General features: G+C 39.4%; 2 protein-coding genes across 3 annotated transcripts; both read right to left on the bottom strand.

Moving 5' to 3' along the window:
• Nucleotides 1-13,187: 13,187 nt before the first annotated feature.
• Nucleotides 13,188-35,540, bottom strand: Or13a25 (olfactory receptor family 13 subfamily A member 25). Of its 2 annotated transcripts, XM_087579480.1 has the most exons (4): nucleotides 35,331-35,540; nucleotides 34,016-34,090; nucleotides 16,953-17,053; nucleotides 13,188-15,472 (listed from the first exon to the last, which is right to left on the bottom strand). In XM_087579480.1, the coding sequence occupies exon 4, from the start codon at nucleotides 15,383-15,385 to the stop codon at nucleotides 14,447-14,449; it is 939 nt and encodes a 312-aa protein (XP_087435606.1). In that variant the 5' UTR covers nucleotides 15,386-15,472; nucleotides 16,953-17,053; nucleotides 34,016-34,090; nucleotides 35,331-35,540; the 3' UTR covers nucleotides 13,188-14,446.
• Nucleotides 35,541-49,287: 13,747 nt separating this feature from the next.
• On the bottom strand, nucleotides 49,288-50,220 carry Or13a26c (olfactory receptor family 13 subfamily A member 26C). Its single transcript, NM_001000555.1, is given in 1 exon segment — nucleotides 49,288-50,220. A coding segment is annotated over 1 exon segment (933 nt).
• Between the last annotated feature and the right edge of the window lie 21,869 nt (nucleotides 50,221-72,089).

The raw sequence follows: 72,089 nt of genomic DNA, 5'->3' as shown, positions 1-72,089 counted from the left end.
CATCTGACATCCTTCATTAGCCTGTTCTATAAAGTTTCTCCATGAGTTCATATGTGGACAGTATCCCAGCTATGAATCTGTTTTGGAAATTTGTAGCACTCCTCATCTGGAAATATTCTTTGTTTTGCTGCAGTCTTCCAGTGAAATGTTTCATTCACTGACTGAAACGCCACTCCCCGCTTTGTCCTGTAACACTTCATTTTCTTCGCTCCCATTTTATTTCAGATTTACTTTTCCTAGTATGACTCACAATCCATTTTCTCCCTTTCATAGTAGTAAATGTTAAATTTTAAACGTTTTATCTCCCTCCATTTCAGATCCGAGATACAGAAATATTGTATTTACCTGTTGGAACCACGTGGACTATGCTATGTCTGACTATGCCTCCCAGTCTCTTTTATCGTAGCAGAGGATGTCAATGCATACATAATATTACTAGAGGTTCTGTAGAAATAGAATTTTTGAGTAAAACTTTCACAGGTTTTTATTAAAATTTGAGTTTTGAAATGAATTCATTTTCTATTCAGAAACAATAGAATATTTCTTTTATAATTGTCTATATTTTGAGATTAGATAATTCACAATGTTGTGATGCTTTATTAAGACTTTATTAAAATTTTATTAAAATACTTTATTAAAATAGCTTTATTGAATATGCTATTTTGTCACAGATAGCAGAGAACAGAAATATATATGCATATACTGAACTTTTTACTCATATAAGACCAAATATGTTAGTACGTATTTCTATAAATTTGATTTTTACACATTGCACATATATTTAATTATACATTTATGAGAGGAACAGAATTTTAAAAGCAAGTTCCTTTAACTTTCTTTGCAGTTTCTGGATCAGGTTAGTTAATTCAAGTATACCTGAAATTGTAAAATACTCTCTTATAGCACCTAAAAATCTTTGATATTAAATTCCATTCTCAGGGTCACCCATATCAGAGCAAAAGGGAAAGATTTAAAAGTAATTGTGACAAACAAACATGTGCTATATGATAGAGATTTCCTAGCATCAATGACACATCTATACAAATCTAATTATGTGGAAAATAAAGAACCTATATTTCAATGATACAACTAAGAAATCACAGAGAAATGTGATAGAGTGATCTGAGGACATAGAAATATGCTAGCACATCTATGGACATACAACATGCTCAAATAAAAAAGTAAGCAAAAGACCATATTTGAGAAAAGATGTTCAACAAATGGTGCTGGTGAAATTGGGCAGTTACATGCAGAATAATTAAACTGGATCCTTATCTCTCACCCTGTACAAAACTCAACTAAAAGTAGATCAAGGATGTCAGCATAAGGTCAAACACCCTAAAAATGACAAAGGAGAAATTATGGAATATGCTTGCACTCATTGTCACAGGAAAGGACTGTCTGAACAGGATCATGGCAGCTCAACAATTAAGATGTATAATGGACAAATTAGTCGACATGCTACAGTTATGCCTCTGTTCAGAAAAGAACACCATCATTTGAGTGAAGAAGCAGCGTACAGATGGCAACAAGTCTTTAACAACTAAGCACCTGACAGTGGGTTAGCGTCTAGAATATACAAACAACCACGAACTTTAAACAGCAAGAAATCAAAGAACCTAGCTAATAATGGGGGATGGAATTTATCAGAAAATATTCAGGAGACGAAACACAAAGAGCTAAGAAACAGTTTTCAAAAAATATTTAATACTCTAAACCATCAGAGAAATGAAAATTAAAAATCTTATGAGATTTTTATCTTACCTCAGTAAAAATGGCCAAGATTAACAAACAAACAAACAAACAAACAAACAAATAAACAAACAAACAGATGACAGCAGATGCTGGCAAGGATGTGGAGAAAGGAGCATTTATTCACTGCTATTGTGAGTGCAAACTTGTACAATTACTATAAAATCAGTATGGAGGTTCCTCAAAGAGATGGAAATAGATACACTCCATGCTTTAGGTATATCATGCTAGGGTATATACTCAAAGACTATATATCTTAATGAAGTGACACTTGCTTTTTTATGTTCATTGCTGCTCTATTCACAGCAGCCAGGAAACAAAAACAACATAAATGTTCATCATATGAATAATGTGTAGTGAAACTATGGTACTTACATACTGGAACATTATTCAACCCTCAAGAAAAACAAAATTGATCAAGGTGAATGCTGTTTTTGATGTGTTCTTTGATTCAGTTTTGTGAGTATTTTACTGAGTATTTTTCACTGATGTTCATAAGAGAAATTGGTCTGAAATTCTCTTTTTTTTGAGTCTTTGTATGATTTATGATTTAGGTACCAAGATAACTGTGGCCTCATAGAATGAATTTGGCATTGTTCCCTCTGATTCTATTTTGTGGAAATACTGAAGAGTACTGATATTAGCTCTTCTTTGAATGTGTGTAGAAGTTATACTAAAACCACTGTCCCTGGATTTTTTTTTTTTTGGTTGGGAAACTTTTTATTTTTTTATTTATTTTTATTTTTTATTTATTTTTATTTTTTTTATTTTTTTATTAACTTGAGTATTTCTTATATACATTTCAAGTGTTATTCCCTTTCCCGTTTTCCGGGCAAACATCCCCCTCCCCCCTCCCCTTCCTTATGGGTGTTCCCCTCCCAACCCTCCCCCCATTGCCGCCCTCCCCCATAGTCTAGTTCACTGGGGGTTCAGTCTTAGCAGGAGGTTGGGAAACTTTTAATGAATGCTTCTATTTCCTTAAGGGTTTTAGAACTATTTATCTGATCTTGATTTACCTTTGGTAAGTGGTATCTGTCTAAAAAAATCATCCATTTCCTTTAGATTTTCCAATTTTGTGGAGTACAGGCTTTTGAAATAAGATCTAATGACTTTTTGAACTTCTTCAGTTTTTGTTGCTATGTCTCCCTTTTCATTTCTGATTTTGTTAATTTGGATACTGTCTCTGTGGCTTTTATTAAGTTTGGCTATCTTGTTGATTTTCTCAAAGAACTAGCTCTTTGTTTTGTTGATTCTTTGTACTGTTCTCTTTGTTTCTAATTGATTGATTTCAGCCCTGAGTCCGACTATTTCCTATCATCTACCCCTCTTGGGTATGTCTGTTTGTTTCATTCTAGAGCTTTAAGGTATGCTGTTAAGTTGCTAGTAGAGATCTCTCCAATTTCTTTATGAAGGCACTTAGTGCTATGAACTTTCCTATTAGCACTGCTTTCTTTGTGTCCCATAAGTTTGGGTATGTTGTGCCTTCATTTTCATTAAATTCAGGAAATTATTTAATTTCGTTCTTAAAATTTTCCCTGACCAAGTGGTCACTGAGTAGACAGTTGTTCAGTTTCCACAAGTATGGATGGGTTTTCTTTTTTCCCCTGGTGTTGAATTCCAGCTTTAATCCATGGTGATATGATAGGATTTAAAGGGTTATTTTAATATTCTTGTTTCTGTTGAGGCTTGCTTTGTGACTGAATGGTCAATTTTGGAGGGGGATCCATGAGGTACAGAGAAGAAGGTATATTCTTTTTTGTTTGAGTAAAAGGTTCTATAGATATGTTAGAACCATTTGGTTCATAACATCTATTAGTTTCATTATTTCTCTGTTTAGTTTCAGGTTTGATGTCCTGTCCATTGGTGAGAGTTGGATGCTGAAGTTGGGGATTGACGTGTGATTTAAGCTTTAGTAATGTTTCTTTTAGAAATGTGGATGCCCTTGCATTTGGGTCATAGATGTTCAGAATTGAGACATCATGTTGGTGGATTTTCTTTTGATGAGCATGAAGGCCCTGGAGGGGATAAAACTCCACAGGAAGACAAACAGACCCAGTAATATATGTAGCATATGTGCAGCATGGTCTTCATGTCAGTCCCACAGAAACCGGAGTGGGACTGTCCCTAAAGCTGCTTCCTGTCTGTGGAATTTATTCCACTACTGGGCTGCCTTGTCTGGTTTCAGTGGGAGAAGATGCACCTAACCCTGCAGAGACTTGATATGCTAGAGTGAGGCGATATCTGTGGGGACTTCCACTTTCTTAGAGGAGAAGGAGAAAGGTCAGGGGGTTGGACCATGTGAGGAGGGGACCATAAGGAAGGCAGTGATCCAGATATAAAAAGTTTAATTGAAATTATGGAGTGTTTAGAAAAATGGGTGGAATTGGAGCAATCATCCTTCGTGAAGTCACCTAGACCTAGAAAGACAAACATTACATGCTTTCTCTCATATATGTATATTATTTTTTAAATTATTACATATATGTGCTTCTTTTGTTATACTAAAAGAGTATAGCATCTAGTAAGTCATTGTGGAGAGGAAGATTAGGAAATGATATACAATGTTTAATGTATGGGAAGGAAAACATTAAATAAGAATGATGGAGAGAGGTAGAAGTTGGGAAGAAGGGTAGAGGAGGGAATGTGTGGATAGATAAGCAACACTAAAAGCCTTTTGAAAAGTCAGAATTCTGTGAGCTATAACAACAACATCCTTGGTTATATGAGGCCACTTACGCAGTAGTGGCACAAATGTGATGGACTAACCAACTAACCAACTACTTTTTGTCCTCCTTCCTTTCTTTCTTTCTCCCTTCCTTCCTTCCTTCCTTCCTTCCTTCCTTCCTTCCTTCCTTCCTTCCTTTCTTTCTTTTTTTCTTTCTTTCTTTCTTTCCTTCCTCTTTCTTTCTTCCTTCCTTCCTTTCTTTCTTTCTTTCTTTCTTTCTTTCTTTCTTTTTTTCTTTCTTTCTTTCTAACTGAGTTTAAGGCCCACCTTACTTGCTAGAACCCATACATGGTACTGTTAACAAGGCTAAGAACCAGTGGCTAGATGTATCAGAGGCCTCAGAAGAAAATTTACTACTGTTTTCTACGTACATAGCATTAAAATGACTCCTAATAATTTATTGCAATACCCATAGATCAATCAATCATTAAACTCTCATCAGAGAACCCTCTCATTGCAGCAGATGACAATTAACACAAAGGCCTACAAGGAACATCAAAGTGCTCAGACTTAAATGGGAAGTTTAGATCACAGCCCTTTCATCAAAACTTAGGAATTTTCAAGAAAGATGTGGAGGAAATAGGATTATAAGAGCCAGAGGTAGTAGAGGACATCAAACAAAAGATGTCTGGAAACAACGACAGAGATGCACATATGAACTCACAGAGATTTTACAGTATATGAAAGATCCGTGTAAGACACACAAAATCCTAGCATGAGGAGGAAGTTGGTGCATAGCCCCAATCTTAGCTGAGGAACTATCAACATTTCATAGTTAGTGGCAAAAGCAGAGTCAGTTTTGTTTACTGATGTGATCTCTCTTTATAGACCATGCTCCAAAGTGGACTCCATACTTAAAAGTAGTTGGTAAACCTCCTGTAACTAGACAGAACCCACAGTGGAAGGATTGAGACACTAACACACCCACAAAATTCTCAATCCCCAAATTTATCCTGTCTAAAAGCAATGCAGGGACAATGATGGAGCAGAAACTGAAGGAATTTCCAACCAATAACTGGCCTAACTTGAGATCCATTCCATTGGCAAGCACCAATCCTGACACTATTAATGATACTCTCTTATACTTGCAGGCAGGAGCCTATTTAAATGTCCTCTGAAAGGCTCTTCCCAGCAGCTGACTGAAACAAACATAGATACCCACAACCAAACATTAGACAGAGGTTGGGGAGTCTTATGGAAGAGTTGGGGGGAAGAATGGATGGTGAAGAAGGGGATAGGATAGCCACAGGAAGATTAACAGAATCAACTAACCTGGACCTATGGCAGCTCTCAGAGACTGAGCCATCAACTGAAGATACGTGGACTGGACCAAGGCCCCAAACACCTTGTATGACCACAGTGGTAGAGGATGCATCTAACATTGCATAATCTTCATGTACCAAGGTGGGTAGGGATACCCAGGGACCAGGGAGGGCCTGATTCTCTCAAGGGAGAAGGGCAGGAGGGATGGAGGGAGGGGAAGGGGACTCTGTGAGGGGAGGGCTATGAGGTAGGGACAGTGTTTGGGACAAAAATTAAAAAATGGATAGGGGGCACACAGAAATTGGACTTGGTGTGTTTTAAATGAGAAGATAAACAAAATTGAGTGAGTAGGGTGGTAGGGATGTGTTTGGGAGGAGTTGAGGAGGGAAAATGAACCGCATATAAAATATTGTGTGAAATTCTTAAAAAATTTATGAAAATACTTAAAATAATCACATCATTTCAAAATTGGTGTGCATGTTGGCAATGCAACTTTTATCCTAGGGGTTGAGAGAAAGAGGCTGTTGAAAGCCTGAATCATCTACATAAAGAAGATTGAGATTAACCAGATCTACATAATGAGACACTTTCAAAAAGCAGGAAATACATCCAGGAAACAAAGTCAGTATACCAGTCCAACACCAACACATTCTTATAAAGAATAGGTCATATTAGCAACTAAACAGAATAAGCCTAGACATACATCTTGAAATGAGAGGTGAAGGAAAGGTAATAAAGATGAACAATGGAATGTTGGTCATCCATAAAAAGCATGGCATCTTTTTATGTACAGTAGAAGATGGAAATGGAGAAAAATATATGAAGAAAAATAAGCCAAGTACAGAAAGGCAGATATCACATTTGTCCCTCACATGTGGAAACTAGAAAACTCTATCTTAGAAGAATAATGATTAATAAGATAATAAATGTCAAAGAATAAGAAAGTGGTAAGCAAGGTAAGACAATGGGAGCCAAGTCCATTTAGACAGAAAAATAAATTCTAGGGCTCTGCATGGTGGAGTGAAGACACACCACTATCATCTCTTATGTATGTAAAGATAACAAGAAGAGAGGAAATCAAACTTAGAGAATACAGAGATAACAAAATCACAGAAACATAAACATTTACTTAGAATATGTACAAACATATTTAAATATCAAACCATGTCTCATCAACACATACAGTGATGTTCTCTTACAAATAACAACATTGATCAACACCACTCATGGTAGCTTTTTTCATATACTAATTCATAAAAATATATTGCAGAAAAGTCAAATATAAAGACACAATAACAGATAATGCCCAAAGCTTATGATGAGAAAAAATTAACTGTTTACAATGAACTTGTATGATTTTGTGTAGAGGGAAATTCACTTAAAGATGTGACCAGCAGAAAATGCACATCATGCTGCCCCTTATTTATTGTGACCTGAACGAGAAGTTGTAGAGGACTTTTGGGATCATGAAAATGTCCTCCATCTTCATTGAACTGGGCTACATGAAAGGAAGGATTCTATAAAGCACATCACATGGTCAAAAAAGAGTTCAAATCACTTCCTTAACTGTATACTGAAACTGTAAATTAATTTTACTGTAGTTGAAGCCTTGGCTTAGCTTCTACCTTCAAAGTATTTTAAGTGTGTTAGAGCAAATGAAATGTATGTCCAGTGTAAGTGGAGGCAGGTGTGTTACGGTGAAGAGACCATTTGAGCCTAAGTGGACATAGGAGAATCTAGTAACCAGATGGGGAGTTTGTTGGAACAAATTTGCAACAGCCTCTCATGACTACATGTAAGCCAGATCTCAGCAACGTTGACTTGAAAACTTTCAGAAGCTGAGCCTCAACATAGGGCAAAGCTACTGAGGATCCTCACCATGGTAATGAATTAGAGTGTCTGCAGACATAGGTCAGGAAAAAAAAAGCCCAGAAAGCATCTACACTTGCATCCCTGTTATCACAGACCTCACCCCTTCATTTGGCCATTCTTCTTTATATTTAATATTAGACAGCTGAAAGTCTTTCCTTAGGTGACTCCCAGTCATGCCAGCCCTATCCTGCGGCAGACAGAATGAGGCTAACACCATCAGGCATTTTCTGGTGTTTTTAATTCCATGGAAGCTGCAGGTCATTTTCTGTCCCTGAACAGTGGACTCTGGACAACAGGGTAAGAAATATCTCTTCTGTGGCATTTCTCACCATTCTCTGTGGATACCACAGATCAACAAGACAGCATCCAAGTCTAATCTACTCATCTGTATATATCTTAGATTCATCTAAACATGCTGGTAACATTTCAAAATTAGTTTGAGCACTGTAGGTGATAAATGAATAGGTTTGGTTATGAACATAAGACAAAAATAATAGGCATGAATAAACTCTCTGATTGTGATTAGACTGGAGACATTCTGCTGATTATCCAGTGGAACAGAATACCACCTACTTTTATCATATTCTGTTTTCTGACCCCTGACCTAGCACTCTAAATCAAACTCAAGACTCACTGAGAAGATAAGTTGTTGTCCTTTAATGGTGACATGCAAACACTAGGACTAAAGTTAGTCCTAAGGTTAGTGAGCCTTTTGTTTTGGAGCTCCACTGTTAGCCAGAAGAGACACACAATGGAACTTAGGATTCAACTTACTTTTTATGTCACAGTGAATTCAGGTGACAGATGTCTCCAACAAAGGTGCACACTATACTGAGCACAAGCTCTCTTTTCTGCAAGCTGCAAGCCTTTAGTGTCCCTCTGAAACTCTGTCTTCCTTTGTATAGAGGTCACTGACTTTCTATAATACCTGTCATTTCTGAGACCAGGGGAAGTTCTTTGTGCCTCCTGGGATAGAAACTGAAGGAGAAAGCTCTTAGGATCAATTAAGGGAGACTCATGACCTAATGACCCAAGCTCCCTGCACACTTGTGTGGAGGACAATGGTCAGGGGAGTCACATACTGTGGGTACTACATGGGTAGGAACTGCTCCTGCTGTACAGCCTCCCTACCACCAACCCTGTGCATGCCTTGGTGTTACCATGTCCTGTATGGAAGGTCTCACCATAATACAAATTGACTACTTTCTATTCTGCTGAGCTAACTTCACTGGACTCAGACATGCATTCAATGGGTTTATTCTAAGAATCTTGTACTGTCTACCTCTCCCTTCCTCTCTCTACATGCAAGCCTTTCTGTATATTGTTATGAATTAATGTTTCTTCAGCACTCATATCCTGTTTGCTTCAATTTTAGACATTTAAAATATTTCTTCAGCTCTGAGACTCTCTGTACAGGTAACATATACAGACAGAAGTGTTCATATTTAGGAATAAGTATAAAATTATGTATATTTATATCCATGCAATTAAAAACTAGAATATAAAAAACAGGCATTATTTGGGAGAAGAGTGACAGAGTATTATATAGAAGGTTTTCAAGGTGAAAGTAAGGTAAAATGTTATAATCAAAGTGTAATCTCAAAAAATAAAGATAAAAATATAATTTGACATTTTATTGTGACCAGATTGTAAAAGAAAGCATAAAACTGACTCAATTAAAAATTTAAATGCAAAATACGTATTTCACACAATGTATTCTGATCATGCCTTTTTCCTCAGTAAACTTCCCCCAGATCCTCCCTCCCCTCCCCATCCCATGACCATTCCTCTTGTCTCTTTAGAAAAGAAACATAAAAGCAAACAAAATAGAAATAAATAAACAGAAATGAAGAAACAAAAGAAATAAAAACAGATAACCCAAATTGAAGACAAAAATCAGAAACCATAATATATATGCACAAGACGAGGAAGAGAAAGTAGCTATGCTATGAAATATGACAGAAATAGTCTTCTGAAATACTCTTGATTTTGGTTTTTGCTTCCCACCTACAGCTTACGAAATGGCCACCCAATTAAGTGTGTTGTATACACCAAATAAGATTCTCTGGGGGAATGAATTTTCCCTGAGTGTTCCAGGGTCTCTCAGCATTTGCACATTGTCTAGTTGAGGCTTTCTGGGTTAGTTCTTATGTACTTCAGAAAGATGCTTCTCTGGTGATGGCTGAATGAGACACTAACTTTTGAGTATAGCAGAATATTATTAGGAGACATTTTGTTTCCATGTATTTTATCAGAACTGTAGTGCTTTGTTTTCCCCCTGTCCATGACCTGTTTATTCCCAGATTCTGACGGGGTAGGTTTCATTTCATGGAGTGGGATTTAAATCCACTGAGATAGTAGTTGGTTACTCCTAAAACTTTTGTGCCACTGTTTTAATGGATTATCAAGCAAGCAGGCACTATTGTACCCTGAAGATTTTGTAGCTGGGTTTGGCTTTTTCCTCTGGTAGAGTTCAGAGTACTTTCTTCTTTGTTTTCATGAGGCATACCTTTAATCTGACCTAAGTATTACTGAATGCGCACATCTATCAGGTTACCCATCAGTATTTACAGATTTTGCTTTTATGTGCCTGTTTTTTTTTCTTGTATTGGGTTTTTTAAATTAGTTGATCCTACAGGATGTGTAGCTTGGTCTTCATGTGGCACCCCAACACGCAAGCAAGGCCCATCTATTACTCCATTGCTTGTCTTTGGATCCCTTTCCTATAACTGGGCCATCTTGTCTAGCATCAATAGAAGAAGATGCTCCTAGTCCTACTGGAACTTGATATGACAAGGTGAGTTGATATCCTTGGGAGGCCTACCTTTTTCTGAGAAGAATGGGAGGTTGGAGATGAGGTAAGAGGGAGGGATTTGGAGGAGAGGAGTGAGGAGAAGCTGTGATCAGGATACAAACTAAATAAACCAATTAATGATAAATAAAAAATAAATAAGTAAACAAAAATGCCTTCTCTTCCTACTATATCCATCTGGTGGTGGTCAACCTGTATTACTCTATAGTGCTCTATTCCCACATCTAGCTCACAGTGGGATCTAGTGGTCTCCTTGACAAGACCACAACCATTTAGTATACCACAGTGACCCCATCAAACCCCTCATTTACTGCCTGAAAAATGAGGAATTCAAAACATCCCTCAAGAAACTATTTCTTCCTTGTAGATTGTTAAGATTAGAGAGGAACACTGGAAGCAGAAGGAGGAGACTTCATTTATCTACCCAGTACCATTGATTGCATGGGCTAAGATATTCTGTCAGACCAATGTCCATGTTTATGTATAGGAAAATCTCATTTTCTCCTGAATTTGTTTAACTTTTCACTGCCATTTTCCAATCAATACTTATGCATTTTCACATATATAATATATTCAAATATATTTCAATGTGGGTATACTGCTCCTAAATTTTAAGCTCCTTTTGTGACTCATTGAGTCAAACCTCAATGCTAATCGAATCTTCCACAAGCCACAATAAAATTCTTTGATTTTCTATTCCAATAGCTACTAGTATTAGTGAGTATGATTACCTAAAACAGTTCTCAACTTGTCTAATGCTGCAATCCTTTAAAGCAGTTGTTCCCTCACATTGTGGTAACTTCTAAACATAAAACAATTTTTGTTGTTACTTAATAACACTAATTTGTTGTGTAATGAATCATAATGTAAATATCTGGCATTTCTAGTTATTTTAGGTGACCACTGTGAGATAGTTATTTGACTGTCAAAAGATTGGCAACCCACAGGATCTTGTAGGGATGAGGAATCTCTGCTCTGAACCCATGCTTCCTGTAGACTCTTATAACCCATTTGGGGCATGTGGTCCATGCCACCAGAGGTGCTGGCATGGGACTGTCAAAGTGGAGCATGTTCAAACTACAACATTTCAAAACAAGAGATTTAGTCCTGAGACTAGCAGGAGTAAGACTAACCTCTTCCCCTTTTCCATGCCTGCCTTGGAGCATGGAACTCTATGGCCCACAATTGAATCTTCACAGGTAGTCAGTCACATAGCCCAGAACCTGGAATTCTTCCCCATGTTAATGAGGGATCTAAGTAGCCTTAGCCTTCAGCCAATGACCTTTGCCTACCTTGGATATTCTCATCCCCTTCTTCAAAACTATATATCCCTGGGCATACCCTGAATAAAGAGATGTGTATACCACATGGAATAATGATATATGCACAAGCCAAAATCATTTCACAGAGCTGTTTCATTGAAGATTACTGAAGAAGACCTTTACTTAATAGAGCTCTAAGACTAAAATTCTCAGAGGAGGCCTTCTCTCTCTCCTTGGCCCCATGACACTTGTCCCAGGCTGACTGGGATTTTGTTTGTCCGGGACTATGCCTCACCCCTTCCTAACCTGGTCTGCAGCAGCCACCTGGTACTCTGGAAGAAAAAGTAGATCCCACCCTTTCCTCACTATCAAGTCATCTCAAGCCAGTACAACAGTGGTATCCAGATAGTTCAAGAGAGACAGAACCCAGAACCACAGATCCACGTTTGAGTCTATATATCTTTTCTATTATTATTTCAAAACATACCTTAATGCAGTGTTAATAGCCAAGCTTGAAGGAAGGATATCCATTGCAGAAAAACAGGAGGTTGAGCTTGACAGCCACTGATGCCTACAGAACCTCCCCTGATGGAAATACAGAGGGGTGAGACCAGAACCAGATACTGGCAAAATAGCCATTTTCTAGACACAATGGTACATCATGAGTTTGCTTAATCTCATTTCTTTCTTAGAAACTAGTGTCTGGTGTGTTCTGTTTGATCTGACTTTTCCTGGATGGCCATTGCTATATTGTGCTGTACATTGTAGGTAATGTTAACATGAATAAGGCATGTCTCATGATGATGAGAATTCCCAAATAATGTATATATTAGTTTTATGCATGTTTATGTGTTTCTGACCATTTGCACACTTGTGTTTGAGTAACTATCAGTGGCTCTATAGCAAAAATCATAGTCATAAGACTAATATTAGAAGAAACAACACAAAACATGACTTGAAGTTGATGCAAATAGTGTCAAAGAAATTGACAGGCATAACAGGCCTGAATCATCACTGAATCCGGAATTACCTAGGACCGTTTTCTCAGTCTCCCCAATGCTGCACCCTTTAAAACATTTGTTCTTCATGTTGGGATAACTTCTAACCATACAATTATTTTTGTTGGTACTTTATCACATTAATTTGCTGTGTATGTAATGTATCATATTGTAAATATCTGGCATTTCTGATTGTCTTAGGTGGCCCCAGTGAAAAGGTTATTTGATCATTAAAGAATCTGCAACCTACAGATTGAGAAACATTGACCTATGAGTTCACTGAGGGATACATCTCTTCACCCAGGTGCTGGTGTTCCCCAAAAGGACTGACTGACTGGAGTAAGGGATCCACCTTCTATGCAGTCAACACCAATCTAAAGACTGGGGTACAAATTATGAAACTTCTCTATCACATACTCCCACTACTGCAAGGTCCTGCCTCACAATAGGTCAAAATAAAGAGACAAATAGCCATGAACTGAGACCTCTGAATCCATGAGTCAGAACAAATACATTGAAAATATATTTATTGGTCACAAGGATGAAGAGTTGATTAACACAACATACATATTATGCATCACAAATTCTGGTGTGGTACAGCCTTTAGGATGAATAACGAAGTTAGTTGATGAAGAATGTATTTGGTCTGAAAAGGATACAGCATTTTTCAAGCAGCAATTCACGCAGAAGCTGCCCTTTCTCCATTGAGTTGTCACTGCACCAGTGTTGCAGCAGTCACTATAGATACACTTTTCCATCCTCTTCTTTCCTCCCACCACCTCCCAGCTGTTCTCAAGTGTTTGAGCCGGGTAATTGGCTCAATGTCTAAAGGTCTGCATTTTCTGAGTGTTTGTTTTGTTCTGGTATGATTTTGTTTAATGGCTTTGGATTTTGTGCATTTTGTTTGCAAGAGGAAGAGAGGTGTGGGTATTATGTGGGTAAGTAAGAAGGTAGTTAAGACCTTAGAAGAATTGCAGGAGAGGAAATTGAGATGATTAAATGATGTATGAGTAAAGATTTTAACCTAGTCTTGTTTTCTATGATGTATTTTTGGTTAATTTTTATTTATAGTGTGAATAAGGTTTCTAGTATACATTTTCATGTAGTCATTCATCTTGTTTCCCCAAATCTCTTTGTTGGAAATAATTAATCTTTCACATGAATTTGATTGTTTTCATTGTCATAAGTATGCTGTGTAATATGTATGACTTCATTTTTAAACAAACTTTATCTCTATTTTGTATATTACCTCTTTCTCCATGCCATCTGACTCCTAGAGCTCGTAGGAAACTGTGAAATGAGAATCCAAGATATGAAACTTTGGTTTTCCCAAGACATTGTGGCAATGTTGGCCCCTCAAGTGCCCTTATAAATTTTAGATTTATTGGCCATAGCTCAGAAACAAGCACCTGTTATGTTTACAGAGAGTCCCTGCATGAAGTGCTTTTGTTTTGTGACAATCACCACTGACACTCACTGAAAATCTTCCAGTACAGGAACATGGGACCTCTATTTAGATAAACTTTAGTTACTTGTGAAATGGTTTGTATTTATCAGAAAATAAAACTTGAGTGTTTTGTTTACACTGTGAGTAAGAATTTTGTTGTTTTTGAGGGTACAGTTAGTGGTATTGTCCAGTGCTTGCATCAGAGAAAGATTTTTTTTTAAAACAGAGATAGACAAACTACAATCTATGAGACTTCTCTTAGTAAATCATGTTTAGGAACAGCTCAGGCCTATAGAACAGCCTATATATCTCCATTCAATGTGAGAGAGAGGCCAATATTCTTCCCAATGCAAGCTTGACATCCTTGTTCCTCAGTGTATAGATGAGGGGGTTCAGGGTTGGACTGAGGACCGAGTACAACACTGAGGTAGCTTTGCTTCTCTCAGCGCTGTAGCTGGAAGCAGGACTGATATAGGCACAGAACACAGATGAATAATATACAGAGACCACGATGAGGTGGGATGAGCAGGTAGAAAAGGCTTTCTTCTTGCCTTCAGGAGAACGCATGCGCAGGATGCTGGCAATGATGCAGCTATAAGATAACAGGGTTAGCATGAAGTTGATGGCTACAAAAAATGCATCTGCCACAAGAGTCATAATGCTATTCACATATGTGGGGCTACAGGAGAGCAGGAGGAGTGGGGGGATCTCACAGAAGAAGTGGGTGATGACCTTGGGACCACAGAATGACAACCTTGCCATCAGACCAGTGTGGACACATGCATTCAGAGAACCGATGGACCATACGCCCATAGCCAGAGCCCCACACATCTGTGGGTACATCCTAGTGCTGTAGTGGAGTGGAAAGCAGATGGCCACATAACGGTCATAGGCCATGACTGTGAGTAGCAGCAGCTCAGAGGATGCTGAGCATGCAAGGAAGAAGAGCTGGGTCATACATCCCTTGAAGGAGATGGTGTTTTCCTCAGACACTAGGCCAACCAGGGCCTTGGGAATCACAGAGGAGGTGCAAACAATATCCATGGTGGCCAGGTTGCACAGGAAAAAGTACATGGGACTCTGAAGCCCAGTGCTGGAGGTGACCAAAGCAATGATCACAATGTTGCCCATCAGAGCCATCATGTAGATGGACAGAAAGCAGCCTGCCAGGAACAATCTTAGACCAGGGTGCTCTGAGAACCCTTCCAGCACAAACTCTGTTACTCCTGTCTGGTTTAGACTCAACGTCATCATGGAGAGTACCAGATCCACTGCTGTACCTGTCAGTTTCTGAGAAAATACCACTGTGTACCACTTCAAAGTCTGGTTCCGAACTGTCTGCTGTGAGGAAGAGAAGGAGGGAATGTATTTCCATCATGAAAGCCTCTTGTCATTTTTTGTCTGTACCACACTATTAGAAAACAACATATATTTTATTTCCTTTTATTTTTCATCCTGTAATTTTGTATCAAGAAGAACACCTGCTCTTCCCTCATCTTGAACATGTGAAAAGAGTAAAGCATCCTTTACTCAGGACCTGCCTGTACTTTGCTTCCCCATTACCACTAAACCCTGTATACTAGGGACAATGCTTTGTCATCCAGTTGAACTCCTTACTTTCGCAGCTCCTATTCTGTACATGATGACAATTTTAAATAGATACACTGAGATGACTATTATACTCCCCCCACCACTCGGCCTCCTTACTTAATAGGCACTTTGTCTCTTCTGCCATCTGCAATGGTTGCTCTACTACCCAACTCAACCTGATAATGGCATCCTCATGGCCAATAGTCACGTATTTTCTGAATCAATTATTGTTATTAGTGTCTTCTGTACTTGGAACTGTTCTGAGTCTAACCCAGATCAAATCCATGACCACAGAGAACATTTCTCAAAACCCAGCCCTATGAACCTAAAATACACATGAGTTGTTTCTGTCTTAATGAACCACAGTGAACACTGAAGTCAATATTCCCACAGACGAAGTTGTTAGCACTCTCTACAGATGGTTCTGTGTAGTTTACATGTCTTTATTCACGAATTCACTTTCAGTTACCTAGTAGCTCAAGATGTTTATTCAATGGAGCATGGCTCCATCTCTCTGACCCATTGTTTTACCTATAGTCTATGCCCTTGATAGATCCTCACTATAGTCTTGATCCATGAGTCAAGAATGGTATTCTTTACCATTCATTACCTCTCTAATCCAAATATGATCCTCAATGAGTGCAACTATAGCTTCTCCATGCTTCTGTTTAGCTTCCCCATCCTTAAAACTTCTTCAGCAGTTTCATAATTTCTGGGTTCTTATTATTTCCATCATTTCCAGTTTCATTTTCTATCACTCGAGGAATACAAATGGTGTATCTTAAGATAACTGGCCTTCTGCTCCAAACAAAACTCACTTTGTCCCTCCCCAGCCATTCAGCAAATAACACTCTAAATATTGACATAGAAGACTCATCTGACATTTTTCTTTAGCCTTTTCCATAAGTTCCTGTCTGAGCATATATGTGAATATATTCAACCCTATCTAGAAACCTGTTTTGGAAATTATTTGCAATACTCCTCATCTGGAAATATTCTTCATTTTGCAGCATTCTTCCAGTGAAATGTTTCATTCACTGAATACAATGGTACTCCCCACTCCCCACTTTGTCCTATAACACATCATTTCCTTTGCTCACATTTTATTGCACATTTATTTTTCATAGTGTGGCTTATATCTATTTTCTCCCTTCCTTAGTAGTGAATGTTGAATTTTAAACATTATATCTCCCTCCACTTCAAATTAGAGATACAGAAATATTGTATTTACCCTTTGAAACCATGTGAACAGTGATATTTCTGACCATTTCTTCTCCTCCCCATTCTATTGTGCTGGAGAATGCCAATGCATATTTAGTATTGCCCAAGGTTCTGCAGAAAGAGAATTTCAAAACCAAATTCTTGTAATGTCCATGGCAGTTTCTTGATCAGCTTAGTTAATTCAACTATATCTCATATTGTAAAATACTCTCTCGATAGTACCTATAATCACTGATATTTGCTTCCATTCCTGTGTACACATGCCTTAGAGCTGAAGGGAAAGATTAAAAAATAATTGAAACCTGTGAGAAACATGTGCTTTATGGTAGAATTTTTCTAGTATTAATAATATATTTATACAAATATAATTATGTGGAAAATAACTAACTTATTTCTAAATGACACACCTAAGAAGTGGGGTGATCTGAGGACTCAGAGCATGTCAACACATCTATTGGACACATGACTTATTGCAAATAAGCAAAGAAAGAAACAAAAAACACACTATAGAAATGATAGCATGTTCAACAAATGATGCTGGTGAAATTGAACTGTTACATGCAGAGGAATGAAACTGGATCCTTATCTCTAATCCCGTACAAAACTCAAGTCCAATTAGATCAAGGACCTCAGCACAAGATCAAACACCCTAAAAATGACAAAGGACAAATTATGGAATATGCTTGCCCTCATTGTCACAGAAAAGGACTGTCTGAACAGGACCATATTAGCTCAAGTATTTAGATCAGTAATGGACAAATTAGTCCACGTGCTACAATTATGCATCTGTTTAGAAAAAACACCATCATTTGAGTGAAGCAGCAGCCTACAGAATGGCAAAAGGTCTTTAACAACCACATATCTGATAAAGGGTTAGTATCTAGAATATACAAAAAACCAAAATCTTTAAACAGCAAGAAATCAAACAACCCAGTTAAAAATAGGGTATGGAATTTAACAGAGAATACTCAGAAGATGAAACACTAATAGCTAAGAAACAGTTTCTAAGAAATGTTCAACAGTTTAAGCCTTCAAAGAAATGGAAATTAAACATTTTTATCTTACCTCAATAGGAATGGTCAAGATTAAAAAAAAAGACATCAGATACTGGTAAGAATGTGGAGAAAGGAGCAATCATTCACTGCTAATGGGAGTGGAAACTGGAGTAATTACTATAGAAATCAGTATGAATGTTCCTCAAAAAACACGGACATAGATACACTACATGCTGCAGGTATACCATTCGTAGGCATACTCTCAAAGACTATATACCTTAACACAGTGGTACTTGCTCCTTTAAGCTGATTGATGCTTTATTCACAGTAGCCAGGAAAGGAAAACATCATAAATGTCCATCATGTGAATAATAAGTAGTGAAACTATGATATTTATGTAACAGAATATTATTTAGCTCTTAAGAATGGCTCACCTTCCTGTTCCCACATGTGCCAAGAGCAGAGCCCCAGGGCTGGACCCAAACCCACAAAACCCACAACCCAGTTGCAGCTCGACTCCCCAAGTATTCAGACACATCCAGGATCACAGGCTCACAGGAAGGACAGGCTCCAGTCAGAGAAAGGGAGACCAGATAACAGCAGAGATAACAAGATGGTGAGAGGCAAGCATAAGAACATAAGCAACAGAAACCAACTTGACTTGGCAACATCAGAAGTCAGCTCTCCCATCACAGCAAGTCTGGATTCCCCAAAACACCTGAAAAGCAAGATTTTGAACTAAACTCTCATTTCGTGAAGATGGTAGAGGACTTTAAGAAAGACATAAATAACTCCCTTAAAGATATACAGGAGAACACAATCAAACAGGTGAAGGAATTGAACAAAACCATCCAGGATCTAAAATGGAAACAAACATTAAAGAAAACTCAAAGAGAGACAACCCTGGAGATAGAAAACTTAGGAAAGAGAACAGGAGTAACAGATGTAAGCATCACCAACAGAATAGACGAGATAGAAGAGAGAATCTCAGTGCAGAAGATAGAAGACATCAAAACAAACCTGAGATCCCACTTCACACCAGTCAGATTGGATAAAGTAAAAAACTCAGGTGACAGCAGATGCTGGCGAGGATGTGGAGAAAGAGGAACACTACTCCATTGTTGGTGGGATTGCAAGCTGGTACAACCACTCTGGAAATCAGTCTGGTGGTTCCTCAGAAAATTGGACATTGCACTACCTGAGGATCCAGCGATACCACTCCTGGGCATATATCTAAAAGATGCTCCAACATACAACAAAGACACATGCTCCACTATGTTCATAGCAGCCTTATTTATAATAGCCAGAGCTGGAAAGAATGGAGATGTCGTTCAACAGAGGAATGGATACAGAAACTGTGGTACATTTACACAATGAAGTACTACCCAGCTATTAAAAACAATGACTTCATGACACTTACATATGGAAGCAGAAAAATGCTCTACTTAATGATAACTTGGTCAAGGAAGAAATAAAGAAAGAAATTAAAGACTTTTAGAATTTAATGAAAACAAAGACAAATATATCCAAACTTATGGGACACAATGAAAGCTGTGCTAAGAGGAAAACTCATAGCTCTGAGTGCCTGCAGAAAGAAAGTGGAGAGATAACACACTAGCAGTTTATCAGCTCAGCTGAAAACTCTAGAACAAAAAGAAGCAAATACACCCAAGAGGAGTAGACAGCAGGAAATGATCAAACTCAGGGCTGAAATCAACCAAGTAGAAACAAAAAGAACTATACAAAAAAATCAACAAATCTAGGCACTTGTTCTTTGTGAAAATCAACAAGGTAGACAAACCCTTAGCCAGACTAACCAGAGGACACAGAGACAGTATTCAAATTAACAATATCAGAAATGAAAAGAAAGACATAACAAAAGAAACTGAGGAAATTAAAAAATAATCAGATCCTACTACAAAAGTCTATATTCAACAAAACTGGAGAACCTGGATGAAATGGATAATTTCCTAGACAGATATCAGATACCAAAGTTAATTCAGGGTCTAATAAGCTACCTAAACAGTCCCATAATCCCCAAGGAAATAGAAATCTCCCAAACAAAGAAAGCCCAGGGTCAGATGGCTTTAGTCCAGAATTCTATCAGATCTTCAAAGAAGATCTAATACCAATACTCCTGAAAATATTCCATAAAATAGAAACAAAGGGAACACTATCCAATTCTTTCTATGAAGCCGCAGTTACACTGATACTTAAACCACAAAAAGAATATTAAAGAAAGAGAATGACAGACCAATTTGCCTTATGAATGTTGATCATAAATACATAATAAAAATTCTTGCAAATCAAATCTAAGAACACCTAAAACCTATCATTCAGCATTATTAGGCGTCATTCCAGGAATACAGGGAATATATGAAAAATCCTTCAATGTAATCCACTATGTAAACAAACTCAAAGAAAAATAACATGATTATTTCATTAGATGCTGAAAAAGCCATTGACAAAATACAATACACATTCATGGTTAAAAGTTTTGGAGAGATCAGAAATTCAAGGTACATACCCAAATGTAAAAGCAATATGCAGCAAACTAATAGTCGACTTCAAACTAAATGGAGAGAAACTAAAAGCAGTCCCATTAAAATCAGGGACAAGGCAAGGCTGCTCACTCTTCCCTACCTATTCAATATAGTACTTGAAGTCCTAACCAGAGCAATTAGATGAGAGAGAGAGAGAGAGAGAGAGAGAGAGAGAGAGAGAGAGAGAGGAGAATCAAAAGGATACAAATTGGGAGGTGGATCTCAAGATATCACTATTGCAGATGATTTGATAGTATACATAAGAGACCCCCAAAATTCTACAGAGAGCTGCCTTAGCTGATAAACTAATTCAGCAAATTGGCTGGATATAAAAGTAACTAAAAAAATCAATAACCTTCTTCTACTCAAAGGATAAAATGGCTAAGAAAGAAGTTAGGGAAACAACACCCTTCACAATAGTCAAAATAATATAAGATAACTTGGTGTGACTCCAACCAAGCAAGTGAAAGATCTATATGACAAGAACTTCAAATCCCTGAGGAAAGAAATTGAAGACCTCAGCAGTTGGAAAGATCTCCCGTGCTCATGGATTGGTAGGATTAATATAGTAAAAATGGCCATCTTGCCCAAAGCAATCTACAGATTCAATGCAATTCCCATCAAAATTCCAACTCAAATCTTCATAGAGTTAGAAAGAGTGATTATCAAATTCATTTGGAATAACAAAATACCCAGGATAGGGATAACTTCTCCACAATAAAAGAACTTCTGGGGGAATCACCATCCCTAACCTCAAGCTATACTATAGAGCAATAGTGATAAAAATGTCATTGTATTGGTATAAAGAGAGGCAGGTTGACCAATGGAATATAATTGAAGACACAGAATGAACTCATACACCTATGGTCACTTGATCTTTGACAAAGAAACTAAAACCACCTAGTGGAAAAAAGACAGCATTTTCAATGAATGGTGCTGGTTTAACTGGCAGTCTACATGTAGAAGAATGCAAATTGATTCATTCTTATGGTCTTGTTCAAGTCCATGTGGATCAAGGACCTCCACAGAAAACCAGATACACTGAATCTAATAGAAGAGAAAGTGGGGAAGTACCTCGAATACTTGGGCATAGGGGAAAACTTCTGAACAGAATACCAGTGGCTTATGTTTTAAGAGAACCAGTTGACAAATTGCAAAGCCTCTGTAAAGCAAAGGACACTATCAATAGGACAAAAGTGCAACCCACATATTGGGAAAAGATCTTCACCAACCTTACATCCATTAGAGGGCTAATATCCAAAATATAAAAAAGAACTCAAGGGAGAGAGAGACCCAACCGCCTGGTCAGGTGGGCACTCCTGAGGCTGCAGAGCGGAAGAGACCACCAACACTGCTCACCCCTGCCCACATCCCTGGCCCAAGAGGAAACTGTATAAGGCCTCTGGGCTCCCGTGGGGGAGGGCCCAGGAGCGGCAGGACACCTGCCTGAGACACCTCCGGAACCTGAAAGAAACAGACCGGATAAACAGTTCTCTGCACCCAAATCCCGTGCGAGGGAGAGCTAAACCTTCAGAGAGGCAGACAAGTCTGGGAAACCAGAAGAGACTGCTCCCTGCACACACATCTCGGACGCCAGAGGAAAAAGCCAAAGACCATCTGGAACCCTGGTGCACTGAAGCTCCCGGAAGGGGCGGCACCGGTCTTCCTGGTTGCTGCCGCTGCAGAGAGCCCGTGGGCAGCACCCCACGAGCGAACTTGAGCCTCGGGACCACAGGTAAGACCAAATTTTCTGCTGCAAGAAAGCTGCCTGGTGAACTCAAGACACAGGCCCACAGGAACAGCTGAAGACCTGTAGACAGGAAAAACTACACGCCCGAAAGCAGAACACTCTGTCCCCATAACTGACTGAAAGAGAGGAAAACAGGTCTACAGCACTCCTGACACACAGGCTTATAGGACAGTCTAGCCACTGTCAGAAATAGCAGAACAAAGTAACACTAGAGATAATCTGATGGCGAGAGGCAAGCGCAGGAACCCAAGCAACAGAAACCAAGACTACATGCCATCATCGGAGCCCAATGCTCCCACCAAAACAAACATGGAATATCCAAACACACCAGAAAAGCAAGACCTAGTTTCAAAATTATATTTGATCATGATGCTGGAGGACTTCAAGAAAGACATGAACACACTTAGGGAAACACAGGAAAACATTAATAAACAAGTAGAAGCCTACAGAGAGGAATCGCAAAAATCCCTGAAAGAATTCCAGGAAAACACAATCAAACAGTTGAAGGAATTAAAAATGGAAATAGAAGCAATCAAGAAAGAACACATGGAAACAACCCTGGATATAGAAAACCAAAAGAAGAGACAAGGAGCTGTAGATACGAGCTTCACCAACAGAATACAAGAGATGGAAGAGAGAATCTCAGGAGCAGAAGATTCCATAGAAATCATTGACTCAACTGTCAAAGATAATGTAAAGCGGAAAAAGCTACTGGTCCAAAACATACAGGAAATCCAGGACTCAATGAGAAGATCAAACCTAAGGATAATAGGTATAGAAGAGAGTGAAGACTCCCAGCTCAAAGGACCAGTAAATATCTTCAACAAAATCATAGAAGAAAACTTCCCTAACCTAAAAAAAGAGATACCCATAGACATACAAGAAGCCTACAGAACTCCAAATAGATTGGACCAGAAAAGAAACACCTCCCGTCACATAATTGTCAAAACAACAAACGCACAAAATAAAGAAAGAATATTAAAAGTAGTAAGGGAAAAAGGTCAAGTAACATATAAAGGGAGACCTATCAGAATCACACCAGACTTCTCGCCAGAAACTATGAAGGCCAGAAGATCCTGGACTGATGTCATACAGACCCTAAGAGAACACAAATGCCAGCCCAGGTTACTGTATCCAGCAAAACTCTCAATTAACATTGATGGAGAAACCAAGATATTCCATGACAAAACTAAATTTACACAATATCTTTCTACAAATCCAGCACTATAAAGGATAATAAATGGTAAAGCCCAACATAAGGAGGCAAGCTATACCCTAGAAGAAGCAAGAAACTAATCGTCTTGGCAACAAAACAAAGAGAATGAAAGCACACAAACATAACCTCACATCCAAATATGAATATAAAGGGAAACAATAATCACTATTCCTTAATATCTCTCAATATCAATGGCCTCAACTCCCCAATAAAAAGACATAGATTAACAAACTGGATACGCAACGAGGACCCTGCATTCTGCTGCCTACAGGAAACACACCTCAGAGACAAAGACAGACACTACCTCAGAGTGAAAGGCTGGAAAACAACTTTCCAAGCAAATGGTCAGAAGAAGCAAGCTGGAGTAGCCATTCTAATATCAAATAAAATCAATTTCCAACTAAAAGTCACCAAAAAAGATAAGGAAGGACACTTCATATTCATCAAAGGAAAAATCCACCAAGATGAACTCTCAATTCTTAATATCTATGCCCCAAATACAAGGGCACCTACATACGTAAAAGAAACCTTACTAAAGCTCAAAACACACATTGCACCTCACACAATAATAGTGGGAGATTTCAACACCCCACTCTCATCAATGGACAGATCATGGAAACAGAAATTAAACAGTGATGTCGACAGACTAAGAGAAGTCATGAGCCAAATGGACTTAACGGATATTTATAGAACATTCTATCCTAAAGCAAAAGGATATACCTTCTTCTCAGCTCCTCATGGTACTTTCTCCAAAATTGACCATATAATTGGACAAAAACCGGGCCTCAACAGGTACAGAAAGATAGAAATAATCCCATGCGTGCTATCGGACCACCACGGCCTAAAACTGGTCTTCAATAACAATAAGGGGAGAATGCCCACATATACATGGAAATTGAACAATGCTCTACTCAATGATAACCTGATCAAGGAAGAAATAAAGGAAGAAATTAAAAACTTTTTAGAATTTAATGAAAATGAAGGTACAACATACCCAAACTTATGGGACACAATGAAAGCTGTGCTAAGAGGAAAACTCATAGCGCTGAGTGCCTGCAGAAAGAAACAGGAAAGAGCATATGTCAGCAGCTTGACAGCACACCTAAAAGCTCTAGAACAAAAAGAAGCAAATACACCCAGGAGGAGTAGAAGGCAGGAAATAATCAAACTCAGAGCTGAAATCAACCACGTAGAAACAAAAAGGACCATAGAAAGAATCAACAGAACCAAAAGTTGGTTCTTTGAGAAAATCAACAAGATAGATAAACCCTTAGCCAGACTAACAAGAGGACACAGACAGTGCGTCCAAATTAACAAAATCAGAAATGAAAAGGGAGACATAACTACAGATTCAGAGGAAATTCAAAAAATCATCAGATCTTACTATAAAAACCTATATTCAACAAAATTTGAAAATCTTCAGGAAATGGACAATTTCCTAGACAGATACCAGGTATCGAAGTTAAATCAGGAACAGATAAACCAGTTAAACAACCCCATAACTCCTAAGGAAATAGAAGCAGTCATTAAAGGTCTCCCAACCAAAAAGAGCCCAGGTCCAGACGGGTTTAGTGCAGAATTCTATCAAACCTTCATAGAAGACCTCATACCAATATTATCCAAACAATTCCACAAAATTGAAACAGATGGAGCACTACCGAATTCCTTCTACGAAGCCACAATTACTCTTATACCTAAACCACACAAAGACACAACAAAGAAAGAGAACTTCAGACCAATTTCCCTTATGAATATCGACGCAAAAATACTCAATAAAATTCTGGCAAACCGAATCCAAGAGCACATCAAAACAATCATCCACCATGACCAAGTAGGCTTCATCCCAGGCATGCAGGGATGGTTTAATATACGGAAAACCATCAACATGATCCATTATATAGACAAACTGAAAGAACAAAACCACATGATCATTTCATTAGATGCTGAGAAAGCATTTGACAAAATTCAACACCCCTTCATGATAAAAGTCCTGGAAAGAATAGGAATTCAAGGCCCATACCTAAACATAGTAAAAGCCATATACAGCAAACCAGTTGCTAACATTAAACTAAATGGAGTGAAACTTGAAGCAATCCCACTAAAATCAGGGACTAGACAAGGCTGCCCACTCTCTCCCTACTTATTCAATATAGTTATGAAGTTCTAGCCAGAGCAATCAGACAACAAAAGGAAATCAAAGGGATACAGATCGGAAAAGAAGAGGTCAAAATATCACTATTTGCAGATGACATGATAGTATATTTAAGTGATCCCAAAAGTTCCACCAGAGAACTACTAAAGCTGATAAACAACTTCAGCAAAGTGGCTGGGTAGAAAATTAACTCAAATAAATCAGTTGCCTTCCTCTATACAAAAGAGAAACAAGCCGAGAAAGAAATTAGGGAAACGACACCCTTCATAATAGACCCAAATAATATAAAGTACCTCGGTGTGACTTTAACCAAGCAAGTAAAAGATCTGTACAATAAGAACTTCAAGACACTGAGGAAAGAAATTGAAGAAGACCTCAGAAGATGGAAAGATCTCCCATGCTCATGGATTGGCAGGATTAATATAGTAAAAATGGCCATTTTACCAAAAGCAATCTACAGATTCAATGCAATCCCCATCAAAATACCAATCCAATTCTTCAAAGAGTTAGACAGAACAATTTGCAAATTCATCTGGAATAACAAAAAACCCAGGATAGCTAAAGCTATCCTCAACAATAAAAGGACTTCAGGGGGAATCACTATCCCTGAACTCAAGCAGTATTACAGAGCAATAGTGATAAAAACTGCATGGTATTGGTACAGAGACAGACAGATAGACCAATGGAATAGAATTGAAGACCCAGAAATGAACCCACACACCTATGGTCACTTGATTTTTGACAAAGGAGCCAAAACCATCCAATGGAAAAAAGATAGCATTTTCAGCAAATGGTGCTGGTTCAACTGGAGGGCAACATGTAGAAGAATGCAGATCGATCCATGCTTATCACCCTGTACAAAGCTTAAGTCCAAGTGGATCAAGGACCTCCACATCAAACCAGACACACTCAAACTCATAGAAGAAAAACTAGGGAAGCATCTGGAACACATAGGCACTGGAAAAAATTTCCTGAACAAAACACCAATGGCTTATGCTCTAAGATCAAGAATCGACAAATGGGATCTCATAAAACTGCAAAGCTTCTGTAAGGCAAAGGACACTGTGGTTAGGACAAAACGGCAACCAACAGATTGGGAAAAGATCTTTACCAATCCTACAACAGATAGAGGCCTTATATCCAAAATATACAAAGAACTCAAGAAGTTAGACCGCAGGGAAACAAATAACCCTATTAAAAAATGGGGTTCAGAGCTGAACAAAGAATTCACAGCTCAGGAATGCCGAATGGCTGAGACACACCTAAAGAAATGTTCAACATCTTTAGTCATAAGGGAAATGCAAATCAAAACAACCCTGAGATTTCACCTCACACCAGTGAGAATGGCTAAGATCAAAAACTCAGGTGACAGCAGATGCTGGCGAGGATGTGGAGAAAGAGGAACACTCCTCCATTGTTGGTGGGATTGCAGACTGGTAAAACCATTCTGGAAATCAGTCTGGAGGTTCCTCAGAAAATTGGACATTGAACTGCCTGAGGATCCAGCTATACCTCTCTTGGGCATATACCCAAAAGATGCCTCAACATATAAAAGAGATACGTGCTCCACTATGTTCATCGCAGCCTTATTTATAATAGCCAGAAACTGGAAAGAACCCAGATGCCCTTCAACAGAGGAATGGATACAGAAAATGTGGTACATCTACACAATGGAATATTACTCAGCTATCAAAAACAACGAGTTTATGAAATTCGTAGGCAAATGGTTGGAACTGGAAAATATCATCCTGAGTGAGCTAACCCAATCACAGAAAGACATACATGGTATGCACTCATTGATAAGTGGCTATTAGCCCAAATGCTTGAATTACCCTAGATCCCTAGAACAAACGAAACTCAAGACGGATGATCAAAATGTGAATGCTTCACTCCTTCTTTAAATGAGGAAAAAGAATACCCTTGGCAGGGAAGGGAGAGGCAAAGATTAAAACAGAGACTGAAGGAACACCCATTCAGAGCCTGCCCCACATGTGGCCCATACATATACAGCCACCCAATTAGACAAGATGGATGAAGCAAAGAAGTGCAGACCGACAGGAGCCGGATGTAGATCGCTCCTGAGAGACACAGCCAGAATACAGCAAATACAGAGGCGAATGCCAGCAGCAAACCACTGAACTGAGAATAGGTCCCCTATTGAAGGAATCAGAGAAAGAACTGGAAGAGCTTGAAGGGGCTCGAGACCCCAAAAGTACAACAATGCTAAGCAACCAGAGCTTCCAGGGACTAAGCCACTACCTAAAGACTATACATGGACTGACCCTGGACTCTGACCCCATAGGTAGCAATGAATATCCTAGTAAGAGCACCAGTGGAAGGGGAAGTCCTGGGTCCTGCTAAGACTGAACCCCCAGTGAACTAGTCTATGGGGGGAGGGCGGCAATGGGGGGAGGGTTGGGAGGGGAACACCCATAAGGAAGGGGAGGGGGGAGGGGGATATTTGCCCGGAAACCGGGAAAGGGAATAACATTCGAAATGTATATAAGAAATACTCAAGTTAATAAAAAAAAAAAAGAACTCAAGAAGGTAGACTCCAGAAATCTAATAACCCTATTAAAAAGTGAAGTACAGAGTTAAACAAAGAATTTTCAACTGAGGAATCTCAAATGGCTGAGAAGTACTTGAAATGTTCATCATCCTTAGTCATCAGGGAAATGCAAATCAAAACAACCCTGTGATTCCACCTTATACCATTCAGAATGGCTAAGAACAAAAACTCAGATGACAACAGATGCTGTCGAGGATGTGGAGAAAGAGGAACACTCCTCCATTGCTGGTGGGACTGCAGCTGGTAAAACCACTTTGGAAAATAGTCTGGTAGTTCCTGAGAAAATTGGAAATAGGTTTACCTGAGGATCAAGCTACACCACTTCTGGGCATATATCCTAAAGATGCTCCAACATATAACAAGGACACATGCTCTACTATGTTCATAGCAGGCTTATTTACAATAACCAGAAGCTATTGACCCTCAACAGAAGAATGGATATAGAAAAAGTGGTACATATACACAATCGAGTACTATGCAATGGTTAAAAACAATGGCTTCATGAAATTCTTTGGCAAATGGATGGAATTAGAAAATATCATCCTGAGTGAGGTAATCCAGACATAAAAGAACACTCATGGTATGTACTCACTAATGAGTGGATATTAGCTCGAAGCTCACAATACCCATAATACAACCCATAGACCATATGGAGCATAGAAGGAAGAAAGACCAGGGTGTGGATGCTTCAGTCCTGTGGGAGGAATAGGAGGAATGTGAGGAGATGGAGGGAGAGGGAGTTGGGGGAGGGAGAAAGAGGGGGAGGAAACAAGGGTGGCAATATCAGGAACTGGAGGAGATATGGGAGAGATACAGAGGTTCAGGAAATCAAACAAAAATATGTATCAGGGAAGATGAGGATCTGGGGATCTGAGAATGGTCCCAGGCACTAGGGAAACATGAGGCTTCCAGAACCCAAACTAAAAATTATTTTAGCCAAAATGCACAGAGAAGGGGAACATAGAACCTGCTGAGATCACCTTCACTAGATAGGCACTCCCCACTGGCCTCCATCAGAAAGTTTTTAAGCCAGAAATGTTCCTGTCCAAAGGAAGAACAAGGACAAAAATGGAACAGGATCTGAAGGAAGAGTCAACAAGGGACTGCCCCATCTGGGGATCCATCATGTTTGCAGACACCAAACCCTACTCTGTTGCTATGGTCAGGAGGCTCTTGCTGACAGGAACCTAGTGTGGCAGTTCCTGAGGAAGTCGGGCCAGCAATTGACCAATGCAGATGTGGATGCTTGGAGCCAACCCTCAGACTGAGCTCAGGGAACCTGGTGGGGGAGCTGGCTGAAGGACTGGAGGGATTGCAACCCCATTGGAAGAACAATATAGGTTGGCCTGAGCACCCAGTTTTCCCATTAGACCACCAACCAAGGAATGTACCTGGAGGGATCCATGGCTCCAGATACATATGTAGCAGAGGATGGTCTTGCCTGAGACAGCAAAGGAAGGGGAGGCCCTAGGTCCTGGGGAGGCTTGATGCCCTAGCATAGGGGGATGCTGGACCGGTGGGGCAGGAGAGTGTGGGTGGGTGGGAGAGCACCCTCATACATGGAAAGAGTAGGAGGGAGGGCGGATGTGGGATGGGAGGGGTTGGTGGACTAGGAAGTGGGATACATCTCAAATGTGAAATGTAAACGAATGGATTGATTAATAAAAAATAAAAATAAAAAAAGATAAAAATGAAATTATGGAGTTTTTAGGAAAATAATAGTTGAAAGTAATCATATTGAGTGAAGTAACCCGGATCCACAAAGAGAAGTATCCTATTTGGTTTGTGTCACTTCATATGTGTGCACTCCTTTTGGAACACTCAGAGTTAAGCATCTGGTATGGCACCATAAGGAGGAAGAAGAGGAGAAAACACACAATGTTCAAATATGGGTAGAACCTTAGATAAAAAATAACAAAAAGGGGCAAAATGTGGGAGGAAGAATGAAGGGGGAATAAATATAGAGATAAGCAACTCTGAAATCCTTTTGAAAAAATCCTTAAAGAACCCTATTACAGTTGAATTTCCTAAAACATACTTATACAAACATATAAAAACAATTTTTATAAGTTAGCCTCTAATGGGAGGACTGCATCTACTGGTTAGTTTTATGTCAGTCTGGCATAAGCTAGTCATCTGAGAGGAGGGAACTTCAATTTAAAGAAGGCTTCCCTTAGATGGTTCTAGAGGCAAGCCATTAGGGCATTTTCTTATTTAGTGATTGATGGGCAAGGGCCCTATCCACTGTGGATGGAGTCATTGTGCTGGCAGTCTTGGGGTCTATAACAAAGCAGGCTGAGCAAACTATGCTAAGTAAGCCAGGAAGCAGAACCCCTCCATGGCCTCTAAATCAGCTTCTGCCTAGAGGTTCCTGTCCTGTTGAAGTTCTTCCCTGAATGCTTTACCTCTTTCTGAGATGTAAATCACTAGGTCAGATAGAACCACAAACATTACAGGTTGTTACTATAGATCTTGGTTATCCTTCAGAATGCATTGGTAAGTATTGCTGGAGATACCAATCCTTGATCCATAAACATGGAAATATGAACTGGATACTGACCTGAAAGCTTCACTCCTTGCTAGCTCTTACAGTTCTGGAAGATGCTATTAACAATATTTGAGAAGAAAAACATAAACATTGCTTTTACCCAGCTCTGAACCCTATGAGCTACAACAACCTTCTTGGTAAGATATGGCCATGGATGCAGTAGTGGCACAAGTGTTACGGGGCAACCAACAACTTTCTGACTGAATTTAAGGCCCATATGTAGTACTGTCAACAAAGCAAAGTACTAGCAACTAGATGTACCATAGGCCCCAGAAGAAAAACTACTATTGTTTTTCTACTAAATGTACATAGCATTAAAATGACTCCTCATAATTTATTGCTATACAAGTAGATCAGTCCATCATTTAACTCTCATCAGAGAACCCTCTTCTTGCAGTAGAGGACAATTAACACAAAGACCTATAATTGGTCAATGTACACATTAAAAAAGGAATGTTGGGGTGCTCAGACTTAAATGGGTAGTTTAGATCACAATACTTTCTTGAAGACTTAAGAATCTTCATGAAAGACATGGGGGAAATAAGATTATAAGAGCTAGAGGTGGTAGAGGACATCAAAGAAAAAGAATGTTTTCTGGAAACAATGAGGGACTTGCACATATGAACTCACAGAAATTTTGCAGCAAACAAAAGATCTGTGTAAGACATACAAAAATTCTTAGTAAAGGAGCAATCAATGTTTGGTAGGTGCTAGCAGGAGCAGAGTCAGTTTTGTTTCCTGATGTTATCTTTTTATATAGACCATTCTCCAAAATAGACTCCTACTTAAGAGTAGTTGGCCCACAGAAATTGGTCTCAGTTAGTTTTAATGGAGAGGAGATTAAAAGGTTGAGTGAGTAGGGAAGTGGGGGATGCATCTGGAAGGAGTAGATGAGAAAAATTAAACTTGTCAAAACACAGTGTATGAAAGTCACAAAAAGTTAAAAAAAATTAAAAAATCACCTCATTTTAAAATGGTGGGCATGTTGGCAATTTTCCTTTTATCCTAGCTGTTGGGAAACCAAGGCCATTCAAAGCCGGAATCGTCCATATAACAAGTTTCAGATTAGCTGGTGCTGTATAGTGAGACGGTGTTTCAAAGAGCAGAAAATATAGTCAGGAAATAATGTCAGCACATCAGGGTGATGCCAGCACACCCTTGTGAATAATGGTCTTATTGGCAAATAGGCAGGATTATCCTATATATCCTTCTGGGGATGTAAGGATGAAGGAAAGGTAATATAGATACTCAATGGAATAGTACCCAACTGTAAAAAGCATGGCACCATAAAATTGATGGGGATGGAGAATAATATGTGAATAAAAATAAACCAGGCATAGAAAAAGAGATACCACATCTATCTCTCACATGTGGAAACTACAAAACTATCGTAGTAGAATAATGATCCACAGACAAGAAAAATGGCAAAGAGGAGGGAAGGTCAGGCAAGAGAAGACAATGAGAACAAATAAATTTAGATAAAAAATATAATTTTTTGGGTTCTGCATGGTGGAGTGATGATACCCCACAATCATGTCTTAAGTATGTAAAAATAACAAGAAGAGAACCTCAGAGCTTGAAAGAAACAGATGACAAAGTCACAGAAACATTCTCTTAGAATATGCACAAACATACTGAAATATCAATCTGTGTCCCATCAACATGTACAGTGAACTTCTATCACAAACAACATTGACTGACACCATTAAGGGCAGCTCTATTCACACACTATTGCCCAAAATATGTCACAGAAAAGTCAGATATAAACAGAAAACACTGTGGACAGTGTCCAAGTTTATGATGAGAAAATAGCTGCTTACAATGAATTGATATGATTTTGTGTGGAAGAAATGCACTGAAAACCTGACCTGCAGCAGAAAATGCACATTGTGCTGCCTCTTAATTATCATGACCTGCACAAGAGCGGGTAGAGGACTTTTGAGGTCATGAGATTGTCCTGCAGCCTCATTAAACTGGGCTATGTGGCAGGAAGTGTTCTGTAAAGCACATCAATGGTAAAAAAGAATTCAAACCACTTCCTTAACTATATCTTGAAACTGTAAAGAAAGACTACCTTCACCTTTTAATTTTCCTTGATTAAAGCCTTGGCATCTACCTTCAAAAATGCTCTCAGTGTGGTAGAGCAAATGGAAGGTAATTTACAGTAATGTGAGCACATGCCTTTGTTTTTATTTTTTCAGAATATGAAAAACTTTTACTGTGTGTCCATCTTCAAAATTTTATGATCTTGGTCTTGCCTTCTTGCCTTTGTACAGAGCACATATCTCAAGATGGAGAAAGGAGACCCCAGTGACAAGGGGAGAGAGTGTGACCTCTGTGGAGTAGGATTGTTCCTGGAGAGGTTAGATGGAGACATGTGTCCAGAACAGAGGAACACAATGCCTTTGTCACGTGAGTGATCCAATGGCAACATGCACAATCCTGCATTTACTTGACAATAGTGAGAGAAGTGATACGCGTGTGTGCACAGCATTGGACAGGTTTGAACTGATCATAAGAAAATATCAATGGTTCCATAGCAGTTGTGCCAAAATTTCAGATCACATTTATATTAAGCCCATTGAAAAATACCATGTTTTCAGTCCCCTGAGAACACTTAGAAGCAAGAACAGAACAATTACAATTAATGACTGAAGCCTGATAAAAATGCAAAAGGATTAAGTCTTGTTCAGGTTGTTGGTATTGACAGTGTGGTGATAATTTGTAAGAGTCTGTGGTGCCATGATGAATAAGGAGCCTCTGTCCTACCAGACAGAGACACTGTAACAGCTCTTGTCTGTGAACCCTGAAGCTCCTAGAACTGGAATAAATAGTGCAATTAGACAGATGCCCAATTCTGGGATCCCAAATCCATATTGAGATTACCTAGCAAACATGAGGGGGATATTTTTCTTGAAGAACTAACAGTAGGAAGGAAATTAGAAGACCAGGACCATGATTTTGTGATGGGAAAAAGCTGGATCAGACATTGGACTTTCAGATAGTCCAAGATCCCTGCAGAATATATGCTGACTTCACAGGAACAATACTAACATCACATTGTGTACCTCACCAAATGGTACCAGTTGCTGCTTCTTTTCTCAAAATTGTCTTTTATTGGCTATTTTATTTATTTACATTTCAAATGTTGTCCCCCTTCCTGGTACCCCCTCCACAATCCCTCCATCTTACTAGTTGCTGCTTCTTATTTGGATAAAACCAGGCACCCTCTGCAGAGTACCGCAGAGGAGCCATGTTATATTATCGTAAGATAAACTACAGAGACAACATGTTGCTTACCTGGACTGACCACCTGTGATATGCCATTTTCTTCTGTATTCAACAACAGATTTCCTGTGGGATAATTTGTATTCACTACATAGAGGAGAATGAATCGATAATTAGTCATTTCATATGCCCTGTGTTTAGTAAGCAATATTTTGATGCTTATAGTTTCTATAGGTTTAGCAGACAATATTGTTTTAGTCAGATGTGATCCAGCTACACAGAGGGAAAAATAAATCAGTAAGTTTTTTCATGTTTATCCATATACATGGTGGAGCAGGGAGATGAGCTCTGCCTATCCAAGATCTCTTTCCATAAATACATCCTGCTCTTTTGTGAGTTTGAGTTTCATTGTTTGTGACTAAGTGAACACCAGAGATTCTACTATTTAGGTGGGGATTTATTAGGCATCAAATTCACAACAGCCCCTCATTATCTTAGCAAGGCTTACTTCAGTGAGGAACAAAGCTGCTGAGAATCCTCACCAGAGTCATGAAGTAAAGTGTTTGCAGATTGTATGGTCTATTGAAAAAATTGGTAGAGGAAGGTTCTACATGCCCAGCCCTGTTATCACAGACCTCACCCCTTTATTGGGCCATTCTTCTTTATACTTAATATTAGACAGATGTAATTTATTTCTTTAGGTGACTCCCAGTCATGCCAGCCCTGTCCTGCAGCAGACAGAATGAGGTTAACACCAGCAGGGCTTTAATGGTGTTTTTAATTCCATGGAAACTGCAGGTCATTTTCTGTCCCTGAACAGTAGACTCTGGACAAAAGGTTCAGAACAATCTCATCTGTGGCATTGATCACTATTTTCTTTTTTTTTTTTTTTGGTTCTTTTTTTCGGAGCTGGGGACCGAACCCAGGGCCTTTGATCACTATTTTCTATGAATACCACAGACCAACAAGGCAGCATCCAAGTCCTATCTACTCATCTGTATATATCTTAGATTCATCTAAATATGTTGGTTGCCTCTCAAAATTAGTGTGAGCACTGTAGGTGATAAATGAATAGAAATGAATAGGTATAGTTATGAACATAAGACAAAAATAACAGGCATGAATAAAATCTCTGATTGTGATTAGAGTGGAGACATTCTGCTGATTATTCAGTGGAGCAGGATAACAAATCTTTTTGTCATATTCTGTTTTCTGACCCCGACCCAGCACTCTTCATCAAACTCAAGACTCACTGAGAAAATATATTGTCATTTAATGGTGCCATGCAAACACTAAGACTAATGTTGCTTTTATATCGAGTCCTTTGTTTTGGAGCTCCATTGTTAGCCAGAAGAGACACATAATGGAACTTAGGATTTTAACTCACCCTTTTCTGTCACAGTGAATTCAGGTGACAGATGGCTCCAACAAAGGTGCACACTATGCTGAGCAGAAACTCTTTTTTTGCAAGCAGCAAGTCGTTAGTGTCCCCCTGAAGCTCTGTCTTCCTTTTTATAGATGTCACTGGCCTTTAGGAATACCCGTCATTTCTGGGACCAGGGGCAGGTGCTTGTCCTGGTGCCCCTTGGGATAGAAACTGAAGGAGAACGCTCTTAGGATCAATTAAGGGAGACTCATGACTTAAGGACCCAAGCTCCCTGCAGACTTGTGTGGAGGGCAATGGTCAGGGGAGTCACGTACTCTGGGTACTACCTGGGTAGGAGCTGTTCCTCTACAGCCTCCCTGCCACCAACCCTGTGTGTGCCTTGGTGTTACCATGTCCTGTATGGAAGGTCTCACCAGGATACAAATTGACTACTCTGTCTTCTGCTGAGATATCTTCATCTGACTCAGAAATACACACGGCGGGTTTATTCTAAGAATCTTGCGTGGTCTACCTCTCCCTGCCTCTCCCTACACTCAGTCCTGTCTGTATATTGTTATGATTAATGTTCCCTCAGCACTTCCATCTTGTTGGCTACATTTTATGCATTTAAAATGTTTATGCAGTTCTCTATACAGGGAGTATTATACAGACAAAAGTATTTATATTTAGGGATATGTGTAAATATACATATACTTACGTCCATCCAGTAACAAGTAGTAATTTAAAACAAACTATGACTACTGTGAATGTTATTTTCTCCCTAACTTTTTTCTTAGCCCATTTATAGTTTGTATGAAGATGGCTACTGTTCTTTTTTTTGGTGGGGGTGTTGATTTTTGTATCCAGCCACTTTGCTAAAGATGTTTATCAGCTTTATGTGATTTCTGGTAGAATTTTTGGGTCACTTATGTATACTATATACGATCATATCATCTGTGAATAGTAATACTTTGATTTCTTTTTTCCCCAATTTGGATCCCATTGTTCTCCTTAATTACCTTATTGGTATAGCTAGAACTTCAAGTACCATCTTTTTTATTTATTTATTTTTTTTATTAACTTGAGTATTTCTTATATACATTTCGAGTGTTATTCCCTTTCCCGGTTTCCGGACAAACATCCCCCTCCCCCCTCCCCTTCCTTATGGGTGTTCCCCTCCCAACCCTCCCCCCATTGCCGCCCTCCCCCCATAGTCTAGTTCACTGGGGGTTCAGTCTTAGCAGGACCCAGGGCTTCCCCTTCCACTGGTGCTCTTACTAGGATATTCATTGCTACCTATGAGGTCAGAGTCCAGGGTCAGTCCATGTATAGTCCTTAGGTAGTGGCTTAGTCCCTGGAAGCTCTGGTTGCTTGGCATTGTTGTACTTTTGGGGTCTCGAGCACCTTCAAGCTCTTCCAGTTCTTTCTCTTATTCCTTCAACAGGGGTCCTATTCTCAGTTCAGTGGTTTGCTGCTGGCATTCGCCTCTATATTTGCTGTATTCTGGCTGTGTCTCTCAGGAGCGATCTACATCCGGCTCCTGTCGGTCTGCACTTCTTTGCTTCATCCATCTTGTCCAATTGGGTGGCTGTATATGTATGGGCCACATGTGGGGCAGGCTCTGAATGGGTGTTCCTTCAGTCTCTGTTTTAATCTTTGCCTCTCCCTTCCCTGCCAAGGGTATTCTTTTTCCTCATTTAAAGAAGGAGTGAAGCATTCACATTTTGATCATCCGTCTTGAGTTTCGTTTGTTCTAGGGATCTAGGGTAATTCAAGCATTTGGGCTAATAGCCACTTATCAATGAGTGCATACCATGTATGTCTTTCTGTGATTGGGTTAGCTCACTCAGGATGATGTTTTCCAGTTCCAACCATTTGCCTACGAATTTCATAAACTCGTTGTTTTTGATAGCTGAGTAATACTCCATTGTGTAGATGTACCACATTTTCTGTATCCATTCCTCTGTTGAAGGGCATCTGGGTTCTTTCCAGTTTCTGGCTATTATAAATAAGGCTGCAATGAACATAGTGGAGCACGTATCTCTTTTATATGTTGAGGCATCTTTTGGGTATATGCCCAAGAGAGGTATAGCTGGATCCTCAGGCAGTTCAATGTCCAATTTTCTGAGGAACCTCCAGACTGATTTCCAGAATGGTTTTACCAGTCTGCAATCCCACCAACAATGGAGGAGTGTTCCTCTTTCTCCACATCCTCGCCAGCATCTGCTGTCACCTGAGTTTTTGATCTTAGCCATTCTCACTGGTGTGAGGTGAAATCTCAGGGTTGTTTTGATTTGCATTTCCCTTATGACTAAAGATGTTGAACATTTCTTTAGGTGTTTCTCAGCCATTCGGCATTCCTCAGCTGTGAATTCTTTGTTTAGCTCTGAACCCCATTTTTTAATAGGGTTATTTGTTTCCCTGTGGTCTAACTTCTTGAGTTCTTTGTATATTTTGGATATAAGGCCTCTATCTGTTGTAGGATTGGTAAAGATCTTTTCCCAATCTGTTGGTTGCCGTTTTGTCCTAACCACAGTGTCCTTTGCCTTACAGAAGCTTTGCAGTTCAAGTACCATCTTTAAGAGATACGGGGATAGCCTTGTGTTCTCTCTGTTTTTAGTGGATTTTCTTTAAGTTTTCATTTAATTTGATGTTGGCTACTGGCTTGCTTTATACTGCTTTTATTATGTTTAGGTATGTGCCTTGTATCCCTGATCTCTCCAGGATTTTTAACATAAAGGGGTGTTGGACTATGTCAAAGGCTTTTTCAGCATGCAATGAGACCATCATGTGCTTTTATTTCTTTCAGTTTGTTTATATGGTGGTTTATGCTGATGTATTTTCACATATTGAACCACTCCTGCATCCCTGGGATGATGTCTATTTGATCATGGTAGATGATGTGTTTTTAAGTTCCATTTGTGAGTATTTTAATTTAATATTTTTGCATCACTGTTCATAAGAGAAAATGTTCTGAAATTCTTTTTTCTTTGTTGAGTTTTTGTGTAGTTTAGGTATCAGAGTGACTGTGTCATCATAGAATGAATTAGATAGTGTTTCTTCTGTTTTTATTTTGTGGAACAGTTTGAGGAGTACTAGCATTCCATCTTCTTTGAAAGTATGGTAGAATTCTGCACGAAAACCATCTGGCCCTGGACTTTTCTTTTGGTTGGGAGACTTTTAATGACTACTTCTATTTCCTTAGGGGTTATAGGACTATATTATACTTTACATGATATTGATTTAACTTTGGTAAGTAGTATCTTTCCAGAAATCATGCATTTCATTTGTATTTTCCAATTTTGTGCAGTACAGGCTTTTGAAGTAAGAGTTAATAGTTTTTTTAAATTCCCCAGTGTCTATTGTTATGTCTTCCTTTTAATTTCTGATTTTGTTCATTTGGCTTCTTTGGGTCTGTTGATTGTAGTGTGGTTATCCTGTACTCTATGGCCAATATCTATTTATAAGTGAGTATATACCATGTATATGATAACTTTGGGCATAATTCTACTTCAAGACCAAGCTGTACCACTCCTGGGCATACACCCAGAAGATGCTCTACCATCCCAGAAGGACACTTGCTCAACTGTGTTCATAGCATCTTTATTAGTAATAGCCAGAAACTGGAAACAACCTAAATATTCTTCCACTAAGACTGAACCCCCAGTGAACTAGATTGTTTGGGGGAGAGCAGCAATGGGGGGAGGATGGGGAGGGGAACACCCATAAAGAAGGGGAGGGGGAGGGATTAGGGGGATGTTTGCCCGGAAACCGGGAAAGGGAATAACACTCGAAATGTATATAAGAAATACTCAAGTTAATAAAAAAAAAGGATAAAAATGTGGTTCATTTACACAACGGAATTCTACCCAGTGATTAAAAACAAGGACATCTCTCTGTACCCAAATCCCTTGGGTAAGAGAGCTGGACTCTCAGAAGTTTGGACAGCCCTGAGCTCAGAGGTGACAACTACTTCTGCCCACATTCCTAACCCAAAAGGAACCTATCTAGTGTCCTCTGTGTCCTCCAGGCACAGGAACCTAGGGGCAGTCAGGGGCAGGACTTTTCCAGTTTCTGCCTGTCTGCAGAACTGATCTGCTCCCACAGCTCTCGTTACCCAAATCACATGGGGGAGAGAGCTAGACTCTCAGAAATGTGAACAATCCTAAGAGCTCCAGGGAGACCACCACTTCTGCTCACATTGCTGGCCCAAGAGAAATCTGCCTGCTGCCCTTTGGATACAGGAACCTAGGAGCAGTCAGAGACAGGACCCTTCCAGTTTCTGCCTGAGCCCAGAGCTGAAATTCAGTCACCTGGAGCACTGATATGCCTGACAGCAGAGGTAAGACCAACACTTTTGTCCCAAGTGATCTACCTGGAGGCTTCAGGAGCAGCTCTTTGTTCCCAGCTCTGGCTGAAAAAAAAACCAGGCCTACATGAGTGCTGACACACAGGCTTACAGGTGGGTCAAGCCACTGTCAGAGACATCAAGACAAGCTAATAACAGAGACAACCTGATGGCAGGAGTCAAGCACTGGAATCTAAGCAACAGAAACCAAAACTACTTGGCATCATCAGAGCCCAGTTTTCCCACCAAAGAAAATGCTTGACATTCAAACAGAGCAGAAAAGCAATATTTGGATTTAAAAAACACATCTCATGGTGATGATAGAGAACTTTAAGAAGAACATAAATAACTCTCTTAAAGAAATACAGAACAGTACAGATAAACAAGTAGAAGCCCTTAAAGAGGAAATACAAAAATCCCTTAAAGAATTACAAGAAAACACAATGGATAAGTGAAGGAATTGAAGAAAACCATCCAGGATTTAAAAATGGAAATAGAAACAATAAAGAAATCACAATGGGAGACAACCATGGGGATAGACCTAGGAAAGAGATCAGAAGTCATAAATGCAAGCATCACTAACAGAATCCAAGAGATAGAAGAGAGAATCTCAGGGGCAGAAAATATCATAGAAAATACTGAAACAATCATCAAAGATAATGTAAAACGCAAAAAGCTCCTAACCCAAAACATCCAAGAAATCCAGGACACAATGAGAACATCAAACCTAAAGATAATAGGTATAGAAGAGAATGAAGACTCCCAAAAAGGGCCAGGAAATATCTTCAAACAACTTATTGAAGAAAACTTCCCTAACCTAAAGAAAGAGATGCCTGTAAACATACAAGAAACCGACAGAACTCCAAATAGATTGGACAGAAAAGAAATTCCTCCCATAACATGATAGTCAAAACACCAAACCCACAAAACAAGGAAAGAATATTAAAAGCAGTAAGGAGAAAAAGTCAAGGAACATAAAGACAGACCTATCAGAATTACACCAGACTTCTCAACAAAGGCTATGAAAGCCAGTGAATCCTGGGCAGATGTCATACAGACACTAAAAGAACACAAATGCCAGCCCAGGCTATTATATCCACCAAAACTCTCAATTAACAGAGATGGAGAAACCAAGATATTCCATGAAAAAAACCCCAAATTTACATATTATGTTTCTATAAATACAGCCCTACAAAGGATAATAGAGGGAAAACTCCAACACAAGGAGGGAAACTACATCTTAAATAAAGCAAGAAAGTAATCTTTTTGCAACAAAACCCAAAAGAAGAGAGACACACAAACATAATTCCACCTTTAGCACCAAAAATAACAGGAAATAACAATCACTATTCCTTAAAATCTCTTAACATTAATGGATTCATTTCTCCACTAGAAAGACCTAGACTAAAAGACTGGATATGAAAAGAGGACACAGCATTTTGCTGCATATAGGAAATACACCTCAGTGACAGAGACAGACACTACTTCAGAGTAAAAGGCTGGAAAACAAATTTCCAAGCAAATGGTCTGAAGAAACAAGCTGGTGTAGCCATTCTAATATCTAATAAAATCAATGTTAAACCAAATTTTAACAAAAAAGATAAGGAGAGTTTTGCTGGATACAGTAACCTGGGCTGGCATTTGTGTTCTCTTAGGGTCTGTATGACATCTGTCCAGGATCTTCTGGATTTCATAGTCTCTGGTGAGAAGTCTAGTGTGATTCTGATAGGCCTGCCTTTATATGTTACTTGACCTTTTTCCCTTACTACTTTTAATATTATTTCTTTGTTTTATGCATTTGATGTTTTGACTATTATGTGACAGGAGGAGTTTCTTTTCTGGTCCAATCTATTTGGAGTTCTGTAGGCTTTTTGTATGTTTATGGGCATCTCTTTCTTTAGGTTAGAAAGTTTTCTTCTATGATTTTTTTGAAGATATTTGCATCGATATTCATAAGGGAAATTGGTCTGAAGTTCTCTTTCTTGGTTGGGTCTTTGTGTGGTTTAGGTATAAGAGTAATTGTGGCTTCATAGAAGGAATTCGGTAGCGCTCCAGCTATTTCAATTTTGAGGAATAGTTTGGATAGTATTGGTATGATGTCTTCTATGAAGGTCTGATAGAATTCTGCACTGAACCCGTCTGGACCTGGGCTCTTTTTGTTGTTAGACCTTTAATGACTGCTTCTATTTTTTTAGGAGTTATGGGATTGTTTAAATGGTTTATCTGTTCCTGATTTAACTTCGGTACCTGGTATCTGTCTAGGAAATTGTCCATTTCCTGCAGATTTTCAAGTTTTGTTGAATATAGGCTTTTGTAGTAGGATCTGATGATTTTTTGAATTTCCTCTGATTCTGTAGCTATGTCTCCCTTTTCATTTCTGATTTTGTTAATCTGTGTCTTCTGGTTAGTCTGGCTAAGGGTTTATCTATCTTGTTGATTTTCTCAAAGAACCAACTTTTGGTTCTGTTGATTCTTTGTATAGTCCTTTTTGTTTCTATTTGGTTGATTTCAGCTCTGAGTTTGATTATTTCTTGCCTTCTACTCCTCCTGGGTGTATTTGCTTCTTTTTGTTCTAGAGCTTTTAGGCATGCTGTCAAGCTGCTGATATAGGCTCTCTCCTGTTTCTTTCTGCAGGCACTCAGAACTATGAGTTTTCCTCTTAGCACAGCTTTCATTGTGTCCCATAAGTTTGTGTATGTTGTAACTTCATTTTCATTAAATTCCAAGAAGTCTTTAATTTCTTTCTTTATTTCTTCCTTGACCAGGTTATCATTGAGTAGAGCATTGTTCAACTTCCATGTATATGTGAGTGTTATTCCCTAATTGTTGTTGAAGACCAGCTTTAGCCCGTGGTGGTCTGATAGGACACATGGGATTATTTATATCTTTCTGTATCTGTTGAGGCCTGTTTTATGAATAATTATATGGTCAATTTTGGAGAAAGTATCATGAGGTTGTGAGAAGAATGTATATTCTTTTGTTTTAGGATAGAATGTTCTATAAATATCTGTTAAGTCTATTTGGTTCATGAATTCTCTTAGTCTGTCTACGTCTCTGTTTAATTTCTGTTTCCATGATCTGTCCATTGATGAGAGTGGGGTGTTGAAATCTCCTACTATTATTGTGTGAGGTAGAATGTGTGTTTTGAGCTTTAGTAAGGTTTCTTTTATGTATGTAGGTGCCCTTGTACATGGAGCATAGATATTTAGGATTGAGAGTTCATCTTGGTGAATTTTTCCTTTGATGAATATGAAGTGTCCTTCCTTATTTTTTTTTATGAATTTTGGTTGAAAATTGATTTTATTCGATATTAGAATGGCTACTCCAGCTTGCTTCTTCTGACCATTTGCTTGGAAAGTTGTTTTCCAGCCTTTCACTCTGAGGTAGTGTCTGTTTTTGTCTCTGAGGTGTGTTTCCTGCAGGCCGCAGAATGCAGGGTCCTTATTGCATATCCAGTTGTTAATCTATATCCTTTTCTTGGGGAATTGAGTCCATTGATTTTGAGAGATATTAAGGAATAGTGATTATTGCTTCCTGCTATATTCATATTTGGATGTGAGGCTATGTGTGTGTGCTTTTCTTCTCTTTGTTTTGTTGCCAAGACAATTAGTTTCTTGCTTTTTCTAAGGTGTAGCTTACCTACTTATGTTGGGCTTTACCATTTATTTTCCTTTGTAAGGTTGGATTTGTAGAAAGATATTGTATAAATTTGGTTTTGTCATGGAACATCTTGGTTTCTCCATCTATGTTAATTGAGAGTTTTGTTGGATATTGTAACCTGGGCTGGCATTTGTGTTCTCTTAGGGTCTGTATGACATCTTTCCAGGATCTTCTGGCTTTCATAGTCTCTGGTGAGAAGTCTGGTGTGATTTTGATAGGTTTGCCTTTATATGTTACTTTTCCCTTACTACTTTTAATATTCTTTCTTTGTTTTGTGCATTTGGTGTTTTGACTATTATGTGACAGGAGGAGTTTCTTTTTTGGTCCAATCTATTTGGAGTTCTGTAGGCTTCTTGTATGTTTATGGGCATCTCTTTCTTTAGGTTAGGGAAGTTTTCTTCTATGATTTTGTTGAAGATATTTACTGGTCCTTTGAGCTGGGAGTCTTCACTCTCTTCTATACCTATTATCCTTAGGTTTGATCTCCTCATTGTGTCCTGGATTTCTTGTATGTTTTGGACCTGTAACTTTTTCTGTTTTACATTATCTTTGACAGTTCTTTCGATGATTTTTATGGAATCTTCTGCTCATAAGAGTCTCTCTTCTATCTCTTGTATTCTGTTGGTGATGCTTGTATCTATGGCCTCTTGTCTCTTCCTTTGGTTTTCTATATCCAGGGTTGTCTCCCTTTGTACTTTCTTTATTGCTTCTATTTCCATTTTTAATTCCCTCACATGTTTGATTGTGTTTTCCTGCAATTCTTTCAGGGATTTTTGTGATTCCTCTCTATAGGTTTCTACTTGTTTATTTATGTTTTCCTGCATTTTTCTAAGGGAGTTCTTTATGTCTTTCTTGAAGTCCTCCATCATCATGATCAAATGTGATTTAAAATCAACATCTTGCTTTTCTCGTGTGTTTGGATATTCAGTGTTTGCTTTGGTGGGAGAATTGGCCTCTGATGGTGCCATGTATTATTGGTTTCTGTTCCTTGCGTTTCTGTGCTTGCCTCTTGCCATCACGTTGTTTGATCAAAGACCTCCACAGCAAACAAGATATACTCAAACTAATAGAAGAAAAAGTGGGGAAGAATCTTGAACACATGGGCACTGGAGAAAATTTCCTGAACAAAGCACTAATAGCTTATGCTCTAAGATCAAGAATCGACAAATGGGATCTCATGAAACTAGAAAGCTTCTGTAAGGCAAAGGATGCTGTTGTTAGGACAAAACATCAACCAACAGATTGGGAGAAGATCTTTACCAATCCTACAACTGATAGAGGGCTTATATCCAAAATATACAAAGAACTCAAGAAGTTAGACCGCAGGGAGACAAATGACCCTATTAAGAAATGGGGTTCAGAGCTAAACAAAGAATTCACAGCTGAGGAATGCCAAAGGACTGAGAAGCACCTAAAGAAATGTTCAACATCTTTAGTCATAAGGGAAATGCAAATCAAAACAACCCTGAAATTCCACCTCACACCAGTCAGAATGGCTAAGATAAAAAACAGCAGATTCTTTGGAGGATGTGGAGAAAGAAGAACACTCCTCCATTGTTGGTGGGATTGCAGACTGGTCCAACCATTCTGGAAATCAATCTGGAGGTTCCTCAGAAAATTGGACATTCACCTTCCTGAGGACCCAGATATACCTCTCTTGGGCATATATCCAAAAGATGCTCCAACAAATAAGAAAGACATCTGTTCCACTACATTCCTACCAGCCTTATTTATAATAGGCAGAAGCTGGAAAGAACCCAGATGCCTTCAACAGAGGAATGGATACAGAAAATGTGGTACATCTACACAATGGAATGCTATTCAACTATCACAAACAATGACTTTATGAAATTCATAGGCAAATGACAGGAACTGGAAAATATCATCCTGAATGAGGTAACCCAATCACAGAAAAACACACATGGTATGCAGTCATTGATTAGCGAATATTAGCCCAAATGCTTGAATTACCTAAGATGCACAGAACACAAGAAACTTAAGAAGGATGATGAAAATGTGGATACTTCACTTCTTTAAAAGGGGAACAAAAATAACCTTAGGAGGGGATAGGGAGGCAAAGTTTAGAACAGAGACTGAAGGAATGCCCATTCAGAGCCTGCCCCACATGTGTCCCATACATACACAGCCACAAAACCAGATAAGATTGATGAAGCAAAGAGGTGCAGGCTGACAGGAATGGAATCTGATGTACATCTCTCCTTAGAGACATAGCCAGAATATGGCAAATACAGAGGCGAATGCCAGCAACACACCACTGAACTGAGAACAGGACCCCTGTTGAAGGAATCAGAGAAAGGACTGAAAGAGCTTGAAGGAGCTTGAGACCTCATATGAACAACAATGCCAACCAACCAGAGCTTTCAGGGACTAAGCCACTACCCAAAGACTATACATGGACTGACCCTGGGCTCCAAATTCATAGGTAGCAATGAATAGCCTAATAAGAGCACCAGTGGAAGTGGCAGTCCTTGGCCCTGCCCAAGTGAACGGGATTGTTGGGGGGATGGTGCTAATGGGGGAAGGATGGGGATGGGAGCAGCCACATACAAGGGGTGGGGGAGGGCTAGGGAGGATGTTGGCCTGGAAACTGGGAAAGGGAATAACATTTGGAATGTAAATAAGAAATACCCAATTTAGTAAAGATGGCAGGGAAAAAAAAGAAATTAAAAAATAAAAAGAAAATATGTCAATGTAACCCACTGTGTAAACAAACTCAAAGGAAAAAATCCCACATGATCATCTCATTAGATGCTGATAAAGCATTTGACATAATTCAATATCCCTTCATCTTAAAATTTTTGGAAAGATCAGGAATTCAAGGCCCATACCTAAACACAGTAAAACCAATATACTGCAAACCAGTATTTGACAGCAAACTAAATGGAGAGAAACTTGAAGCAATCCCAGTAAAATCGGGGACTAGACAAGACTGTCCACTCTCTTCCTACTTATTCAATGTAGTACTTGATGTCCTAGTCAGAGCAATCAGACTACAAAACGAGGTCAAAGGATGCAAATTGGGAAGGAAGAAGTCAAAATATCACTATTTGCAGTTGGTATCATAGTATACTTAAATGACCCCAAAAGTTCCACCAGAGAACAATTAAGCCTGACAAACAACTTCAGGAAATTGGCTGGGTGTAAAATTAACTCAAACAAATCAGTAGCCTTCTTCTACTGAAAGTACAAACAGGCCGAGAAAATACTAGGGAAATGACACCCTTCACAATAATCACAAATAATATAAAATACCTCGGTGTGACTCTAACGAAGTACTTTAAAGATCTCTATGATAAGAACTTCAAATCTCTGAACAAAGAAATAGAAGATTATTTCAGAAATAAGGAAGATCTCCCATGCTCATGGACTGGCAAGTTTAATATAGTAAAAACGGCCATTTTGCCACAAGAAATCTATAGAATCAATGTAATCCCCATCAAAATTTCTAGTCAGTTCTTCATAGGGTTAGGGCAATAGAGCAATTTGCAAATTCATTTGGAATAACAAAAAAACCAGGATAATGAAAACTTTCTTCAACAATAAAAGAACTTCTGGGGGAAATCACCATCCCTGACCTCAAGCTGTATTACAGAGCAATAGTGATAAAAACTGTATGGTATTGGTACCAAGACAGGCAGGTAGATCAATGGAATAGAATCAAAGTCCCAGAAATGAATCCATACACCTATGGTCAGTTGATTTTTGGCAAAGTAGTTAAAGCCATCTGATTAAAGAAAGCATAATCAACAAATGATGCTGGCTCAACTGGAAGTCAGCATGTAGAAGAATGCAAATCAAACCATTCTTATCCCCCTGTACAAAGCTTAAGTCCAAGTGGATCAAGGACCTCCACATAATTGTCCTCTGAGAGGCTCCACCCAACAGACAATGGAAACAAATGTAGAGACCCATAGCCAGACATTTGATGGAGCTCAGAGAGTCTTGTGGAAGAGTTGGGTGAAAACTGATCGACTCAAAGAGGACGGGGACTCCACAGAAAGACTACAGAATCAAGTAACCTACACAATTGGGGACTCCCAGAGTCTTAACCACCAACCAAAGAGCAAACATGTGGTGAACCTACCAGACCCCTCCCACCCGCCACATGTATGTAAGAGATGTGCAGCTTGGTCTTCATGTGGGTCCCCCAACAACTGGAGTGGGATTCAACTACCGACCTGTGGCTCCTGTTGCCCTAATTGAACCACCTTGTCTGATCTCGGGAGTAGGAGGTAGGGTGCATAATGTACCTAGTCCTGTGGGATGGTGAAGCATCTTTTGGATATATGCCCAGGAGTGGTACAGCGTGATCGTGAGGTAGAACTATTCCCAACTTCACAATGGAATTCTACCCAGTGATTAAAAATATGTATATATCCACTCCATGTGTGGGGGGCTTGGGGTGGTGATGATACTCAGAGGAGAATGTGAGGGGGGAAATGGGTGGAGGATCTGTGTGAGGGGCTACTGGAAAGGAGAAGGGTTATGGTATTGTGATGTAAAGAGAATATATAAAATAAATTAGAAAAAGAAAAAAAATAGGAGGTTGAGCTTGACAGCCACTGATGTCTACAGAATGTCCCCTGATAAAAATACAGAGAGGTGAGACAAGAGCCAGACACTGGCACAATATCCCTTTTCCAGACACAGTGGCACATCAGGAGCTTGCTTAGTCACATTTCTCACTTTGACACCAGTGTCTGGTGTCTTTTTGTGAAATGCTTATCTTGGAGGGTCACTTTTATATTGTGTTACACATCATAGGTTATGTTAACATGACATAAGGCATGTCTCACGATAAAGAGACATACATGAGATGTATGCATGTATATTTTTATGTTTGCGGCCATTTGTATACTTGTGTTTGGATGACTGTCAGTTGCTTTATAGCGTAAATTATAGTAAAAAGATGAATACCAGAAGAAATGGCAAAAAACATGACTTGGAGGTGAAGCAAATAATGCACACAGTCAGTAGAGGCCAAAGCCAGTAGTTCATAGCGATTATCCTTTATTATCACCATAACTTTCTGTGTGTGTACATGCTTTTGTTTTGTTTTGATATTGTTTCTTCTTATTGGTTTGGATTTTGTGCATTTTGTTTGCTAGAGAGAAGGAGAGGTGCAAGTACTCAGTGGGTAGGTAAGTAGGTATGTAGGATCTGAGAAGGGTTGCAGGAGAGGAAACAAAGTGATTAAATGATGTTGCATGCCTAAGAAGGTTTTAACCTAGCATTGTTGTCTACAGTCTATTTTTGGTTATTTTTTTATCATGTGAATAAAACTTTAGCTCTTGCATGTAGACATCCATCCAATTTCCCCAAATCTCTTTGTTGGAAATAATTAATCTTTCCCATGAGTTTGATTGTTTTCATTGTCATAAGTATGCTGTATGGCATATGTGACTTCATTTTGAAACAAACTTTATCTCTATTTTGTATATTACCTCTTTCTCCATACCATCTGATTTCCAGAGATCATAGGAAACTGTGAAATGAGAATCCAAGACATTGGTTTTTCCCAAGACATTGTGGCCATGCTGGCCTCTCAAGTGTCCTCATAAATTTTAGATTTATTAGCCATAGCTCAGAAGCAAGCACCTGTTAAGTTTACAGAGAGACCCTGCATGAAATGCTTTTGTTTTGTGACAATCACCATTGACACTCACTGAAAATCTTCCAGTACAGGAGCATGGAACTTCCATTTAGATAAACTTCAGTTATTTTTGAAATGGTTTGTATTTATCAGGAAATGGTACGTGAGTGTTTTCTTTAAATTGCTTTTAAGAATTTTGGATTTTTTGATGTTACAGTGAGTGGAATTGTCTAGTCCTTGCATCAGATAAAGGCTTTTTAAAAACAGAAACTGGGACACACCACTCCATGAGGTTGCCCTCAACAAAGCATGTTTAGAAAGAGTCCAGGTCAGGAGAATATTCTGCACATGTCCACTTACTGGGGGAACAAGGGTAAGAGTCTTGCCAGGGCGAGCTTGACATCCTTGTTCCTCAGTGTATAGATGAGGGGGTTTAGGGTTGGGCTGAGGATTGAGTACAGCACTGAGGTAACTTTGCTTCTCTCAGGGCTGTAGCTGGAAGCAGGACTGACATAGGCACAGAACACAGATGAATAGTACACAGAGACCACGATGAGGTGGGATGAGCAGGTAGAAAAGGCCTTCCTCTTGCCCTCAGCAGAACGCATGCGCAGGATGCTGGCAATGATGTAGCCATAGGATAACAGGGTTAGCACAAAGTTGATGCCTCCATAAAAGGCATCTGCCACAAGAGTCATAATGCTATTCACATATGTGGGGCTACAGGAGAGCAGGAGGAGTGGGGGGATCTCACAGAAGAAGTGGGTGATGACCTTGGGGCCACAGAATGACAGCCGTGTCATCAGACCAGTGTGCACAGATGCATTCAGTGCACAGATGGACCATACACCCATGGCCAGGACCCCACATAGCTGTGGGCTCATCCTAGAGCTGTAGTGGAGGGGACAGCAGATGGCCACATAACGGTCATAGGCCATGACTGTGAGCAGCAGCAGCTCTGAAGACAACGACCACAGAAGGAAGAAGAGCTGGGCCATGCATCCCTTGAAGGAGATGGTGTTTTCCTCAGACAGTAGACCAACCAGGGTCTTGGGAAGCACAGAGGAGGTGCACACAATATCCATGGTGGCCAGGTTGCACAGGAAAAAGTACATGGGACTGTGGAGCCCAGTGCTGGAGGTGACCAAAGCAATGATCACAATGTTGCCCATTAGAGCCATTGTGTAGAGGGACAGGAAGCAGCCTGTCAAGAGAAGTCTTAGACTAGAATGTTCTGAAAATCCTTCCAGTACAAACTCTGTCACTAATGTTTGGTTGGGACTCAACATCATCGTGGAGAATATCTGTCTCACAACTGTGTCTGGCAGTTTCTGAGAAAATATCACAGTTTACCACTGCAAAGTCTGGTTTAGAACCTTGAGCACCTCAAATTTCCCTGCTGTTAGAAAGGGAAAGAATGAATGTGTATCCTTTATGGAAGCCTCTTGTCTTTTGTTGTCTGTAGCACACAATTAGAAGCCACATGTATTTCATTTAGTTTTTATTCCCCACTTACAATTCCTATCCCACTGTTTTGAGTCAAGAGTGACATCTGCTCCTCTCTCATCTTGAGCATTTGGCATTAATGAAGTATCATCACTCAGGACATGCCTATGCTTTACTTCCTTGTGTTCTGTGGACAGTGCTTGGTGACACAGCTGTACCCTTTACCTCCACAGCAGGTGTTCTCCATATGATGACAATTTTTAATGAACTCACTGAGATCAGTTTTGTACATTCTTTCATATCCAGCCTATTAGGTTCCCAGGCACTTAGCCTTTTATAATATTTTAATCAATTTTTAAAATTACACATCTCAACTTGATAGTATCATTTCTTGTGGCCACATAGCTATGTATTTTCTGAATTTTAGTCACTGTAATATGTGCCTTCTACTGTGATGGAAACTGTCCTTACTCTACCATACTTCAAATCTATCACCCAGGAGAACATTTCTCAATTCTAGACCTATAATCCATCATACTTTTGTGGTCTTTTTTGTCTCAATGAATCACAGTAACTTCAAAGTCAACATACACACAGCTGAAGTCATTGCCATCGTTTACAGATGTTTCTGTGTGCTCTCAATATCCTTATACAGAAGTTCACTCTCAGCTATCCAGTGTTTCAAGGAGCTTTATATTTGGAGCACAGATCTATCTCCCTGATTCATCATCTTACCTGTAGTCTATGCACTTGATAGATCCTGAGTAGAGTCCTGGTCTGTGAGCCAAGAATCATGTTCTGCCTCTTCTTACCTCCATTATCCAACTGGTCCTCTAAGCCTCTAACTCTAGCTTCCCCAACATTTTAGCTCATGTTCCCATTGTTTTCATCTGGTTCATATTTTCTGGGTTCTTGTCATTTTTAACATTTCCAGTTTCCTCTTCCATCACTCAACGAGTATAGTATATGCACGTTAAGATAATTTGTCCTGGGCTGGAGAGATGGCTCAGCGGTTAAGAGTACCCGACTGCTCTTCCAGAGGTCATGAGTTCAATTCCCAGCAACCACATGGTGGCTCACAACCATCTGTAAAGAGATTCGATGCCCTCTTCTGGTGTATCTGAAGACAGCTACAGTGTACTTATATATATAATAAATAAACAAATCTTTAAAAAAAAGAAACTTAAAAAAAAGATAATTTGTCCTTGGCCCCTAGGCAAATTCACTATATTTCCTCCCTAATTCTTCATCAAAATATACTCTATAGTTTGACATAGAAGGTTAATCTGACACCTCCATTAAACATTTCCATAGGTTCCCTCATAAGTTTATGTATGAACACATTCTACGATATTTTTTAACATGTTAGTGGAAATTATTTTCATAGTTACTTCTATTTTTGGTCACATTTTATCTCATATATATTTTCCACAGTAATGTTCACAACCTATTTTTTACCACCTTAATAGCAAGTGCTGAATTTTAAACATTATGTGCGCCTCCATTTTAAACTAGAGATACTCAAATATTGCATTTCTCCTTTACAACCATTTGGACAGTGTTGTGTCTATCCACTTCTCTTCCTCTCCCTCCTATCCCATTGTACTAGAGAGCACCAATGAATAGTTTGGTCTTGCAAGTGTTTCTACAGGAACAGAATTACAAAAATGAATCTTTCTAAATTTTTTGGCAATATCTTGATCTCCCTAGCTAATTCAACTAAAGCTGAAATTGTGAAACATTTTCCTGATTTTATCAATATATGTGTGCTACTTACTTCCATTGTCACAGTGTACTTCCCAGAAAGTATTGATAAAGATGTACCTTAGGCTGAGCTAGAAGGAAAGATTAAATATTAATTGAAATCTGTGGAAAGCATGTTGTCTGGTAGATTTCTCCTAGCATCAATAGCACATTTCTAAATATCTAATCACATGAAAAATAACTATCTGATTTCTAAATGACACACTGAAGAAGATAAGACAGAGAATTGTAATGTATAGGATGATTTGACAACACAGACAGATGTCCAAATACCCATGGACACATGTTTTAATTACAAGGAAGTAAAAACTACACACTAGAAAAAGGACAGGATGATTAAACAGAAAGTTCTTTTTGTTTCTACTTGGTGGATTTCAGCCCCGAGTTTGATTATTTCTTGCTGTCTACTCTTCTTGACTGTATTTGCTTCATTTTGTTTTAGAGCTTTATGTGTGCTGCCAAGCTGCAAGTGTATGCTCTCTTGTTTCTTTTTGGAGGAACTCACAGCTATGGGTTTTCCTCTTAGCTCTGCTTTCATTGTGTCCCATAAGTTTGGGTATGCTATGCCTTCATTTTCATTAAATTCTAAAAAGTCTTTAATTTCTTTCTTTACTTTTTCCATGACCAAGTTATCATTGGGTAGAAAAAACACACATGATATGCACTTATTGATAAGTGGTTATTAGACCAAAAGCTCAGATTACCCAAGATATAATCCATAGACCACGTGAAGCTCAGAAAGTAGGATGACCAAAGTGTAGATGCTTCAGTACTTCTTAGAAGTGGGGAACAAAAATATTCATAGGGGGAGATACAGAGACAAAGTTTGGAGCAGAGAGTGAAGGAATGGCCATCCAGAGACTGCCACTCCTGGGATTCCAGCCCATATACATACAGGCACTAAACCCAGACAGCATTGCTGATGCCAAGAAGTGCATGCTTACAGGAGTCTGGTATAGCTGTCTTCTGAGAGGCTTGTCCAGAACATGACAAATACAGTGGCAAATGCTCATAGCCAACCGTTGAACTGAGAATGGGGTCCTCATTGGAGGAGTAAGAAAAAGGATTGAAGGAGCTGAAGGGGATTGCAACCCCATAAGAACAACAATACCAACCAACCAGAGCTCCCAGGGACTAAACCACCATCCAAAGAGTACACATGGACAGACCCATGGCTCCAGCTGCATATTTAGCAGAGGATGTCCTTGTTGGGCATCAATGTGGGGAGAAGCCCTTGGTCTTATCAAAGCTGGACTCCCTGGTGTAGGGAAATGTCAGGGCAGGGAGGCAGGAAAAGGTGGGTGGATGGGTGGGGGAACACTTGTATAGAAGAAGGGGATTTGGGATATGGGGTTTATGGGTGGAAAGGGGGTTAACATTTGAAATGTAAATAAAAATATCTAATATCCAATAAAAATATAAAAAAAGAAAAGAAATTTCTTATCTTTCAACCTGTATAAAATCAAACTTCAAGTAGGTCAAGAACTAGTGTAAGACCCAACATCCTGAAAATGATAGAAATGGGGAATTTGCTCCAACTAATTGCCCCAGAAAGACTTTCTGAACAGGACCATGGCAGTACAGGTACTGAGCTCAATAACTGACAAATGGGCTCACATGCAACAATATATAAAGCTTCTGTGCATAGATAGCCTGTTTTCTTATAGAAATCCAGCCCTATAGTCCAGAGATGACCACACCCACAATGGACTGGGCTCTCTCACATCAATCATTAATTTAAAAAATGCTCTACATTCCTGGTTGCTGCCGCCGCAGAGAGCTCGTGGGCAGGACCCCGCGAGCGAACTTGAGCCTCGGGACCACAGGTAAGACCAACTTTTCTGCTGCAAGAGATCTGCCTGGTGAACTCGGGGCACACAGAGGCAGAATTCCTCTAGGACCGGGCACCTCCTGTGTTTACCGGGAGTTCCACACCCGCGGATCCCGGCCCACAGCAGCTCTCTGCTCCCAGACCCCGTGGGAGAGAGACCCCACCGCCTGGTCAGATGGGCACTCCTGAGGCTGCAGAGCGGAAGAGACCACCAACACTGCCCACCCCTGCCCACATCCCTGGCCCAAGAAGAAACTGTATAAGGCCTCTGGGTTCCCGTGGGGGAGGGCCCAGGAGCGGCAGGACCACTGCGTCTGAGACACCGCTGGAACCTGAAGGAAACAGACCGGATAAACAGTTCTCTGCACCCAAATCCCGTGGGAGGGAGAGCTAAACCTTCAGAGAGGCAGACACGCCTGGGAAACCAGAAGAGACTACACTCTGCACTCACATCTCGGACGCCAGAGGAAAACACCAAACGCCATCTGGAACCCTGGTGCACTGAAGCTCCCAGAAACGGCGGAGCAGATCTTCCTGGTTGCTGCCGCCACAGAGAGCCCGTGGGCAGCACCCCCCGAGCAAACTTGAGCCTCAGGACCACAGGTAAGACCAACTTTTCTGCTGCAAGAGACCTGCCTGGTGAACTCAAGACACAGGCCCACAGGAACAGCTGAAGACCTGTAGAGAAGAAAAACTACACGCCCGAAAGCAGAACACTCTGTCCCCATAACTGACTGAAAGAGAGGAAAACAGGTCTACAGCACTCCTGACACACAGGCTTATAGGACAGTCTAGCCACTGTCAGAAATAGCAGAACAAAGTAACACTAGAGATAATCTGATGGCAAGAGGCAAGCGCAGGAACCCAAGCAACAGAAACCAAGACTACATGGCATCATCGGAGCCCAATTCTTCCATCAAAACAAACATGGACTATCCAAACACACCAGAAAAGCAAGATCTAGTTTCAAAATCATATTTGATCATGATGCTGGAGGACTTCAAGAAAGACGTGAAGAACTCCCTTAGAGAACAAGTAGAAGCCTACAGAGAGGAATCGCAAACATGCCTGAAAGAATTCCAGGAAAACATAAATAAACAAGTAGAAGCCCATAGAGAGGAGACACAAAAATCCCTGAAAGAATTCCAGGAAAACATAAATAAACAAGTAGAAGCCCATAGAGAGGAGACACAAAAATCCCTGAAAGAATTCCAGGAAAACACAATCAAAGAGTTGACGGAATTAAAAATGGAAATAGAAGCAATCAAGAAAGAACACATAGAAACAACCCTGGATATAGAAAACCAAAAGAAGAGACAAGGAGCTGTAGATACAAGCATCACCAACAGAATACAAGAGATGGAAGAGAGAATCTCAGGAGCAGAAAATTCCATAGAAATCATTGACTCAACTGTCAAATATAATGTAAAGCAGAAAAAGCTACTGGTCCAAAACATACAGGAAATCCAGGACTCAATGAGAAGATCAAACCTAAGGATAATAGGTATAGAAGAGAGTGAAGACTCCCAGCTCAAAGGACCAGTAAATATCTTCAACAAAATCATAGAAGAAAACTTCCCTAACCTAAAAAAAGAGATACCCATAGGCATACAAGAAGCCTACAGAACTCCAAATAGATTGGACCAGAAAAAAAACACCTCCTGTCACATAATAGTCAAAACACCAAACGCACAAAATAAAGAATATTAAAAGCAGTAAGGGAAAAAGGTCAAGTAACATATAAAGGCAGACCTATCAGAATCACACCAGACTTTTTGCCAGAAACTATGAAGGCCAGATGATCCTGGACTGATGTCATACAGACCCTAAGAGAACACAAATGCCAGCTCAGGTTACTGTATCCTGCAAAACTCTCAATTAACATAGATGGAGAAACCAAGATATTCCATGACAAAACCAAATTTACACAATATCTTTCTACAAATACAGCACTACAAAGGATAATAAATGGTAAAGCCCAACATAAGGAGGCAAGCTATACCCTAGAAGAAGCAAGAAACTAATCGTGTTGGCAACAAAACAATGAGAAGAAAAGCACACAAACATAACCTCACATCCAAATATGAATATAACAGGAAGCAATAATCACTATTCCTTAGTATCTCTCAACATCAATGGCCTCAACTCCCCAATAAAAAGACATAGATTAACAAACTGGATACGCAATGAGGACCCTGCATTCCGCTGCCTACAGGAAACACACCTCAGAGACAAAGACAGACACTACCTCAGAGTAAAAGGCTGGAAAACAACTTTCCAAGCAAATGGTCGGAAGAAGCAAGCTGGAGTAGCCATTCTAATATTAGATAAAATCAATTTTCAACTAAACGTCATCAAAAAAGATAAGGAAGGACACTTCATATTCATCAAAGGAAAAATCCACCAAGATGAACTCTCAATCCTAAATATCTATGCCACAAATACAAGGGCATTTACATACATAAAAGAAACCTTACTAAAGCTCAAAACACACATTGCACCTCACACAATAATAGTAGGAGATTTCAACACCCCACTCTCATCAATGGACAGATCATGGAAACAGAAATTAAACAGAGATGTAGACAGACTAAGAGAAGTAATGAGCCAAATGGACTTAACGGATATCTATAGAACAAAAGGATATACCTTCTTCTCAGCTCCTCATGGTACTTTCTCCAAAATTGACCATATAATTGGTCAAAAAACGGGCCTCAACAGGTAGAGAAAGATAGAAATATCCCATGCGTGCTATCGCACCACCACGGCCTAAAACTGGTCTTCAATAACAATAAGGGAAGAATGCCCACATATACGTGGAAATTGAACAATGCTCTACTCAATGATAACCTGGTCAAGGAAGAAATAAAGAAAGAAATTAAAGACTTTTTAGAATTTAATGAAAATGAAGGTACAACATACCCAAACTTATGGGACACAATGAAAGCTGTGCTAAGAGGAAAACTCATAGCGCTGAGTGCCTGCAGAAAGAAACAGGAAAGAGCATATGTCAGCAGCTTGACAGCACACCTAAAAGCTCTAGAACAAAAAGAAGCAAATACACCCAGGAGGAGTAGAAGGCAGGAAATAATCAAACTCAGAGCTGAAATCAACCAAGTAGAAACAAAAAAGTCCATAGAAAGAATCAACAGATCCAAAAGTTGGTTCTTTGAGAAAATCAACAAGATAGATAAACCCTTAGCCAGACTAACGAGAGGACACTGAGAGTGTGTCCAAATTAACAAAATCAGAAATGAAAAGGGAGACATAACTACAGATTCAGAGGAAATTAAAAAAATCATCAGATCTTACTATAAAGGCCTATATTCAACAAAACTTGAAAATCTTCAGGAAATGGACAATTTCCTAGACAGATACCAGGTACCGAAGTTAAATCAGGAGCAGATAAACCATTTAAACAACCCCATAACTCCTAAGGAAATAGAAGCAGTCATTAAAGGTCTCCCAACCAAAAAGAGCCCAGGTCCAGACGGGTTTAGTGCAGAATTCTATCAGACCTTCATAGAAGACCTCATACCAATATTATCCAAACTATTCCACAAAATTGAAACAGATGGAGCACTACCGAATTCCTTCTATGAAGCCACAATTACTCATACCTAAACCACACAAAGACCCAAGAAAGAAAGAGAACTTCAGACCAATTTCCCTTATGAATATCGATGCAAAAATACTCAATAAAATTCTGGCAAACCGAATCCAAGAGCACATCAAAACAATCATCCACCATGATCAAGTAGGCTTCATCCCAGGCATGCAGGGATGGTTTAATATACGGAAAACCATCAACGTGATCCATTATATAAACAAACTGAAAGAACAAAACCACATGATCATTTCATTAGATGCTGAGAAAGCATTTGACAAAATTCAACACCCCTTCATGATAAAAGTCCTGGAAAGAATAGGAATTCAAGGCCCATACCTAAACATAGTAAAAGCCATATACAGCAAACCAGTTGCTAACATTAAACTAAATGGAGAGAAACTTGAAGCAATCCCACTAAAATCAGGGACTAGACAAGGCTGCCCACTCTCTCCCTACTTATTCAATATAGTTCTTGAAGTTCTAGCCAGAGCAATCAGACAACAAAAGGAGGTCAAGGGGATACAGATTGTAAAAGAAGAAGTCAAAATATCACTATTTGCAGATGATATGATAGTATATTTAGTGATCCCAACAGTTCCACCAGAGAACTACTAAAGCTGATAAACAACTTCAGCAAAGTGGCTGGGTATAAAATTAACTCAAATAAATCAGTAGCCTTCCTCTACACAAAAGAGAAACAAGCCGAGAAAGAAATTAGGGAAACGACACCCTTCATAATAGACCCAAATAATATAAAGTACCTCGGTGTGACTTTAACCAAGCAAGTAAAAGATTTGTACAATAAGAACTTCAAGACACTGAAGAAGGAATTGAAGAAGACCTCAGAAGATGGAAAGATCTCCCATGCTCATGGATTGGCAGGATTAATATAGTAAAAATGTCCATTTTACCAAAAGCGATCTACAGATTCAATGCAATCCCCATCAAAATACCAATCCAATTCTACAAAGAGTTAGACAGAACAATTTGCAAATTCATCTGGAATAACAAAAAACCCAGGATAGCTAAAGCTATCCTCAACAATAAAAGGACTTCAGGGGGAATAATTATCCCTGAAGTCAAGCAGTATTATAGAGCAATAGTGATAAAAATTGCATGGTATTGGTACAGAGACAGACAGATAGACGAATGGAACAGAATTGAAGACCCAGAAATGAACCCACACACCTATGGGCACTTGATTTTTGACAAAGGAGCCAAAACCATCCAATGGAAAAAAGATAGCATTTTCAGCAAATGGTGCTGGTTCAACTGGAGGGCAACATGTAGAAGAATGCAGATAGATCCATGCTCATCACCCTGTACAAAGCTTAGGTCCACGTGGATCAAGGACCTCCACATCAAACCAGACACACTCAAACTAATAGAAGAAAAACTAGGGAAGCATCTGGAACACATGGGCACTGGAAAAAATTTCCTGAACAAAACACCAATGGCTTATGCTCTAAGATCAAGAATCGACAAATGGGATCTCATAAAACTGCAAGCTTCTGTAAGGCAAAGGACACTGTGGTTAGGACAAAACGGCAACCAACAGATTGGGAAAAGATCTTTACCAATGCTACAACAGATAGAGGGCTTATATCCAAAATATACAAAGAACTCAAGAAGTTAGACCGCAGGGAGACAAATAACCTATTAAAAAATGGGGTTCAGAGCTAAACAAAGAATTCACAGCTGAGGAATGCCGAATGGCTGAGAAACACCTAAAGAAATGTTCAACATCTTTAGTCATAAGGGAAATGCAAATCAAAACAACCCTGAGATTTCACCTCACACCAGTGGGAGTGGCTAAGATCAAAAACTCAGGTGACAGCAGATGCTGGCGAGGATGCGGAGAAAGAGGAACACTCCTCCATTGTTGGTGGGATTGCAGACTGGTAAAACCATTCTGGAAATCAGTCTGGAGGTTCCTCAGAAAATTGGACATTGAACTGCCTGAGGATCCAGCTATACCTCTCTTGGGCATATACCCAAAAATGCCCCAACATATAAAAAAGACACGTGCTCCACTATGTTCATCGCAGCCTGATTTATAATAGCCAGAAGCTGGAAAGAACCCAGATGCCCTTCAACAGAGGAATGGATACAGAAAATGTGGTACATCTACACAATGGAATATTACTCAGCTATCAAAAACAACGACTTTATGAAATTCGTAGGCAAATGGTTGGAACTGGAAAATATCATCCTGAGTGAGGTAACCCAATCACAGAAAGACATACATGGTATGCACTCATTGGTAAGTGGCTATTAGTCCAAATGGTTGAATTACCCTAGATGCCTAGAACAAATGAAACTCAAGACGGATGATCAAAATGTGAATGCTTCAGTCCTTCTTTAAAAGGGGAACAAGAATACCCTTGGCAGGGAAGAGAGAGGCAAAGATTAAAACAGAGACTGAAGGAACACCCATTCAGAGCCTGCCCCACATGTGGCCCATACATATACAGCCACCCAATTAGACAAGATGGATGAAGCAAAGAAGTGCAGGCTGACAGGAGCCGGATGTAGATCGCTCCTGAGAGACACAGCCAGAATACAGCAAATACAGAGGCGAATGCCAGCAGCAAACCACTGAACTGAGAATAGGACCCCCGTTGAAGGAATCAGAGAAAGAACTGGAAGAGCTTGAAGGGGCTCGAGACCCCATATATACAACAATGCCAAGCAACCAGAGCTTCCAGGGACTAAGCCACTACCTAAAGACTATACATGTACTGACCCTGGTCTCTGTCCTCATAGGTAGCAATGAATATTGTAGTAAGAGCACCAGTGGAAGGGGAAGCCCTGGGTCCTGCTAAGATTGAACCCCCAGTGAACTAGACTGTTGGTGGGAGGGCGGCAATGGGGGGAGGGTTCTGAGGGGAACATCTATAAGTAAGGGGAGGGGGGAGGGGGATGTTTGCCCGGAAACCGGGAAAGGGAATAACACTCGAAATGTATATAAGAAATACTCAAGTTAATAAAAAAATGCTATACAGTCTCACCTAATGTTGAATATTATGGAGGCATTTTGTCAACCAGGATTGCCTCCTTTCAGGTGACTTTAGCCCAGATCAAATTGACAAAAACTGGCCTGCACAATTGACTCCTTGTCAACTTGACACACAGTACTTTTTAGGACATAACCTTTCCTTTTGTTGGTACATCCACAAGATCTCATATTTCTGAATTTTAGTCACTGTAATGTAAATGCAAAACATATTGCAAACGGAAAATCCTATAGTCTTTAGCAGGTCAAAGTGTCAAAAGTTAGGACAAGGATAATAATAGTCTGAACCTCAGAACTTGTAAGCCACCCCAAATTAAATGTTGCACTTTGAAAAATAAACCCCCCCAAAAACCAAAATCAAAATAAAACCACACCAAAAAAGTTAAACGTTTAGTCTATGTAAAAATCCAAAAATCTTTTACTATTCCAAATACCTTTTAAACATTCAAAGTCTCAACATAGTCTCCTGAGTCAACTAAGCAGACTCACAGAGGACTGAAGCAGGAAGCACCGAGCCTGTGTGGCTCTATGCCAGGTCTTCTAGCTGTCATAGCTATCAACTTAGTGTTTTTGTGGAATTCATGACTGTGAAAATGAGTGGGTCTCTGACTCCTCTGCCTGCCTGGGACTCTTTTCCTCCTGTTGGGCTGCTATGTCCAACTTTGACATGAAAGTTTTTGCTTCATCTTATACGTTTTCATGTTTGGTTGTTATCTCCTAGAAACCTGTTATTTTCTAATGAGAGAAGAATTAGTGTAGATACAGAGTAGAGGAGAAGTGGGGAGGAGCTATATACAGGATATATTGTGAGAGAAAAGAACCTATTTTCAATAAAAGAAAAAATCCATTTCTCTCTCTCTCTTTCTCTCTCTCTCTCTCTCTCTCTCTCTCTCTCTCTCCAACCCAACCAAACCAAAAAAAATGAATAAATAAAATAAAAATAAAAGTGGGCTTCTATAAAATAAAATATAAAAAGTAATCCAAATATTTTTTTACCTCAAGAGGGGAGAACCAGGGCACAGTCACAATCCAAGCAGAGCAAAACAACACTCAAACAGTATAAATAACTCAATGTTAAGTATCTAGGATTCATTCATGGTCTTCTTGGCTTTCTTCATGGTGTCAAGCCTGAACTTCTCTCCATGATACCTTCAATCCTGGGGGGTTCAACAGCGACTGAGGCTGAATAATTTTCAATGGCCTCTCCTGGCCTTTCATAAAGCCAAGCTGCAGATGTTCTCGACGACTTCTTCTTTAAAACCAATACCGTCTGTGCGACTCTTAAACCACTGTGTTTAGCTGCCAGCATGAGGTACCTTCTGTGTGCTGACCCTGAGGAAACACTTTCAAGAATGTTTCACCCCCTGCTGCTCTCTTTTTAACCACAGCTGATTCCAGTCTCCATTGTCTCAGGAAAGCAAAGATTTTACTTTAGTGGTTCTTGTCTCTTGCTAATCACAGCTGATTCTTCAGCTTTGGTTGACCAGACACTATAGATTCTTCACACAGGCCTGGTAGACTCTGCTTCCCTCTGAAACTTTACAAGCTAGGGTTATATTGTCTATACTGCTCTCAGCATTCTTGTCTTCCAAGTTCCTATAGTACAGCTCACTGAACTCTCAACAATCAATGGTTTTTCTAGTCCAAAGTTCCAATGGATCTTTCTGCAATCCTCTCACAAACAAAATGTCTGTCACAGCAATACCTAACTCTTGGTACAATTTTTCTACATTAGAGGAACTATTGATATGATGAAACACTAAGCAATTTGAAAGGAAAGGGTTTATTTGTCTTACATTTTCACATCTATGTTCATTGCTGAAATAAGTCATGATAGGAACTCAAACAGGGCAGGAACCTAGAGGCAGAACGTTATGCAGAGGCCAGAGGGGTGCTGCTTACTGCTCAGTCTTCTTTCTTATAGAAGTTATAAAATTAGCCAACACAATAAGCAACAATAAAAGTCTTTTGAGAAATCCATAAGGAAACAGTACAGCACAATATTCTTAAAATATATTATATACAGACATAAAAATAATTTATATGGAGTTACCTTATAAGCTCCTTATTGAGGGGGCAAAACCTCAATTAGACACCACATGCTGTCAAATAAAACTCTTGTATCAGGAATGGGTTACCTCTTTCATAAACATTAATCACTAGATGACATTGACTCTCAGACTTTACAGGCTATTGTTGTTGCTCTTGGTTATCCTCTAGAATGTGATGGTAAGATCCCATTGCTGGAGATACCACTTAACTTGAACCATAAATATGAAGAAATCAAGTGGATACAGACCTGAAAGCTTTGTTCCTACTTGCTAGCTTTCAGAGTTCTGGAAGCTGCTATGCACATTACTTATAGGAAAAAAATGTGATCAATTTTACCCAACTCGGAACCCTGTAAGCCATAACAAGATGCTTGGCAAGATATGGCCACTGATGCAATAGTAACACAAATGTAATGAGGTAACCAACTACTTCCTGACTGAATTTCAACCCGACTTCACTAGATGGAACTCATACCTGGTACCGTTAACAAGGTCAAGAACTTGTGGCTAGATAGATTCTGGTCTAAGAAAAACCTACTACTGCTTTCCTACTAAATGGACACAGTGCTCAAAAGTCTTCTACTGATTTACTGCTACATGCACAGTCAAGTCCATCACACAACCTTCAGCAGAGAGGTTTCTTCTTGCAGTAGTTAAGAATTAGCAGAAAGGCTTACTACTGGTCTATGAGAACAGAATAAAGACCTTGGGGTGCTCAGACCTAAACAGGAGGTTAAGATCACACCCCTTTCCTCAAAACTTAAAAATATTCAGGGATGAGAGGAGTAAAGAATTTTGTAAGATCTAGAGGTGATAAATGACTTCATTTAGACAGAAAAATAAGTTCTAGGGCTCTCCATAGTGGAGTGACTACACTCTACAATCATCTCTTATGTATTTACAAACAATGAGAAAAGATGAACTCAAAGCTTGACAATACAGAGTTGACAAAGTCACAAAAACAAACTTACTTAGAGCAAACAAAATTTACTTAGAATATGCATAAGCCTTGTTGAAATATCAACCTATGAACCATCAACATATACAATGACTTGTTATTACAAATGCCAGTATTGATCGACATCATTCATGACAGCTATTGTTACTCATGTTAATAATTAAGAAAAATATATCACAGAAAATCCAGATATAACAAGACAATAATACAGATGGAGTCCATAGTTTAAGATGTGCAAAATCACTGTTAAAAATAAAATTATAAGTGTTCATGTGGAGGGAAATGCACTTAAAAGTTGATCTGTAGAAGAAGATGCATATCTATGATACTTCCTAATTGTTGTGCCCTGACAAGGTGTATTGGACTTCTTGGATTATGAAGACGCTCTGTATCTTCATGGAAGTGGGATCCATGAAGGAAAGCATTTCATAAAACACAAAATGGTTTTAAAATGTAAGCATATAAAAAAATTGCTTTCGCTTTTTAAGTGTCCTTTAACCACAGTCTTGACATCCAGCTTGAAAACATTTTAAGTGTGTTAGGGCGAATGGAATGTGTATTTAGAGTAATGGAAGCACATGCCTTTAGTGGAGAAAGGAGACACTAATGACAAGGGGAGAAAGTGTGACCTCTGTTACTTACTATTGGAGAGGTTAGATGGGATTTTGTCTTTTGAACAGTGGAACACAATGCCTTCGCCACATGAGTGATCCAATGGCAACATTCACACTCCCACATTCAATTTACAATAGTGAGAAATGGAATATGAGTGTGTGTACAGCAGGAGGCATGTCTGAACTGAACACAAGAAAATATCAATGATTCTACAAGACATTTAGAAAATATTTTGATCAAATCTGTATCAACTACATTAAGAAATACTGTATTTACCTTGAGCCCACTGAGAATATTTAGAAGCAAGAACAGAATAATTACAACAAATGTCCGAATCCCAGTAAGCATGATCAGTAAAGGGACCAAAAGGTTGTTTCAGGGTCTTGTCATCAACAGTGAGGTGACAATCTGAAAGAGCCTGCAGTGTCATGGTAAATAAGGAGCCCCTGTCCTAAGCAGACAAAGACACCATCAGGACTCTTGTCTGTGAGCTCTGAAGAGCCCAGAACTGAACAAATAGTGAATCAGACAGGTGCCCAGTTCTGGAATTTCTATGTCCAAATTGAGACTGGCTAGTGCATTAGAGGGGAACTTTGTTCATGAAAAAAAAACAGAGAAATTAAAAGCTCATGAGCATAAATCTGTGATGGACAGAGGCTGGAGTAGACATGGTACTTTCTGATAGCCTCAGTGTCCTATATATTATCTGTTGGCTTCACAGAAATAGTACTAACTTCACCTTGTGCACCCCACCAAGTGATATTTTTTGCTGCTTCTCATTAGGATCAAACTAGACATTGCCTACACAGTATAATAGAGGAGCATCAGTATTTGTTCTGAGTCCTACTCAACAATTGTCATTTATCATATAAGATAAATCACAGAGAGAAGATATTTGGTCAAAGATCACTTTGGTAGACCATGACTCCATTTTACTTGGACCTTACAACTGGGACTGGCCATGTACTGGCACATCCAGTAGCCAAATATACAAATGTGTTTTTGGAATATTTCATGCATGATAGGGAGGCAAATGGTCCTTCTGGAATACTGTAGATCAATAGTCTCCTCATACACATTGTGCTTGTCAAGCAATATTTTGATGCTTGTCATTCCTATTGGCCTAGCAGACAATATTATCATCTTTAGATATGATACTGTCATACAGAAACAAAAAATAAGACATTTTCAAACTGTTTACCAATGCACACTGTGAAGTAGAGAAGTACCTGCCTATTCTTGAGCCCTCTTCCTGTAATCTACCATGCTCTTTGGAATTTAACTTTGATTTCTTGTGTGCCCATTTGTGCCTAAGAGGACATGGGGGATTCTAGTAACCAGGTAGACATTTGTGGGAGCAAATTCACAAGAATCTCTCATGATTACATGTAAGAGAGATCTCAGCAGGGCTGACTTGAAAATCTTCAAAAGCTGAGCCTTAACTGAGTAGCAAAGCTGCTGAGGACCTCCCCACAGTCATGAAATAGAGTGTTTGCAGATATTATGATCAGGACAGCAAAAGTGGCAGAGAGAGCATCTACACCTCCAGCCCTGTTACCAACCCCCCATTATTTGGCCATTTTAATGATCCTTAATTTTAGACAGCTATAATTGTTTCTTTAAGTGACTACTAGTCATGCCAGCCCTGGTTTGAGCAGATAGGGCAAGCCTAGCTCCAGGAGGCTGGACTGATGTTTTCAATGAAAGGTGAAGAGCATTTTCTGTCCCCAGAATAGTGGACTTGGACAACAGGTCAGAAAATCCCTTTTGTGGCAATTTTCACCATTCTCTTTGGATATCACAGACCAAAAGGGGAACAATAAAAGTCCTATCTAGTCAATATAGATCTTTGATTCATTTAAATTTGTTAGTTTCATTTCAAAATTAGTGGGAATACTATGAGTGAATGAATAAGTCCAGGTATGACTATAAGACATGGTCATGACAAAACTCTTTGACCATGATTAGAAGCTATTCTGCTGTTTGTGTAATGGAGAAGGAAACCAAATTTATCATATTCTGTTTTCTGATCTCCAACCCATCACTCTTCATCAAACCCAGGATAGGTTGAGAACCTGACCCTTCTGTGTTTCTGTCCCTCTGTCCTGATTTCCAAAAACTTGAACAAATGCATTTTTAAAGAATTATCTTTTGCTTGGGAGTATCATTGCTAGCCTGAAGAATCACACTGTGTAAGATAAATCTTCACTCACCTGTCCTTGTCCCAGTGAATTGAGGTGACAGATGGCTCCAACACAGTGCCCACTGTGTCAAGCACAGACTTTCATCTCCTGCAAGTGCCAATTCTTTTGTCCTTCTGAAGCTCTGTCTTCTATCGTGTTAATTTTCAATTGGCCTTCACAAATTCCAGTTATTTTTTGAGGCCAGGGGCAGGTGTGTGTCCTGATGCCTCTTGGGTTATAAACCCATGGAGAATTCTCTTAGGATCAATTAAAGAAAACTCTTGGCTTCATGACTCCCAAATCCCTGAATACTGGTGTGGAAGAGGGTGGTCAGAGGAGTCTCATAGGTAGGAGCAGTTCCTCCTCCACACCTGCCCTTCAAAACTCCACATACATCTCCCAGAATGTCTTGGTATCCCCATGTCTCACCATGGTATTAATTGACTTCTTTTCATTCTTTTGAGAGTATTTCATGTGATTTGAATATATGCAATGGATTTATTTAAGTATGTTTTACTTTCTATGGCTCCCTTCCAAACCTTCAATATATTGTTGTGAATTAATGTTCCTTCAGTACATTCAGTTCTTTCTGTTTGTTACATTTTAAATCCCTGAGAATTTACACACAGGTAACATTACACAGACAGAAGAGCAGGTACATTTGATGAATATAGATGAATCCACACATGTGCATTTAATAAGTATTAGTAAAAAAAATGGCCATGAATTTGGAGAAGAACTGGGGGGATGAATATATAGAAAGGTCTTGAGGTAGAAAGGGAATACGGAAACATTATGATCAAATTATAATCTCAGAAAATCTTTAAAGAAAACACTTGATTCAATGTTTTATGTGTCATAAGATCTTTCATAAAGAAAAACCCAAATGAGAGCAATTTAATTAAAATTTTAATATGAAAAATATTTTTTCACATAACATATTTTGATCATGGTTTTCTCTCCCCAAACTCGCTCCCAAGATCTTCCTCTCCACCCAGCTCCATGCCATTTCTTTCCATCTTTATAAAACAAACAAACACACAAAACGAGAAATCAACAAAAACGAATAAACTTACATAAACCAAAATCTGTAAAAACAGAAATTCAGAAACCATCATATACAAGAAAAATGTCAGTAAGATAAAAACAAGCAAACTTCAAACAAACAAACAAACAAACAAACAAACAAACCACCCAGGCAGAGAAATATGAGAGAAAAAGTCTATAGAAATATCGTTGAGCATTCCCATGGCTATCTATTGATGCTCATTGGCCTACCCATAAGTGGGCTTTATTTACCTGGTCATGCCCTGTTGGTGAGAAATTCCCCCGAGAATTTCCCCTGAGAATTCCAAAGCACTGTTTGAACATTGTCCAATTGTGGGTTTCTGTGTATGTTCCCATGCACAACAGGAGGAAGCTTCTTTTATGATGGCTGGATGAGATATTAATCTGTGAGTTTAACAGAATTTCATCAGGAGTCATTCTGTTGCTACTTAGCTTCAGCAGAATTGTAGTGTTTGGTGTTCTCCTTGGTCCATGGCCTACTTAGTCTCAAGTTCTTGGCCACATGAGCATTGTCAGGTATGGGCTCCATTTCATGGAGTGGGACTTAAATCCACTGAGATAGTGGTTGGTTACTTCCAAAACTTGTGCCACTGTTGTGGCAGTTTATCATGCAATCAGTTCACCATTGTATATTGAAGGGCTTGTAATCGGGAGGAGATTCATTTCCCTTTCAAATTTCATGATTTCATAGTTATTAACACCTGGAAATATTCATTGTGTAAATTTACCACTATTTTATCTATTCATTCATTTTCAGACATATAGCTTGTTCCAATTTCGAGATGCTCAACTATAACACGTAGCATGGCCAGATGTACAGGCCCACTACGTCCCTATTCTAATGTGTTCAGACTTACTGATGCACATGTGAGCACTACAGGATTGACCACAAACGGAATCTGAGTTGAGATTAAGTTTTTTCTGGTCCCCAGCTTGAATTTTCTGGTGGGGTAGTAGTTGGGGTGATGGAGAGATAGATCCCTATCCTTCTGTAGAAAGGAGTCCTAGGGTCTAGGCAAAGCAAGCAATCATTTCCCAGGTTAGGGAGGGTATGCTTTTATCCAGATATGCAGGAACTTTGAAGTCTAAAAGTTAGGGCCATTACCAAGAGATGAAAATATTCTATGTCTTTTCTGAGTTAGGGGTTGTGTCTGTTATCATAGTCCCCTTGGTGGAGTATAAAGTTGATTTATCATCATGGGTGGAGTGTCTAAGGGAAGGGAGACATCTTATTCTTTGAAGCACCAGCTTTTCCTTTTGCCTGCAGGACTAGCTAGGTAGGTTGGTATTTTTCATGTAGAGAATTCCACAGCATACTAACACCCATCTTCTTTAATGGCAAGCCAGGAACCACAAGTCCAACTTTAATCCAGCATTGTATGTTTAGTTCATTCCAGTTATGGCTCTTAGAGTAAATGGGTTACATTTCCTGTAGACACATTGAAGAGGAGAACATTCCTGCTCCAGGAACATATGTGGGTTTAGATCAGTAATTCTCAACCTGTGGGTAGTGACTCCTTTGCAGGTTGAATGACCCTTTTCACAGGGTTTGCTTATGACCAATGGAAATATCAAATATATACATTATAATTCATACCACAAGCAAAATTACAGTCATAAAGTTGCAACAAAAATAATTTTCACCACAAGCTGAGAATGATCTTAAAGGGTGGTTACATTAGGAAGGTTAAAAACCACTTATCTAAATTCTAGATGCTTGATATGCCCTTCTTATATAATCATTGTTTCACAATCTGGAGCAGAGCAGTGATAATCTTCTTTCTGCTGATGCTAATGAGTTGGTCCACCAGCAGGACATATACAGAAAAAGTTTCATTTATTACATTTCCATCATTTACTGGAAATGACCCTGCCACTTTACTTGTAAGTGGTTGTTTCTAATCTTGTGGGTCAGTCAGGTTTGGCTGGTCTTTGAAGAAATAACATAGATCAAATCTAAGCATAGTATATCAGGTGATATTTCAGAAAATATCCATTATTAGTTTTTTTTACTAGTTGACCATTGATAAAAGCAGCATGGTTTCCTGGACAAATCCCAGTCCTGAATCTTAACATTTTCATCTGGCCAAAGGTAAGAGACACATGACAAGATATCCAACACCAGTGTCAGTTTGAGTCTGAGGAAGGAAGGAACCACATGTTTAGGGGGCTGTGAGGATCTGAGATACTTTCCATTTTCATAATTTTGCTTGGCTGGTCGTATCCATCTTTAGATGGAAATCGTGAATGTAAGCTATGATCCCTACTCCCTCAGTGACTATGGGTTTTGTTAAGCTCACAGCATATGATACATTTCAGGAAGGTCCCAAGGTTCTTCTAGACAGGCAGTAGACCCACACCAAGTCCTTTGTTTCACTGAATGCTGGTTCAGCCAAAGGCAGAATAGGCAGTGATAGATGAGTCTGGATGCCTTAGGTATTCGCTGCAACATTTGTAAGGACTTGGTGAAGGAATACTTAGACATTGCAATAGTCTGTATTCTTTCCTTGTAGGAATAAGTGGAGGTGAGCTACCAACCATTAACATTTTAGTTATTACACTGATGCTTTTTGAAGAAGAAAAGATTCTACCTATTTTGAAATAGTATTTTCAAAACCTAGCAAATATTGGTAGTCAAATCTTGTCAGAGCTACTTCAGTGAGGCCCAACTCACAGTGTTCCCTGGAACTGAACTCATTTTTAGAGCACCAATATGTGCTGATTTTCCTCTTCTTGGGAAAGACATGGGCACAGACAGCAAAGCAGTAGGTAATTTGTTCAATTACAAAATTTTATCTGGTGATAGAGAAATTACTATTCTATACAGTTTATTATTAACTATTTCAATCTGGTTAATTCCAGGCGTGTACTTTGATAGATCTGAGAGAGAAGGGATGGCCCCGGACTTCTGATAGGATGGAGTGTCTATCTGGAAGAACCACCAGTCCTGTCTTGGTATTCTGTTGTCTGGTCCAATTTTCTTCCTCATGGGTGTATGTAGGATGCTATATTAGGTCTGTGTCTGGCATGAAGTTGAGAAGTGAGGTTGACCCTAATGTTTGTAGTGGCCCCACTCAACATGTGGCTGCTATTTTTTCTGTAGTTCCTGCCAGTCTGTTGCCTCAGGCTTCAACTGAGATCTTGTGTGTGTGTGTGTGTGTGTGTGTGTGTGTGTGTGTGTGTGTGTGTGCATGCGTGCGCGTGCGCGCATGTGTCCATGTGTCCTGGACAATAGATAAGAGCAAGCATTTTCTGGAGAGAACTAGTTGAGTCTAAGCAAGAGATCTCTTCTTTGTTTTTTATCTCTTTTCTTGAAGAAGAAAGCAAACCCTGCCACTGGTACAAAGTACCAGGGGCATGTACAGTGGCAACAGCAAACTGAATATCAGTATAGGTATTGACTGCATCGTGATTTTCCCTTCTTAGTGCCTAGGTCAATGCTATACATTCTGCCTTTTGGGCTGGTGTCTCTTGAGGCCTAGATTGAGCTCAGATTACCTTAGTAAGTGTCATCTCAGCTGCCCCTTCCTGTGCATAACTGCTTCCATTGGTGAATAGGGTTGTATTTTGCCATCCTGAGTGGTTGGTCTTAGATATCTAGTCACCTGTTTTGGCTGATGACCTGGGCATAGTAATAGACTGTCTGTGCTTCAAAATCAAGCAGGAGTTATGATGGGTTTAATAACGCAGAAGGTAAGAATCTGATCTTCGGTTCATCTGAAAAGAGGATCTGGTAATGTGGGATGTCATAGATTGCCATGCAGTGCTCAGACACTCTGTAAAAGAGCATCTCAGTGGAGTGTGAAGTGATGACAACCAACTCCTGAGCCATGGTCATTCTATCAGTTTTCTTTCATAAATGAAAGAAATTGTAGCTGTAGTACCAATGGCCCAAATGCAAGCTTGCCACCTACCTTAACAGGTTGCAGGTCTTTAGACAAACAGGCCACTAGCATTTTCTTGATTCCAAAGTTTGTCAGTGCATCCTTTGCCACCATGTATCATTCATCTACAAACAAATGGCACAGCTTAGCAATCTGAGTGCTGGGACTGGCATCAAGACTTCATTGAGCTTTTGGAATGACCCATTTTCTTTGCATTCCTAGCTCAGGGGGCATTTCTTTCTAGGGTTTGGTTGATGACATTACTACTTTTGTAAATTTGAGTATTGATAGTCTGCAGTATCCAACTGGACCAAGCCATACTTATTAGGCCTTTTATCTTATGGCCAAGGAATAGTTATAGATTGCTTGGATCGTGCTTGAAGACAGAGTCCCTGCTTCTATCCTACACTAAGCAATAACACAAAAAAGTTACCTTCTTGGAACACAATAGGGCCTTTATAGCATGCATGTGGTAGCCTAGTTGCTTGAGAGTTACCAGTCGTTCCTCTGTGGCTTGTAGGCTCACATTTTGGTGTCCATGAATCCAGGATGAGATCATCTACATACTGTAAAGGTTGACATTCAGATATCATTGGGCTTATTCAAGCAGGTATGAGTAAAAGCTTAATCAAAGAGTGCGGGTTAGATTCAACAAAACTTGAAAATCTGCAGGAAATGGATAATTTCCTAGACAGATACCAGGTACCGAAGTTAAATCAGGAACAGATAAAC

The sequence above is a fragment of the Rattus norvegicus genome, chromosome 1, assembly GCF_021556685.1.
Source record: "Rattus norvegicus strain SHRSP/BbbUtx chromosome 1, alternate assembly SHRSP_T2T, whole genome shotgun sequence".
NCBI classification, from domain to species: Eukaryota; Metazoa; Chordata; class Mammalia; order Rodentia; family Muridae; genus Rattus; species Rattus norvegicus.
The sequence above is the reverse complement of the archived record's forward strand: the minus strand, read 5'-3'. Positions and strand labels throughout refer to the sequence as shown.

Excerpts from the sequence above, each read along its gene's own strand:
- Or13a25 (XM_087579480.1), bottom strand. The coding sequence starts at position 15,385 with ATGATGACGTTGAGTCTAAACCAGACAGGAGTAACAGAGTTTGTGCTG.